General features: G+C 43.3%; 1 protein-coding gene and 1 long non-coding RNA gene across 2 annotated transcripts; one reads left to right on the top strand and one right to left on the bottom strand.

Annotated features, from left to right (window-relative positions):
• Window positions 1–1,173: 1,173 nt before the first annotated feature.
• LOC135312098 (uncharacterized) lies at window positions 1,174–28,784 on the bottom strand. The gene is made up of 6 exons (XR_010371751.1): window positions 26,241–28,784; window positions 26,046–26,105; window positions 24,681–24,763; window positions 23,102–23,203; window positions 14,433–14,588; window positions 1,174–7,900 (listed from the first exon to the last, which is right to left on the bottom strand). It is a non-coding gene; the product is annotated as an uncharacterized LOC135312098 (long non-coding RNA).
• Window positions 28,785–29,577: 793 nt separating this feature from the next.
• Window positions 29,578–33,603, top strand: FZD1 (frizzled class receptor 1). Its single transcript, XM_064444643.1, has one exon. The coding sequence runs from the start codon at window positions 29,832–29,834 to the stop codon at window positions 31,617–31,619; it is 1,788 nt and encodes a 595-aa protein (XP_064300713.1). The 5' UTR covers window positions 29,578–29,831; the 3' UTR covers window positions 31,620–33,603.
• The last annotated feature ends 27,345 nt before the right edge of the window (window positions 33,604–60,948 follow it).

Genomic DNA, 60,948 nt, shown 5'->3' with positions numbered 1-60,948 from the left:
AACATTGGTGGCTCACTTGGTATTCTCTCACCCCCTCTGCCTGACAGGACTGTGCCAGGTACGCGGCAGCTTTACAGCAGGAAACCCTCAGTGCCTTTCAGAACACTGAGCCCGGTGAATTCCCACACCTGCGGCTGGGGCTGCTGAGCTGCTTCACACCAAAATATTTTGACTGCGGGAATCTGTCTGGTAGGAGAATGTGCCAGGAATGAACAAGGAGCACATTTACATTTGCTGGCCTTGCTGAACACCACTTCAGATGCCCTGTTTTTGCGCGAACACACGTTTCTCAGCAGCTCTGCTGGTGCAGGCCCAGAGGTGCTGCACAAGGGCCATGGACAAGATGGTTGACAGGGCATGTGAAGGACAGCTGATGGGAAAGAAGGGACCTTAAACTGAAGTGCGTTCAAGGGCTGTCCCACAGAAAATGGAAGCTCTGCTGTGCCAGAGGACAGCGTTACTAGTAACACCAAGGCCAGACCGGTGTGACTCCCTCCCGGTGGCCGAGGGAAGCAGTGGGGCGGCTCCCCGCAATGCAGGGCAGCACTGCCACCCCTCACCGGGGGTCCCCATGGGCCGGGGCTGCCCACACAAGGCTCGCTGCTGGGGAACTCTGGCACCAGCGTGAGGGTTCAAGACTTTCGCTGATCTTTTTTGAACGTTTTATGAAATGCCTCTGTGAATGGGGGTTCTCCTTCCCTCAGCCATGGCTCCAGACTGGCATCAGACTGCACAGCGCCGTCAGGCAGGTAGAGGCTGGGTGCCAGTTGCTGGGAGAAGCCAGAGCCCTCCCTCCCCTCACAGCACCCCCCTCCCCAGAGCGCACCTTTGAGGTGTCCTGAACTGCGAGTACAGCCTAGGCGGCAACCCCTGCAGCTGTTCTGCTGATGGCTTCAGGGGACTCTCCAACCCTTCCTCTTTTCACATCCATCCAAATACCATCACCTGCCAGGGTTTCCACCAACTCAACGCATTTGAAGGCACTTTGCTATGACCCAGCAGTTCATGTGCAACACCTTCAGTCCTGCTTAATGCATTGCCTTAGATCCCTAATCTGCCCTCAGATACACCCGTGCAACAGCCAGTGCAGTAACGGGGTTTGTGCCGGTGTGTGACTACCTGAAGATGGAATTGGACTCCATGCCATCTGTAAAACACAGTATCAAACTCACACTTGCTCCAGCCCCTGATCTTTTATTAATTTCTTCCATACAGAGAAGAAAAAAAATTGCAACCAAGTTCTTTTAAAGATATCTCTGGAGCCTGAGCTAGAGAAATGGCCTTAGGTGGATTATTATTTTTTTTTTACCTTGGACATTTACTACAAAGAGAGAAAGAAAAGGTGCTGTTTAATCTCTCTTCTCATGTGATCCTCAGTCTCCACTTGGTTTATTTTCCCCACATACAATCTCCTTTGTTCTCTGGTAGTAGTCACCTAAACAAGTGATTAACAGATGAAGGATCAGCTTGCAATGCTCCTAGCTGCAGGATGCGATACAAGGAAAAAATGAAGAAATCCACACTGGTTATTTTTCTGACATGCCTCCCAGTACTACATTGTCCCAACAGAGAAAACATTCTTGTAGCACACATGCTTTTTTCTTTTGAGGTGTCCCTCAGCACTTCCCCAAATCTCCCGTACATCACTGCACCTTCTTTCAATTAAATTGCTTTTCTTAACTTAATTTGGGACTGTCTAATTAAAGCTGGTTGGAAGTTTTTTTCCCAACAAAGCAAGGTTATTCAGCAGCTTTGAAAACCACTGATTTACCAGGGGAGAAAGCCTTCTCTTTCAATTAACTTCCTTCACCTGTGGGTTGCCAGGAACTCAGGTTTCTCATCTCAGTGACAGGTTTCCATCTGAATGACTGTGGGGCTAGAGACCTCAGGGATTCTTGGCTCCTGACCACAGAGCTGGGAGCCAACACTGGGATCTTCCAGTATGTGCAGCTATGGGGCAGCGCAGATGACAGAAACTGGTATGATTGCTTTGGTTTCGAGACACCATGAACTGCAGTCGTGAAACTGGCCAAACTGCTCTCCCCAGATATTTCAATATTTCTCCTTTTTGACACAGTATTTCAACTCCATGAACATGTTAAGGGTTTTGCTTTTAGTTTGGAATGAAGCATTTCTAGAAAGCATATCCCCATGAAAGAAGAAATAACCGATCATCATTAGCAGTGAAACCTATCGAAAGGGGATAACAGCTTCACCAGCTAGAAGAGACAATAGGTAAATTCAGACTACAGCTCAGATGTATTCTTTCTAAAGAAAATAATGACTTAATAGATCATCTTACCGCTCATGCAGGAGGGCTCTGGTTTTCATGCAGTTTTAAATCAATTGGAATCCTGGCAATCCTGAAGTAAATTACTATCTTTTTGCATTGATTTCACTAGCATTAGGACTTTATCTGGGATGACTTGGTAAGATGGGACAGTTCAGTTTAAACACAAATTGGAGCTTGGGGCTAGATTCCACTCTGTGATGTCAACGGCTTATGCAAGCAGGAAGTCACACTTGATAGCCTATAATTTGTTATTATATATATAAGAGGTTGCAACAGCTACGTGGTTTATAGGTGAATAAATTTTAACATACTTGCAGATGTTGCTGGTACCATTGTTTCATGGTCCTCTTTTTTACCTTTATGTGATGACCAGCTGGGGTTTTTTTTTTCTACTATGAATACAAATATATGTATTTCTGAGACAAAGAAATGTGATTGTCTAAGCAATGCAGTTCAGAAAAAAGAAGCCAACCTCTCTTCTATACCCAGTATTACATAATTTGAAACAGCATGCTATTTCAAGATCTTCTAAGGACAGAAACTGCATCATAGTGGAATGATTGAAATCTTGATTTCCAATAGCATAAATGTCCCATTTGCAGACTTGGAAAAACCAACATTTTTTAGGCTTAAAACCTATTCTTGTTACCGCAGGAAATGCTATCTATTGTAGCCTCAGCACACAAGGAAAAAATGCCACCTGCAGAGGACGTTATTTAATAAAAATATATCTACTTCTGTTAATTGTTACTCTAAGAAAGCTTTAATTGAAAAGACATTGAAGTAGGACATAGCTGACTGGATAGAGGCTAAAATGAGGTAATTAATTTTATTTCGTTTGGTCTCAAAATTGGTTGCAACCTTTGCTTTCTGCTGTGACTTGTCGCTACTCAGCTTTCCCACTGTTACAAAAAAATTAGTTGAATTCTAAGTTGATACAGAAGATGCATATAAAGAGATCTCACCTCCCCTCTTGTGAGGACGATTTATGCAAAATAAGTTTAGGGGCTCTGGGATTTAAAGTTTACTGACTTTTGTTTGTGGGAGCTAGAGTGCCACTTTGCACATCATGAACACTGTCTGTGAATTACCTGCCTTAAGGGGGATTGTTAGCACATCAATCAAAAGTGGCTGACTAGTGTAGAACATCTCAAACAAAAGGATTAGACAATAGCTCAGATGCACTAAGATGCATTTTAAATCAGCTGAAGTGAAATTAGGTGCTTTTTGCTCTAATACTGCTCTTAAGTATAATGTTGAACAATGACTGTAAAAATAGGAGGATCTGGCTACCGTCATTTTGCTACAGAGGAGATGCCATCTATTTATTTTTCTCTTTACAAGCAGTCTACTTTACCCGCGGTAGTGGTGCTTGCTCAGTCTTATGTGCTTCATTCATAAAGGAAGAGCACTGTATTCCTCCATGCACGAAGTCTGTAGTGATTCTCCTTTGATTATGTGTGTAACACTCTGGGGAATGAGATGATTACACACACATATTTTTCTGTGTTTTTACATTGAAAAAGAGGGGTTTTTTTTCAGATGCTCCAGAGTTACTTTCTGCACCCATGAAGAGACCTTTGCAGTGGCAGCCGCAGTGTGATATTCACCCTTGCGAATCCTGCTACAAAGGCACCATGCCTGAGCTCAGCTCTGGTCATCCAGGACGTGGGATCTTGCAAACACTGTGTCTCATCATTTCAAGACTTTCAGGAAAAGTTTAAAGCATCAGTGGGCTAAACGCTACTCCACTTGGTGACAAATGGGGAAGACTGATTTCATCTGGTACAAGGGAAAAAACAGGCAGGTCTGCAGGGTGCCTCCTGCTGTGGCCTCACCTGGCACATTGATCTGCTCTGTCTGCTGAATTCTCCCTTTGGGTGTAAAGATGATGGGTGGCCTAATGTCCTGTCTCCCTCTAGCTCCAAACCAGACACCATGGGAGTCTGAGACAGATTAAATTCATTAGTTTTGGCCAGTTCTGATCCTACTGAAATGGGAGCTTAATTCAGTGGGATCAGAATTTGGCCCTTCGGCAGTGAAGATGCAGTGCTTACTATGAAAAGGGTTTCTTTGATAACTTTCTAAAGAGCACAGAGAAAGCAAACTACTGCTGGACAGAGTAAGTACGGCCATTTACTCTGGGCAGCAGTCTTTGGCACTAGGAAGCTGAGCAGCCAGGCTAATGTTCTCAGTAAAGCGCTAGCAATACTTACTTATTTTATCTAGAGCTGCATGTTGGTCCCATTTGGAGGAATGCTGTGCTGCCAATGTTTAAAAACAAACAAAAAAAAAAAAAAGGAAAAAGTATTTCTGGATTGACATCAAACCAGATTTTTTCAGACTGTGTGGCAAATAGGGAGGGGCTTTTTCAGGTTGAATAAAGTATTTCACACTGATTTGGGCCATTTCTAAAGGACATGAAAGCAATGTGAAAATAAACTCATGCAGGGTGACCAGAGCAATGTTCACAAAACTGATGAGGGGAGATCCCCTTTCTCACCCAGCAGTGTGAACTTTCACTCTCTAGGTGGGCGACTCCAACTGCTCAGTAATCCCCAGGTTTTCCTCTCAGAAAAATGTCCTAAATGCCAGGCTGTAAGGCTGGCTGCCCAAACCCGGCCTCACAGGCAGATCGAATGAAACTCCTGCGATGGACGTTGTCTGAGAAAGTAGCTCTGCTGGATTCAAGGCTGCTGGGCAATTTGTACGCCATGGGGTGGGACAGGTAAAACAGCTGAAGCTGTGGTGGTGAGCACTGCCTCGTGTCCCTGCTCTGCCACCAGCCCAGCCCTGCTCCCTGTTTTCTGAGAGATGTGGAGCTCCTGGCTGCTTGAGAGCGTTGGTACTTGGGGTGAAGAAAACTCACTGTGGCAGCTGTAGAGGACACAAAGGAGCCTCTGTCTTGAATGCTGATGTGTCCACAAATGCTGTTCATGTCACGAACTTTCATTGGGTAAGAAAACAGGTGAGGATTATGGTATGGTCTGGTGTCTAGGACACTCATCTGAATTTTCCAATCCCTGCTTCCAATCATCTTCAAAGGCAAAAAAAACGAAGGTCTCCCACCAAAATCAGTATCACTGTGAAAGAGAAAAGAGGCCCATGATTTTAAGACCTAGCTTTAAATCAGTTAGAAAAAGGAGTGGATATATGCCTCCAGTCTCACAAAATTTAGTTGCTGTGGCATAAGGATGCTCTTTTCCCATTCTCTGTTGTTTCAGAAATCGTTTTCAAGTCAGCTTGTAAATCTTGCCTGAAAAGTCAAAGCAAAAAACTATTGCAAAAACAACAAAATAATGCCTTCCACGTTTTATTTCAGGTGAAACTGTTGACTAAATTTGACTTGACATTATGAGTGTTTGCATTTTTCTGTGACTAAGCAATTTCTTACACTCTCTGTGCTCAGCTCTAGCTTGAGCTCAGCTGTTATTTCAACCTCCTTGTACTCTGCTTTGGGAGCATGTAAGATAACTTGCTCAGTTGCTGAGCTGCAGCCTCCTCCGCATTGACGGGGGGATGTGCTAGTTTTGTGGTTGCATTGACTTTTCCAGCAAACTGGTTTCTGTGATAAACACCTGAGGCGCTAAAGAAATATGGCTTCTTCAGTCCTCCCCTTCCAAAATCCTCATCAAACAACTGTTGCCAATATATATTTAACACTCACAGACATTTCATTCACTCTATAATCTGTGGAAAACCTAAGAATTGATCTCTCAGCAGTGTTTCTAAAAGCCGCAGCCACTTTGCTTTGTTTTCACTTGGAGAGTGTAAATGTCTTTTTGGCAGATTTGATTTCTGGGCGGGCAGCTCTTGGCTGAAAACACTATCATCAGCATTGACTTCCCTTGTGGCCTGTCACAGGCAAACCATCCTGTGATTGAACAGCAGCCTGCAACTATCAATATCCATTATTGGACTTCTTAGCTGGTGTGCACGGCACTGGGCCAGAGGCAGATCTGCATCTTCAAAATGTAGGACTTGTAGGTGCAGACCTTGGGCACAGTTTGAGCCACAAAGCAATGAAACCATACTGTTCGCTTGCACCCTGGCACTCTCCATCCCTGCCGAGATGTCACGTCTTGCTGGAGGATTTTTACATGTACATCTGGGCTGCCCTGTGGCTCCCCGTCCTTGCCAACCTAGCTTCTTATTAAAGCTTCTGCTGAAAGTGTGAACTCAGCTGGAGGGGGGGGTCTGTCTCCTTTTCCAACTTTTTATAGACCGCACATCTCAAAGCACAGGAGAGGCAGGTGATTTGGCCCCTGCCCTCTTCCAACAGCTACAGCTTCAGGGAACCACAGGAGGTGTTTCCAGCTCTGCTGCCTGCACTCCTCATCTGACAAATGAGCAGGTTTTCTGCCTCACTCCCGATGCTGCCTCTTTGTCCAAACCACCACACGTGGGCCCTCCTTTTGTCATCATCTGTTGTTAGCTTGTTAGCTGTTCCTCTGTGACTGTAGGTTCCCCTGAAAGCAAAGTGGCAGCTTCTTGTGTGGGGTAATTTTGCCATGTGGAGACCTGCAACAGGGCAACTCTGCTTCCATGAATCCCCCTGAGAACTCAGCTGTCACTGCATGGGGCTCTTGCGAGACCAAGCCCATGTCTATGCTGTGGGTCTTGTGAGCACTCAACACCTTCCAGGGCTTAGTGTGTGCCATGCCTTTATCCTGCCTCATCAAAATGGCCTTAATTCTCAGCAGAAAAGCCCTTCAGCCCAGTACGAGTCTGCCAGTCCTCCCACCCCACACCTGACAGCCAATGCCTGAGGAAGGGTATGTGAGTAAAGCAAGCCCATAGCAATATCTCCTCTAAGTCATCTCCTAGCTCTCAACAGTGTCCAGCTAAAGTAAATCCTGAGCTGAAGGTGGGGGCCTGTCAGGGGATGGTGAATGCTGTTTTTACTGCCTCATGAGATAGCAGTCTGGGTGAAATGGCCAGAGGATCCATAGCAAACTCACTAGGTCATGCCTGTCCCTCAGTGCCAAAGTCGTGGCTACCCCTGCTGAAGACACTGCTTGGCTTGAACACTATCTCCTCCTTGTCTTTTGCACCTGGATGTCTGAAGGGTAGAAGCTGCCGACTGTGCAGTGTAGTGCTGTGCTCTTGAAAGAAACCTGGAACTGTTCTTCATATTTATTAGATCATCTTCAATTTCAGACATCAGTGAGAGTTTCTGTGTATTCTTCAGTTGCCTTCCTCCAACAGCTTCTATCTGTGTGTACAAACTCTAGTTCCCTGCTTTTCCAGGCTGTAGCATACACGTGCCTCTTTAGTTAGTGTCATCAGTGGATATACTTAATGAGCAGCTTCTTTCTGTTGGTTTGTGCTGGATATTTCTAATTGCTAAAGTCTCTTCTTAGTGGTCTTTCATTAACTGTTTTATCTGGTCACACTGTAGATCAGACAAACTCATATCACACTGTAGACTGGGAGTCAGGTTGGAGATCATGCAAAGACACAAACATGTTGAGAGAAGAATGAGTTGTCGCCCTTGTGGATTTGAACTCTGATTCTGTATCTTGATACGCTGTCATCCTGTGTTGCAGGTCTTCATGTCAGGAATATTTCTAAATCCCACAGGCCTGGTTCTCTGTTTTGCTCTATCTGTTGTAAAGCAAGAATATGTTTGCTATAGTTAGCCCCAAGCTATATAAATAAAACTGGGAAAATGGAAGCAAGCCCTATGTTTTTAAATACTCATGTGTATCTCTGTCATAATAATGACTTCTGTAGAGTCAAAAGGATCTTCCTCTTTATCCAGCTGCTCTGCTAGCTTTTATCTCAATTTATATGTTGAGTTTTGCATTACCCTGTTTGTGAGCCTACTGCTTCAGCAAGGCCCAAACAGCCGTTGATCATCTGGGCTTTGTTATCACATGACTTCACTAGAATAAGGTATTTTCATTCTCTGCTGCTTTTTTCCCCCTTAATTTCTTTCAAAACACATGCACCACTACCCTTCCTGTGGTATTGCCTGTAACTCTGCCTCTACCCTTGCATGTATGTTGTTTTCTGAAAAGTTAGTTAGAAAAGTCCTTCTCTAGCAGCAAGTGAACTTTGAAATACTGAGTTATGCTGCACACTGCATCTCCCCACTGCAGTTCGTTCTGCTCTAAAATGAGTGCAAACCTGCTGAGATGGCTGGTTCTGGCCGGGCTTGGGGTTACTGAGATCCTCAGGAACAGTAAGCTTCTTAAGTGCCAGCACTGGACCTCTGGTGGATGAGCAAACCTACTCTGTGCCTGGAGTCCAGCAAGGAGAGCAGTAACACTGAGCTGGTTTTGTAATAAGGCTAGCACTGGAACTGGCAGCCTGGGGCTGGAAGTGCTCAGGGAAGGTGTGTGTAACCGTTGTTGGGCTTTATCACTCAGCAGAGATTTTTGAGCTGATGGAGAAGAGGCAAAATCAATTTATCAGCTGTGGCATTCCTATTGAGGACAAGATGTGTTGAATTCCCATTGCTGGGGAGATGAAGGAACTGGTGAGCATCTGTGTATAAATTAGATATATTACAACCCGCTTAGCACAGCTGATTTCTTGAGAGCACTTCCAGCCCTGTTTTCTGTGATTGAATCTGGGAAAGCAGCCACTTGTTTAAACTACACAAGGAAGGGTACAGGGAACACTAAGAGGCATAGCTGATGCTTGAGATTGCTTTGTAAGTCACACACTTTTGTGAACTTGGAAACAAGCTGCATCTTAAAAAACAAAACAAAACCAAAAACAACAACAAAAAACCCACCTTGTCCCATAAAGCAGGAGCGTGTAATGTCTGTTGTTAGAGATGAGATCCAACACCAGAATCTGGTTTTCAAAGCAAAGTACTAGCTCTGCCCATCCTTTGCTTGGATGAAGATACTGCTTGTGAAATTGGAGCTAGGATCAGCAGCCAAAAAATGTAGGTGTTTGGTCTTAGGATTTTAACTCAAGCCTCTCGGTACTGATTGCTTTTACAGACACTGTATTAATGTGAGGAAAAGAGAGTAGAGTATAGCACATGAAGAGTGACTCTTCCAAACACACACATTTCTGTTATAAAAGCATATTATGGGAAGATATTTCTGCTTAGGTTTGATTTACCAAAATGAGTTTTTCATTTTAAGTGTCACGGACACTTGTAGTGTATTTTGTGCTGGTTAGGGTTTATTTTCCCAGTTGCCATTCATTCCATTACATTGCCTGGGACTTGGAGACGCAGCCAGACAGATCTGCTGAACACATGAATACTAAGGAAGTGGTTTCCCTAGTAACAATAACCACGTAACAGCTCGCACAACTTCCTGCCCTTCCTTACGGGATTTGTTTGTTTGTGTGTTTCTCACTGGGTCAGATAGATGAGACACCAAAATTGGAGCTGGCTAAGATGCACCCGGATCATCTTACTGGAAGTGGAGAGAGTAGAAAAAAAATGACTGCTGCATTTACCAGTGGTGTCTTTATAGAGTTTGGCTTTGTTTTGGTTTATGGGAGTAATCCAGGGGCATGCTTGTAGCTGCCTCTGAGCAGAGGCTGAACAGACTCTAGTACAAGTCAGATTCTTATTTCAGACCATTATTTTACAAATGCCTTTTTTTTTTTTTTTTTTTACAAATGACACTACTGTCATAATGGATTAAGTGCAGCTTTGAGACAGTGATGGATTAATGGACAGCAGCGTATGGTAACACATACATGAAGTATGCAACCTCAGTGCAGGACTTACTGCTAGCGCTTTAGAGAAGGTGAATTAAGCAGCATTGGGGAACATGGATGGATGTGCTTCTAGGTTCAGACTGCTACTAAGGGGTTGTCTGGCTGGCACGCTCTTGCTATCAAAAAAGAGGTGAGATTGATTCTCTAATACATTGCAAAGTTTTCCTCAAAGAAAGTAGCTATACCACTGTTCAGGTAGGGGATCCTGGTAGGCATGTTATGTATAATCATTAAATTGGGTTATCTTTTTAGTCTTCTAATCAGCCAGTCTATTTACAGCTCACTTGAAGCCAGGTGGAGCAATTTGCAGCACTAATCACAGGTATTAAATCTGCTTCTTCAGGCACTGAAAAGCTGAATTCCTGGATTTCATTAGCCATTGTTCATATATATTAAGTTGTGGCCACTTTTGTGTCATTTTTATTACTAAAAAATAAAGGTTAGTGTTACCTGTCAGCTGTCTGTAAAGATGAGTTTACTTAAGCTTACTTAAGATGGGTCTGTTCCTGAGCAAGCTAAAATGATTTTATCCATTGCTAGAGGGAAAAACTGATAAAGGCCAAACTGCAATCAGCTGTGAGTTTGCTGTTAAGATAATAACATGAACAGACACTGTGCAGAGATCAGCCATGCTTTGCTTTTTCAATATCTTTGACCACAATGAAATCATGACATTATCTCAAAGCCAACACATGTAACTCTAGTCATACAGATATTTACAGCTAAAAATGATAAGCTTGATCCTAAGAGATGCTGGATACACCCATCCTTGTTGCTTTTAACGGCAGTTCTGGGTGTTCAGAGCCTTTGGATCAGACTAAGATCGCCTCAACAAATCACAGTGAGGGAGACAGAGTGGAAATGGCTATCAGAACACCAAAGACAGGCTAAGATTTTATCCTTATCAGACAGAGATGAGGTGGCTCAGAGCAGTAGACCGATTCATTTCCCAGGCTATATCAAGTATTAAGACTGGCCAATGCGCTTCCGTTCAGGACAACCGCAGTTATTTCTGCATAAGCACGTTTGTAATTAGCACTTACACTCTCCCAGCATGTGTAACACCCAGTTTCAGAACAGTAGCTTCCCATCACAGATAGCATTTTAAGCATTTTAAGATAGGCATTTTAAGCAGTTGTATTAGGGTCTTCTGCAAACCAGCTGTGTTGGAATCCTTATCAACCAAAACCAGTGTCAGACCTGTGCACAATATGGTCTTGGCAGAGAACACTGTTTTGTGCTCTCAAGATCATTGACAGTAATGAAATTATGTTGTTGTCTTCCAAGTTGAACATACGTTAAGTCCAGTCACGTGAGAGCACGTTACGTTCTTAGATTAGTGAGAAAGCAAGTGTTAGTAAAATCTACCTTTTGATTTTACAATTTCCCTGAAGGTACAGAGTCTTCCTAACTATTGAATGCTTTAGAGAGTGTATTTCTTTGTTTCTGTTTGCAAAATAAACTTTGTGATGAATACTGAATAATTAAATAAATCCAGTGGGTTTACGTGTCTGATGATACGTGCACATCAGCAACAATCCTATAAATGCATATCCAGATGTGAGCATGAATTCAGATGAGTACGGGAGCATGGCTGTATTCAATTCTGAAAATAATAATCCAGCTCCTAATTATGTAAATGTTTGGCTATGCTGATTTAGGCCGGTATATTTATTCTCTGTTTTCTAACTGTACATCAATGGACCTAAAGACTCCAAAGTTTCCAAAGTTGAAGCAGATGTGTAATAGAGACTTTAAAACATTTACCATTTTGTTCAATAGCAAAACATTCTTGTTTTCACAATGGTGTAATGTGGGTCTTACAGTGTAACAAGAGCTATGAATCCTTTGAAAATGTGTGATATCTTTTGTATTTCACAGATACTTTTCTCATGGATAAGGAACTTTTCACTGTAGGAAGACTTTTATATGACTCTCGCTTGTTTCCCAGTCTATTCCTAGGCTAAATTTACTGTAAAGAGAGAGGGTTTGCATCTGCCTATGTCAGTTCTCCAGTGTATTGAGGTCAGCTTCCACTCTCAATGGCTCTGATGCCTGCCTGTATAAATACAAATTCCATTTCCATCCTATTATTTTTCTAATCAAGGGTCTGTCAGGCAAAAGAAGATCTGAGGTGACTGTGTTTTCCATTATGCAAAACATTCCATTATGATAATATCTTCAGGACAGTCTTATAAAGGTGCCCTGCCCAAAGAAATCACAAATGAGAGCAGTGCAATAGTAGACAAATCCTGCATAATTTGTCCTCTCATTTAATATTCAGGCCACAGAGTTCACCCTAATTTGCCATACACATTTCCTCTGACATTCTCGATCTGTACATATGGTAAAAATAAGAATTGGCAACTTTAACTGAATAGACTTCTGTTAAGTACTTATCAAAAGAACAAGAGAGGGGTAGTAAAAATGCAGTCATATTTAGTACATCCTTCGTTTTCTTTTGCTTTCTTCGCTAAACTCACACTTAGTAAAATCTACAGTCAATGAAATTTACCTTTTGAGCTCAAGTTGCTTCCATTCAGAACAAAGTAAAAAAATACGCTAGCAAAGAAAACCTGATATTTCTTAGAAATTCTCTTTTCTTTCTTATGCCAAATCCCAAGGGGCAGGGCTCCACAGAAAGGGAGTTTATTTTCTAAATCCTTTGAACACAAAGCTCTTATATTTTCTAGGACAAGATGTTTTCCTAGAAAATCTCAATATTGTACCTTTGTATTAATACTTTTGTCATAAAGATGAATACACACATATATTTTATTGTATATATTTAATTTCCATTAGATGTCATTTCAATTATTCAAATATGAATTGGCTTACAAGCAGACTCCTGTGAAGACTTCTGTCTGAGTCTTGGCAAGCACATCAAGTTTCTGCAGTTTCTGTATACTTGATTTGTCTGTTCTCTCTGCTTACTCTGCAAGTTTGTTTGTTGTATGTGCATGTGTGCTAAATACGCAGAACAATGAATCTACACTGACCTCTTTGATTGGCAAAACTTCCGAATTGTGGGGTTTCTACAGGTTTTTAATGGTGATGGTTGTATCTGACTATTTCCACAGCCAGCCAACTAAATTTTAGGGCTGTAGAAAACTTAGGATTTCAATTATCATCCAAAATAGGTAATTGATGTTTTTCTTCTCTGGCTGTTCTGGAGTGTCCTTCCACATCTGGGGAACAGTATGCCATTGCTGGTCATTCTTATTCAAGGATTATTACACTGTTAAACAGAGCTTAATTTAATGCAATGTCCAGTCATGAACTTGATATCAGCTTTTAGGCCTTGAATGCATTTCTTTCTTTTTTTTTTTTTTTTTTTTTGTGTGTGTGGTCTGGTGTATCATCATGATCATAATACTTTTAATTAAAGTCAATGCCTTGCCTTGATTTCCTGACTCAGTCTCTGATCTTCTCAAATGTTTTCTATTTCTACCTGCAATCTTTTGAAGAGCTTCTTCTCAACCGTCTCCATTCTTTCACCATTTTATTTCATTTACTGGAGATGTTTTCAGGCCATGAAGTAATAATAAATTTGAAAAAAAACCCATATGGATATTAGATGCATCATCCTTATTGTTCCATAATCTCATCCACTACTGTGCAGCATTTGTGACTGAGGTAGATGACTGTTTTAATGCATCTTTACTGAGCCACTGATGCTGAGCTGACTGATGCTGATGTGGATATAACTACATGTAGGACTAGGCTTCTCTGTAACTTCCCTTATGTTGCATGTCAGCACAGTATGTACTCTTCCTTCTCCAAGATTCAGCCATTTCATCTTTCTGGAACTCTATTTCATCTTCTTGGAGGTAGGTTTTAAGTTCTGGTCTACAAAACCAGTTTTCCAAGGTGGCAAATAATGTTTTCATTAAATCAGACATATATGCCAGTGCTGCCATATCATTTACATTTACTGAAAAGCTTTGCTATAGATTTTTCAAAAATATGCCCTCCACGCTAACAGCAACATTCAGCTTCATGATGAATAGTGAGAATGATTCCATGTCCCCTACTCCTAAATCAAACTTTGAATTAACCAATTACTTGATTTTTCTACCATTTCTTACTGCACTCAATACACACCTTTTATAATTAGTTATCTGAAACTCCACATATCTGCACCCTCTATATTGTATCCCCTCAAACCAAGTCCGTTGTTTCCCTCCAAAAGCTTTACCCACCTTTATCACTCCCCTCCCATCAGTTGCCAAGAGTTATAATTTGATCAATACAGCTTGTATCTGCTGTGAAGTCACACTGCTCTGGCCCTCTGTTTCCTCTGAAACTGGCCTTAATCTGTTGGTAATTATGTACAGGATGGTTTTTTTCCACCAGTGACTAAGGTTAAACCACTGTAATTATCTGGATCGACAGGATCTTTCTTTCTTTAAAGCTAGTACAGGTATCGCCTTTAGCTGCTTACCTGCTACTTCCTTGTGTTCCTGTACATCCATGTATCTGGTTTTTGGCTGCTTTGTTGGCACTTACACTGGCAGCCTTCAACAGCTCAGCTGTTACACTGTCTGCTCCTGCAGCTATCCCGCTTCACTGCTCTTCTCGCTTTTCTTCATCTGCAGACCTAAGTAGAACAATACATCAAACAACATAGCTACCAGGAACTTTTAAGTCAGTGATGGCAACATATTTTGTACTTTACTAAAAAACCAAAACACATTATTAGGATTATTGGACCAAGCCCCAGCTTATCACATTTGTATGCATGGCTCATATATCCATATTTATGCTCTTTTCTTTGAGGTCTCATTTCTTAAAAATGGTCCCCAAACCAATTTTCCACCTTCCTGGGACATAAGGAGATACCTTCTGAAAACCATCCCACGTGCATTAACATACATTGTTATGCAGCCAGATTTAAAATTCTTGGTTGGAGCAGGCATTTGTATGAAGCCTGAAGGCCAGCATAGGCCATCGAGTCTGCTCTGTGGATCTCCATGATTTAGCAGCAAATGTTTGGATGGGAGCTTGCTGCATCCTGTTGCCTCTTCTGCTGTCACTTCTGCCATAGCCACTGCTTGTCTCCTGCCGCCAGAGTTCCAAACAGCGAGCCAGCAAAGCATTGGACATGCACGGCTAGCAAAATGCTCACAGTACTATCTGCTCTCTCTTCTCCCCCGTGGTTCTGACCTCAGTTGAATTTACACCTCTGTCTGCAGTCCTGGGCATCCAACTCCAGGCAGATGCTCACTGCAAGAGCTTTTCAGATGTCATCGTATTTTTACTCACTCTTCTTGACTTCTTTTACTCACTCTTCCTAACCGCCACACTGTCCAAAGCCAGTAAAACAGCCAGGCTCTCTGAACCAAACTGGGGAGAAGCTCCAGCAAGCTCAGTCTCATGGTACCGCTGTGCCTGGTCAGAACCAGGCATCTTCTGCCCAGGTCAGTTCAAACACCACCTATTCCCCATGGAGGAGCACAGCAGAACTGTGAGGTGAAGCATAAATGAGAGGACATATTCTGCCTCCATTGCTGGATGAATTTGAAGAGTAGCCCTGCAAAAGAGCATATTCTACCTGCTCAGTACCAAGGGGATCAAGTACCACAGTATATTCCCTGGAGGAAATGGTTGCAGTTTCTTGGCTATGAGCATGTGAACGAAGCTGTGCTTTCTGTTTCACTATCAAGACTATAATCTGTAAAACTGTACATTCCTTTAATTAAACAGCAAAGATTGAGTTTGCTTAATTCTACGTTCTACTGAAAAACACACGATAGTGGAAATGATGGATTCTGGTGTCTGCCAGCTCCCTGATACCCTCATGTGTTTTAGCATCTAGGCAATTAAGGCATTCATGTGGTAATGCCTCCATTATACTTTTCACATTAATATGATAATTTCTTCTGGATTGTTTAGTCAAATTAATTGCATTGAGCCTTAGTTCAGGTATACCAAGCATCTTCTAAAGACAGTTATTAAACTACCAATTTTTATCTCACTTAAGAATTACTTAATAACAACATTCAGGAAAGCTGGTTCATGATCTGATATGGTGAGAGCTCCAATTTTTGTATGTGTTGTGTTGTCAGGCAGCTTGTGAGATAATAGAAGAGATCTGCTCTTGACTAGGGAGAGGATGAGATGTGAAGTTTTCTCTGCTGGAGTGCATATGCCTTCAGACATCAAAGCTTTAAAAATTTTCCATAGAGCAGAATGGAAACGGGACAGTTTATCACCTGGGGTGCTGCCTGCTCCCTACTGCTTTGCCTGCCCAGCAGGTCCCCAGGGCAGGAGCGAAAGCAGTTCAGATCAGAGGCCTGAAGTGGGAGCATACTCCTGGCTATGGCTGTGGGCATCCACTGACAGTAGATAGATGCCAGGACAAAAAATAAATGATAACTGTTTTTTTTCTGGGAACTTTATAAGGACAACAAACCTCAGTAAAGAAGCTCTATCCTGAGCAATTATAAACCAAGCACCTGCAGGAGGCGTTTCTTCACTTTTTAAAGGCTCTGACATTGAACTTCAGATCTATCTTTTCCTCCGGCATGGCATGGAAATAAACTGTAATCGCGTAGTGCTGCCAGTCTATATTATAAAGACTCTCTTGTTATAAGATAGATGTTTGGTTACAAAATGGGAATCTCCTAAAATACACACCCATTTTCTTTGTTCTTAGTCTACAGCAACATGAGAAAGCTATGTATGACAAGTTCAGAGGCAGATGCTCCATAGGCTGCACAGAACTGGTCAGGGAGCAGCAGTGAGAAAGACATGGCTGTCTCCTGCGAACGTGAAAGGGGTCTCTGAACAATGTCAGCTATGAACAATGTCAGCTATGAATTTGGAAGGGTGACATTTTTATTTATTTTTATTGGGTGATTATCCACTTGTGAGAAATACAGGCCAAGGGTCTGGGAAAACTAATTATGTCTGGAATTTATCTTGATAAAATATAAAGGCAGATTATGTTCCTTGGGTCAAAAGCTGTTAGCATAAGTATAAGATTATGAGTTCCTTGGTCCTTTACTGCTTTAAGAAAAAAGAGAGAGAGGATTTTTAAAGAAAAACTGAGAGTACTGAAATAATTACTATGTGCATGCAGAGAGAATTTGTTGATTAGGCTGGTAGGTACTTCTACAAAATATTATTCTTGCTGATTTTAGGTGTCATGTCCATTACCTCAGCCAAAGGGCTGTTATCACAATCTCTGTAGCAAATAACCTTCCCCAAGGTTTGCCTTTTTGTTTCTAAAAGATCACCTGATTCTCTTGGACTGTTGAGCTCAAGAAAAATGGAAAAAAGTGTGAGATAATCCTTTTAAAGGCAAAGTACATGCTGAAGAAAAACACATTTTCATGTGCTGTCAGCAGCAGCCAAAGTACCACTTCCTATTTACAGGGCAAAGGAAAAGGGGTGAAATACTTGTGTACACACTAATGGCTGTGTATCCATGAAAATTCTACTCCGAATCCTAGCCAAACTGTCTCTGACTGGCTTGAGATAAATAATCACCCAGCACTAATCAGCGAAGTTAAAATGTTGGGGTTTTTTCAACCTTGTTTTTAACTGAGCAATGCCATATCTAAATTTCTAGCCCAACAGTTACTCCAAATATTTTAAAATTTAGTTCAGATTTTAATCCAGAGGACGACGATCTCAGCCTACAGTTGAGTTGTCACATTACTGATCATCACCACTGACCATCTGCCTCTGGTCAAATTTCTTTTATTGAGCTCCTTTTTTATTTATTCCTGGAGGATTTGCTGCACAGTAGGACAAATACCTGTCTGTCAGTGGCGTGTTCTCAACTTAAGTGGTTAGGCTTGTTGAGAAGCAGTTATGACTCTCTACCTCCTATCGACAATATAAAAAGGATAGAGTTTGTGCCTCCTCTTGCACCGTTTAATCGGTACCAAGGGCAGCTGCTTCTCCCATTAAGAGACCTGCTCTATAGTGTGAGTAGTGGCACTGGGAGATCCAGTCACAGTAGATGTACCACAGCTGACCTGGCTTGCAAAGTCCTTATGCCCAGTCCAGAGTTTCTCAGTGGCAGGCAGCTCTCCCGTCACAGCAGCAGAGGAGTACAGCTCCTTCAAAAACAGTAGGCTGCAACCCATATTGGTAGAGATGGCAGGACTGCTATGCACCACTGCCCTTGGGGTTTCCCTGCCTATTAACTGATCAGGTGTGTGTTGCTTACACGGTCTGATGTGTATTTAAATTGCCACTGACAATGGCATACTGAGAGAGACACTTATTAGAGCATAAAAGGGAGGTAGGGAGAAAAAACTGGTGATGAAGCAAGTAAGTAAATAAATATAAACATGCTTAGTCAGAACATTCATCTGTCATAGTGATTGCTTTTAAGACAAGAATAGATATTAAGAAGCTTGTATGCTACTATAAGACAATACAGTTTAAGGTGATAGCCTGGTCACAGACTAATATTGTGATTTTATATAAATCCATTGTAAAGAGTCTTGTGATCCATAGCACGGGGGAGGTGATAAATGATGGCCTCAAGTCCTGTTGCCCCTCTTTTCAGGGGACTGAGTCAGCATCAAGTCTCTCAGCCTGGTGCATCCCTTTGCAGTACTGGAAGGAATAAAAGAGGAATTTCTCCCCACATTTTTCACCTCAGCGGATGGTGCAGCTATGTCTAGACTTTTTGTTTTTCAGGTCAGAATAACTAATGATTAAATTTGCTTTCTGAAGGTGCAGTTCCAGCTGCAGCTTCAAGATTTTTTGGTGCCCATCAAAGCTGGGGCTGTTGCCATCAGGAGTGGCATCGCCTCCTCTCCCATGATGCCTTCCCTTTCCCCTCTGCTGGCACTAGCACCCCTGCAGCCATGCCAAGAGCTGGAGAATGGAACTGATGCAACTGGAAGTGTAGTGGATTTTGTTGCTAAGCTTTCAGCTGGGGCAGCACACCGCTCAACTTCTCCCCACTGCCCCACGGGCGTTGCTGCACACAGCAGGAGTGGGAGAAAGGGCCAGGAGTGGGAAGAAGTGTGGGACCATCTCCCTCAGGGGGCTTAAAACAATTGTGATTCACAGCCCTCCAAAGCTTTCCAGGGAGGAAAAATAGGCCTCAGGAAAAAGAAATCTGTGTGCCAGCTTTAGGTTAAATTCCCTTTTCTATCACAGACATCCTACCTCACTTTGAACAGGTCATTTTAATCTCTTTTTGCCTTAGATTTCCTTCTCCGAAACGAAGACAGAACAGTACTTTTATCTTTCAGAAGAAACACATTAGAGATTTTGAGGTGCTGAGGTGCCTAGGTACTCTGGGAATAGGGGCAGAGAAAGACTTTTGATAGGTCTGCAAATATTTTTTAAAGTGCTTCTGCCTCAAGCTTCTCTTTTTAATTGCCTTAATTGTAGACAGCGTTTGTACTGCACAGCTAAGTTCTTTGTAGCTTAACATTTTGTACGTACCCTTGCTTTTGGCAAATCATTGGTGTAACTGAATTCCAGATAATAGAATTCAAGGTATAAAGATGAGATATATGGCAAAAGATGGAAGGGTTTTTTCAGGCTTTAGAAATGTTTTCACTGTGTTTCAAGTTTCCGTAACTTTTAGTGGCGTCACTCAACAACAGTGTGAGCAAGCACTTCATGGCGAAAACACCAGCTGTGGTCTATTTTACATGCAGTTACCTTTCAGTCAGTCGTTCCATAGCATTACTCACTCCATCCAAACCTCAGCCTGATCTGCGATTGATGCAAGCTTGTCAGACCTGACATTGTGATCTTTTTTCCAACAGAGCTAATGTATGGTTTTATTCGTGACAACACCCATCACTTGGCTTCAGACTAATAAACTTGCTTTAATACAGAGCAGACAGAGTGGTTGTTTGGACCACAACCATTTTTCCAGAAATAGATGATAGTACTACATCAATAGTGTCATTGTGGTCCTCTTCCGAGTCTAAAAAGCTATGCTCACAGAGTAATATTTGAAATGTTTATCCCTAGAAAAAATATACTTGATGTAGCCATAACAAGTGGTAGAATATCCCTTTTCCCTCAGAATTTAAGATTAGAATGTCTATATTTATAGCTAAAGGAGGATACCACTAGAAATAAATATTTACTAAGGTGGTGATAGTATTACAAGGGCAGACCTTCATTCAAGAAGAAAAAGTCAGTCTTGTATTTACAAAACTCAAATGAGAGATTACAGACTCGTTATTCTGGGATACATCTGCCCAACTCTGGCAATCTGATTTTAAACGGTGATTACCAGAAAGCACAGGCACCAGCACTTTTTACACATAAGGCCCCGGAGAGATGCTGGGACCCGGGGTATTTGAAGTCATTGGTCTGTTTCTGAAACTGCATCTTTACATTTTCTCTCTAGCTTTAACACATACTCTTTTTTGACCTTGGAAACACACTTCATTTCTCCACGTTTAAGTTCCTGCATTTAGAAAATGGGGATTAAGAACATAGATGCAAAGCTGCTCTAAGTTTATTGATATTTGCAGCTTTCAGAGCTCTAATGGGTGGCACCGTACAAAGGCAAAGAGTTCTTTATATTTTACTGAAGTGATTCATTTTTCAGCTGGCCACAATGTTGTACTGCAAGTCTTCAATGAGTGTGGACTTGCCAATTTGAAGAAACAACTGATTTAACTAATTGGTTTTTCAAAGACAGGTAGAGAAATTGGTGCAACCCCATCACGGAGATAAATTTATATCAGGCTGAGTGCCTTATATTGATTAAGCTTATGTCAGCAAGCAATCAACTTGCTAATTCCATGAAAGGCACTTTTAAACTGAAATAAGAGTATCTGCACAGGGGGTTAGTTTTATATTGGCACTTTTTCCCAAATAAGACAAGCCTTTAAGCCCCATATCCCTGGTGCTGTGCATTTCAAAAGAAAAAAAAAAAGAGAAAAAGTAGAAGAAGTGGCATAGTAGGCATGGCAAAACCAATTAGGTTTAAGATATATCCTGTCCTTGGCACCCTGAGTGTGACATTGGCTCAGAATTAGGTTTGCTATGATTTGAAGCTGCTATTTAACATGTTATGGGGGAACACAGTTCTGTCACAGCTTTTTAACGGCTCAAATGATGGTGACTGGCATATCCCAGAGATGTGGGTTCAAGGCTGTGGTTTCATGGCAGCCTAACTTCTGCTGCAGATCAACTCCAACAATGAAATCTTTGTATCATGCAACCCAGAAGCCGCAAATACATCATTTGTAAGAAGGAGGGAGAAGTGCCTGCCAGAGCAGTTCAGTAAACCCTTTTGCTTGCTGTGGCAGTGGTGTAGACAAAGTTTAGGACGAGCTGCTGCAAGCCCTTCTCTGCCAAAAGGAAGACCCAGACCTCCAACTCTTAATTGTCATCACATACGTACTTGGAAGGGTGTATGTGTAGGCACAGTGCACTGTATTGCCAAATTCTAAGCAAATATTTAAATTAGAATCTGCATTTTTTAAAAGTCATGATCTATTCAAAGAAGCAGCCTCACAATTGTAAAAAAAGTGTGTAAATAGAAATATAAAAACTCAATGGCTTTGCAGAAATACTAACTTTGTCCATCTGTCTAGCTATAATAAGTGGCAGAGCAACAGAGAATGCCTGAAAGAATCACATCAGCAAAGTGCTTCCTGATTTTTAACAATTATTTCAACATTAATTGATAACAACACATAAGAGCCAGAAGGTAGACAGCCCTTCTTTTCCCTTCCCATCCCTTTCTATTGCTTTCTATTCAGTGTTCATAGTTTTATGTACATCCTTCCTCATGAGTCAAAGCGCTTCAAAAATTGAAGAGTAAACAAGAAGTCCTCATCTCCCTCACTTTCCTGGTAGAGTAGGTAAGGATAGAATTTCCCTTGCTTTCCAAAGGTGTAACTGGACCCTGCTTCCAATGGCATGACTACCACTGAGAGTCAAAGTGCAAAAAAAGAGGTGTTTTCCTCTGAAAATACAGAAGTACATAAGCATGCCAGAATCTTCTGGATGTTACAGATTTAGAGAGCCAGCTGTTGTACTAGCTGTGTCTCCTGCATATGGGCTGATTCCTGCCAAGCAGACTTGAGGCTGAGGGTCTTGCTGCAGTGGTATGCTGCTGTCATGGGGCTGTGGCTGCTGAGATCAGTCATCCCTGACATAACTGGGATCAGTCCAGTGTGAGACTTTGAGATGAGGAAGAAAACCTTGATAGACTCTGTATTCGGCACGTGGCCCACTGAATGGAACAGAAGACTTGGGACACTGAGATATGTGGCTTGTCCTGCTGGTCTTCAGTGCTGGGAACTCCACAACAGTTTTCTTAACGTCAGCAGTACCATAAGAAAGAACACAGAATTACAATAACCATCCCTGCAGACGGTAAATATGTGGCTTTCCACAGATAAGTCCAAATCCAGTAAAAATTACACAATCTTGGTAGTCATTACAGAGACTAGAGACATCATGAAATCCAGAAGCAAAGAGTCCAGATGCACACTGATGTCCAACAGCTTCATGTTCTGACAAGGATACTAGGGGAGGAGAGGCTTGAACACTTTGCAGTTGGGCTATGTGTTGTGATTGCATATGTGAGCTATACAGAATGACCACGTGTGACAACAGGGAACGAAACATCATCATCCTTAAGGTAACATTCACTACCATGAACTTCGAGATTTTTCTGAAGTGCTTCTTCTTCTCCTCCTTGAAGACTGTGGGAACAGGTTAAGGATGGTTTATCTGGGGCCCACATGAGATATCTGATACACTCCTAGAGGTGCCACAGTGTCGAGCAGTCGCTATGCAGCCGGGCTCACAGAGTAGGGGAAATGCTAACTAGAAAAGCCAGGTGCAGAACTGGGGGAAGGTCTAGAACAGTAATCCTGTCTATCCTTAAGACAATTCCTTTCACACAACCAGCCCAAAGTTTCTGAAAAGAATTTACCTCAAAATACAACTGACCCTCTCTATATGAAGAAGAATGTATTTAGGGGAGAAGAAGTGCTTACAAGCAGATCCTAGTGGCACATTCCTTTCAGTCTTGCTCAGCAGTTTGCCTCTGTTTACACTGGTTAAATATTTAAAGTTATCTTTCCAAAGTAAAGCAAAAGCCCAAAAGATTTTTTCCTAAAGTGAAAGTTGAGATTGTCCTTTAATACGTACCAAGCCGCATTCCATGGAGAAAGGCAGATACAGGCTGCAAATTACTCCCTCTTCTGATCCTGCTCACTCTCTCAGTAATATTAATGGAAAATACACACACACCTAAAAGACACAGAAAAACAACTTTCCTCCACCCTATCCCCCCACCTCACACACATACCTTTTCAATTTGTGTATCTTGAAATACTAATGCAGAAAATATGATCTGAATCTCATTTACATCAGTGGAAATGGGGAGTAATTTCACTAAAAGGAATGTACTTAAAGCATGGCAAAAGCAGTGTGAGAAGAGAAGTAAAAGCTCATCACGTAATTTCTCCTTGCATCACAGCCTTGTGAAGCTCTACTCGCTTCCCTTGCATCTGTGAAATCAGCAGGTCTACTCTTGGGAGTAAGGATTGCCGGTTTAGGCCCTTAAATCAGCCTCTCTGTGTTTGAAGAACAAGAGAGAGGCTGTGTTTTCAGGCACTGTATGTAACTGTAGAAGAACTCACTCAAGAAAGGGAAATAAAAAGAGAGTAAAAATGTTTGCATTCTCTCTGAACAAAATGAGCTGTGATCTGCAATTGCCCTTTTAAGAGTTGTGACTTTTTCTTGTTCTCTGGAAAACTTCTGGCAGCAGCAGCCAGGCTGCAGCCCCTGCGCCTCTCACCCCAGCGCAGAACATGTCAGGGAAGGCAGGCAACATACGGCTTTAATTTGCAAGGGATCATCTACATTTCTTCTGAAAAGAAAACCAAATCAAATCTCCACATACTCAATCTATCTTGAATAAACAGCATTAAGGGAAAAATGCTGTGGGTATTGGGAGGAAGAGACTCTTTGTAGTCCGCTTTGACTGCACATACCGTTTCTCCTCGTGCCTCTTTAAAGCATATAAAATCACTGTAATGGGGGGGCTGACTTACACAAGTGCTAGTCAAAGATTGCTCTTTATTCCTAGCCCATGCTACACGGTAGGAGTTTGGGTTACAATAGGTGTCACACAGCAGGAGTAAATTACCACTGACTTCAGTGGCTAGAGCTGCATTTCCATTCTATTTCTCCTATTCCCACAACCCCTAAATACAAATAAAAGTACAATTTTTACCTAAATTGACAATCGCAGACTAATACAGCCAATTAATAACAGGCACATATAAAGCATCTGGGACGAATTTGAGGGTAAAATGACCTGGGCCACCTGATGGCAAGAGAATGACTTAGTATCTTGTCAAATGCCTGTTAATAACAACTGTCTCTGTGCCAAGATGACTTTCTGAGCACTTGGCTGTACAGCCTTGAGACCCTTGGCTGCAGTAAGTATTCTGGCTGTTGCCTGCACCATCGCCTAGGGTTTGTGTTCAGCTCCTACTGATTTTCTTTGCCAATCGCTGCATGTGTTTGTTATTTTTGTCAGCACAGGCATATTTCCAAGAGTCTTCTAGGTGTTCCAAGAAACAGTCAATGTCTGAGGCAGGCTTTTAAATTTTAAGGATTTTGTTCTTCTGGCAAAACTAAATACACGAGATGCTATGGCCCATGGCCGTGGGGCAGATAGCTATGTCATTGGCATGTTGCAAAGTGAAAAATACCTTACCATGCAACTGTAAAAGCTGCTTGGAGGTCTTGTCCAGATAGTTTCTCTCCAGAATTTTCATCTGTAGGTCTGCGTGTCAACTTCTAGGATCAAACAACTTAGTTTAAGGAGTTTGTATTACCTGGATTAAGGATTTTATCACCAGAAATATATGGTAGCTTTAATATGGCAATATAAGGGGGTACCCTATTTCACCTTACAATTTGAAATGTATGACCCTGTAATCACCTCTCCTTCATTTAACTGCATTTACACTCTTCATATTGATTCTCCAACAAACCCCCTTGTCTGTGAGTCGTGAGGACTTGATGTGATCGATGTACACTGCCAGCACTGAAGACAGAAATGCCGAAGTGAGATCCACCTGAACTGTGGACATGTACTGTCTCATCTGGAACCCCCTAGGTCACTCCACAAAGTTTCTGGAATGTAATATACACTTTGCTGCCCATCACAGCTTATACACTTGAAGCCTTCTCTCTACTGAGCTATCAAAAATCCTTTCTTTCTATACAGAACTAACGTCCCTACCCCCTCCCAAAAAAAACATTAACTGTTCTTATCAGCCAAGATTCTTGCTCAACATGAGCCAAAAGTCATTCCACTTTTAACTTGCCACACTGTATTATGTTGATCATACTTTCAACCTCTTATTTAACATTTAAACATGAAATCTTGAATCAGCTAAAAAGCTAATTATCTGAGCATAACTTGCTTTCACTTGGTGGACAAACATGTATTTATGCTATCATCTGTGTTAAGATTTTATTCATTTGGGTGGTCGCTAGCCTTACCACAAATATAGTTAGTGCTTATATTGCATCCTCCGTATGTAACATAGGCCTGTGAGGTAAAGCTGAATAATTTTCTCTAGAGAAACAAATTTTCCTTAAATGCTGTGGAAAGGAAGCATTCACTCTATCCTATTTCTTCCAGCCACTTAGAGGAAAACAAGAAAATATTCCAACTACTTTTGCTTTGTTTCTTTCCAAAATTACAAATTTAGATGGCTTCTTCATTTTGGCCAAAGATTTGTATCATCCCTGCCTCCCATAAAAACAGTACAAAACAGCACCCTGAGGACAGCAGCATAGTGAGGATACTACTGGGATATAAAAAATGTAAGAGGACAAAACTCAGTATTCTTCCCACCTGCCAGAGTCCTAATTTCCGCTACTGTAACAAGTAATAGCACATTGTTTTGAAGTAAAAGTTGAAATTTCATTTAAGGTATGATTTTAATGCCCAGATTCTGGTCTGTCTTAGAATGGAAGACTATTTCCATGGGAAATGGAAAGAAGAGTGCCTGTGCTTTAAGAAAGACACTATTTGTCTGTGTACAAACATGTTTACCATTGTACTGACCCAAATAACGGTGGCATCCAGTCCGGTCTCCTCCCTCCAACAGTCACCTGCGGTGGATACCTAAGGAGTCATTAAAAGAACAAGGCAGACACACAGTGATAGTCTCATGGGGATGTAACATGCAGTACTAGGGTCGTATGAAGAAGTAGTATCTTTTATCAGACCAAGACATATAGGTGGAAAAATTAGACAAACCTTTGGCCATACGAAATTTTCTCCAGGTTAGTAACACCAGCTGCAGCTCTCAGTTAAGAACAATCACTTAACATTTACTAAGATACGTATTAATTAAGCCAGCTCTGAAAGGAAGATGGTAGCTGTAGAATAAAGAGGACATTAACGACGTTAATGATGCAGAGGATGTTCAGGATGGGAGAAAGAGTGACATTTATTAGCTAAGCAAAAAGGAGAGACAATTACTTTACAGCCTCTTGATTCAGAGAGAGGTGAACAGGGTATGGAAGCAGAGGGAACTCTGCCAGACCAGCATCTCTACTGAGGCTCTGGTTTTGGGTGTTGGGCAGAGTTAGGAAACCTAGTTCCCATGCTCACTGCTGTGGGACAAGTTCTGTAGTTTCTCTTAAGGAGCAGGACTCAAAAATTAGAGGGAGAATGTCTTGTTTGTGAGAAACTCTCTCTCACTGACAACACTCTTTGGGTCTTTTATAGACCATCTCTGGGAGTTCACACTGGTGCTGAGTGGTCATTTTCAGCAGCAAAACTATCAGGAAGGCAGCTGTGCGCACGATGAAGTATGTTAGTCCTGAAACTACAAATGCAAGAGTGGAGGATGCCGATTGTTTGATGGCAGGGGGCATTCATTGCTGTAGTGGCAGATGGGCACAAATACATCTTAACATTTCTTGCTCAGGCACAATTTAAACTGTTCTGGTGTTTTGGACCACAGAGAATTACGTTTCTGATGATGAGTTTTGTGGTTTGAGGTGCCTGAAATGTAGGACAAGTGCTTCTGGGAAGAGTCTTTCCACACATGATTTCCTGTTATGTGAAATAGTTAAACAGTTAAAACCAGCAAGTCATAGGAACTTTCCTGAACCAGCTCTCAGCCCTTGTTCTTCCCACCACAACACCCCATCCATTCCCATTTTCACTTTTTCTTTCTGAGCTGGTCTCACTGATCCATCCCTACCTAAGCTCTAAGCAGTTGTTCTCAAGTTGCATTTAGCTTTGGTATTTACTGCTTCAGAACCAAAAATATAGCTCGTTAACCCAGACATTTGTCTACTTTTCCTTCTATACCAGTTGGTCTGAAAAAAGCTAACACCTACTGGTACAAACCTTGTCCTGTATACACTGATCTTCGACCTACAACAATCTTCTGGCTAGTTGCACAGAACAACTTAGGACAGCGCTCCTTCAGTGTTTTTCAGTTTGAGAAGTGAGTAGTTCCTCAATATTTCAAATGCAGACCCCTATAGATAGAATTTCAGCCAACTGACCTTAATTACCTTTCCTGGATTGTGTGATGTGTCTCCAGGCCTGAAGACCACAGGCAGAAAGCTATGGAGGCTTCCTTAGACTAGTTAGAAATTCACACTTACTTTCTATGAGAAAGAGCACGTATAATACTTGTTCCTATCTAAAGATCCAGTGTTCAATTGTTTTAGGGTGAATAAGAAAACAATATTGTCATTTAGGGCTGAATATAAATTAGGTTTTGTGCTAGAAAGGAGTTAGTAATTTTAATTACTGATGTAGATCTGAAAAGGAAAATCTGTAGCTTAAAACTGTAAATGCAATATGCAAGGAATCAAACTTTTTCAGCAGAAGATGGAAAATGATACCATTTGTGCGTATCATTTTTGAACTGCAGTCCTCTGAGAAGGGAGTTCTTGACAGAACTCGATGAACTCAGCAAATGAGGACATCAGCAATTGACATATTTAAGGTTGTGCCGTTTCTAAACATTATCCCGCTCCTGCAGTCGTTACACAGCACAGATCTTGCTATTAATTAGTTTGAATGTGGGACAGCACTGCTGGGAGAAAGAAAGTGGCCTAAATAGCACGGTCCAAATTTTATCTGTAGCTATCCAAGAAATACGGATGTCTTTTATTAACCCTTGCCACCTGTGACAGCAAGAAATAAATGTCGGGCTTGTCTTATTCCTAATGGATTTTTGCAGCTCATTAGTGTATAAAGTGGAAAGGGTGGGAGCATGCTGCAGAGAAGGAAGACAGCTGGCCAGAGAAGTTTCATAGCTGGCTGAAGCTCTGAATGGCGGCATTAACCATCGGACAAATATGAGGACATTCACATCCATGATGCAGAGGCTCGGTTACTGAATGTTTGGAGAATGTGGTAGGATTCTCCTCCTCCTCTCCAGGAGCACAGTTTATTATTCTTATTGGATTCCAGTGAGTACAGTAAATCCCCCATTCAGTCTCCATCATTTTTCCGGACTATGCATTTCGGAAGAGCCAACATGACCTCCATTCTGTGTGAGCAACAGGGCTTTAGATGTGCAGAAAGAAATGGCCCATTGGCAGTCCCTGTATGCCCATTCACCCCTCCCCGGAGTATAGCCAACATAAAAAACCTGACGGGAGGTATTTGCAAGTCACACAGGATTTCGTCTTGAATTAAGCTGGAATAACTGCCCACTGGGCAAGGGAGGAAGGGGAATGGGAAAACCCTGTTGTGATTATTTTCGTATCTCAGGCTGCTGCTGTAGACATGATGGGGGGAAGACGCGCATAAAACATTGGCGATAACTGGGTAGCGAGATACCTGAAGTGTCTCCGGAGGGAGGGGAATTCTGGCCACTCGCACATCACCGGCTGCGTGTGGGAGACGCGAGCACCGCGATCGCTGCCTGCACGCTGCCGCCGCTCCCCCCCGCGCCCCAAGTTATCACGATAACCCAGCCTTCTGGATTTCGGTCCTGCAAAGATGCTCCCTGATCGTTCACTGCTCCCTGCAGCAGCAGACCCCGGACGGCAGCACTGTGTGTCCCCCCGCCGACTCTGCCCTTTGCTATTTGGCAAATCTCGACACCCACACCCCGCCGCTCCCCGGCCCTCGGCGGGCTGTGAATGGAGCCTTTTCGCCGGGGGAGACGCCGGGTCGAAGGGCCCCGGACCCCGCCGAGGTGCGCACTTCAATGCCCTTAACTATCGTCATCACCGGGGAATCCAAAAACACCCGCCGCCACCGCCACCCCGGCGGCTCCGCGGTGCGGCCGCCGCCGTCCAGCCGAGCCGCCCCGGCGGGCCCGGCCTCCCCCGGCGCCTCCGCGCTGCCGACCCAAACGGCACGGCCCCCCGCTCCCCCAACCTGCCCCCCGCTCCCCGGCCCCGCAGGAGACCGCCCCCGCACCCCCCCCCTCCCAGCGGCGCCCCCCCTTCCCCCGCGCCGCCTGCGCCCGCCCCCGGGTGAGGCGTTGGGAGACGGTCCCTTACGCAGGAAAGTTCGGCGTCGGTTTCAAGGCTCCTCCCTCCCGGTGAAAGGCAGACGGCGGGGCGCCTGGAAACCGGTCGGAGGGAGCGCGGCGCGGCGCGGCGAGGGGCGCGGGCTCGAGGGGCCGGCACAAATGGTCAGGCGGCGGCGGCGGCGGCGGCGGCGGCGGCGGTAGTCGGAGGCGCGGCGGGCGCTGCCGCCGGTGCGGGCAGAGCTGCGCGCCGCGGCCGCGCGAGTGGCGGCCGGGGCTGCCCCGTCCCTGCCCGCCGCTCCCTTCATGAGTCGCAAGTTCGGGCCGGGAGGAGCAGCGGCGGCGGCGGCGGCGGGGCGGCGGGAGCCCGGTTGGGCAGGCGGCACCGACTGAGCATGGCCGAGCGGCGCGGGCCGGCGGCGAGCGGCGGCGGCGAAGTTGGCGGCGGGCGGCGGGCGGGCGGCGGTCGGTGCCCGCGGCTACCGCCGCCGGTGCTGGTGGTGCTGCTGCTGTGGGCGGCGGCGCTGCCGCCGGCCGGGGGCCAGCCGCCGGCGCCGCAGTACAACGGCGAGCGGGGCATCTCCATCCCGGACCACGGCTACTGCCAGCCCATCTCCATCCCGCTCTGCACCGACATCGCCTACAACCAGACCATCATGCCCAACCTGCTGGGCCACACCAACCAGGAGGACGCGGGGCTGGAGGTGCACCAGTTCTACCCGCTGGTGAAGGTGCAGTGCTCGGCCGAGCTCAAGTTCTTCCTCTGCTCCATGTACGCCCCGGTGTGCACCGTGCTGGAGCAGGCCCTGCCGCCCTGCCGCTCCCTCTGCGAGCGGGCCCGCCAGGGCTGCGAGGCCCTCATGAACAAGTTCGGCTTCCAGTGGCCCGACACGCTGCGCTGCGAGAAGTTCCCGGTGCACGGGGCCGGCGAGCTCTGCGTGGGGCAAAACGCCTCCGAGCGGGGCACCCCCACGCCCGCCCTGCGCCCCGAGAGCTGGACCAGCAACCCCCACCGCGGAGGCACCGGCGGCGGCCCCGGGGGCTCGGGGCCCGGCGAGGCCCGCGGGCGCTTCTCCTGCCCGCGGGCGCTGAAGGTGCCTTCCTACCTGAACTACCGCTTCCTGGGGGAGAAGGACTGCGGGGCGCCCTGCGAGCCCGGCCGCCTCTACGGGCTCATGTACTTCGGGCCCGAGGAGCTGCGCTTCTCCCGCACCTGGATCGGCATCTGGTCGGTGCTCTGCTGCGCCTCCACCCTCTTCACCGTCCTCACCTACCTGGTGGACATGAAGCGGTTCAGCTACCCCGAGCGGCCCATCATCTTCCTCTCAGGCTGCTACACGGCGGTGGCCGTGGCCTACATCGCCGGCTTCCTCCTGGAGGAGCGGGTGGTCTGCAACGAGCGCTTCGCCGAGGACGGCTCCCGCACCGTGGCGCAGGGCACGAAGCGGGAGGGCTGCACCATCCTCTTCATGATGCTCTACTTCTTCGGCATGGCCAGCTCCATCTGGTGGGTCATCCTCTCCCTCACCTGGTTCCTGGCCGCCGGCATGAAGTGGGGCCACGAGGCCATCGAGGCCAACTCCCAGTACTTCCACCTGGCTGCCTGGGCTGTGCCGGCCATCAAGACCATCACCATCCTGGCCCTGGGGCAGGTGGACGGGGACGTCCTCAGCGGCGTCTGCTTTGTGGGCATCAACAATGTGGACGCCCTGCGGGGCTTCGTGCTGGCCCCCTTGTTTGTCTACCTGTTCATCGGCACCTCCTTCCTGCTGGCCGGCTTCGTGTCCCTCTTCAGGATCCGGACCATCATGAAGCATGACGGTACCAAGACAGAAAAGCTGGAGAAGCTCATGGTGAGGATAGGCATCTTCAGTGTCCTCTACACGGTGCCGGCCACCATCGTCATTGCCTGCTATTTTTATGAGCAAGCTTTTAGGGAACAGTGGGAGAGGAGCTGGGTCACGCAGAGCTGTAAGAGCTACGCCATCCCCTGCCCCAACAACCACAGCAGCCACCACCCGCCCATGAGCCCCGACTTCACCGTCTTCATGATCAAGTATCTCATGACATTAATCGTGGGCATCACCTCGGGCTTCTGGATCTGGTCTGGGAAAACGCTGAACTCCTGGAGGAAGTTTTACACCAGGCTCACCAACAGCAAGCAGGGCGAGACCACCGTCTGAGACCCCCGCCCACGGGGCCAGGGGGGGTGGCAGGCAGCCGGAGGACCGGGGCTCTGCCTTGGGAAGCAGCTCCTTATCCAGCCTGGGCAAACTTTGGGGACGGCAAGTGTCTTCCGCAGGCGGCGGGGAGCAGAGGACGAGCCAGGTGGGGACCCCCGCGCCTGGGACCGCCGGGCTGTGCCCTCCCCGCTCCGCTCGGGCTCTCTCCTGTGGGAACTGTACGCGCTGTCAGGTTGGGGGAGAGGGATGTAAATAGCCTCTGTAAGATTTTGTAAGTATATTTGTATTTAAATGACAAAAATCTCACTTTTTTAATTATTTAGGACACTTTTAACCCGTTTGCGGATTTTGCTTCCTTGCCCCTCCTTTTTTTTAATTTAAAAAAAAAAAAAAAAGGCGTTGGATTTTTATTTCGTAGGGCAGGATGGGAAAAACTGCCGGTAAGAGGAACCAAAACAAACCCCTTTCTTCTCCCCCACACAGGTTTTGTAATGGCTTTGATTGGAGTTTCGGTTGCATGAGCAGCAGGGCCCGGAGGGAGGCGGCTGCTGCCACCGCCGGGGGCGCCTCCTGAGCCGGCCCCGGCCCCGGCCCCGGCCCGGTCCGCCGGGGGTAGGTGGCGGTGGGGGCGGCCCCGGCCCCGGCCCGGTCCGCCGGGGGTAGGTGGCGGTGGGGCGTGGGGGGGGGGGGGAAGTGCCGCTTCCCGCCTCGGCCCCGGCCTGCTGGGGTTGGGGGTGGGGGCGAGGACGGACCCCCGTGCAGGGGAGGACAGACAGCCGCCCAGCAGTGGGGCAGGGACGGCGCTTCACCTCGCCTCGGCTGGCCCCCGCTGAGCCGGGCTGGACCCGCCAGACCCTTTTTGGGATGGGGATGGGGGTGGGTAGAAACCAGACCCAGCCCTGCCCGGCGGTGTGCCCGGCCTCTCTCTGCAGGGAGAGCCTCTCCGCAGAGCCCGGGGCTGGGGCGGGGGGGTTGGCTGCCGGCTGCCCTCTTCCAATTTTATAAAAATTTATTTAAATGCACCACATAGTTAAGAGGAGTTGGCCTGTTTTGTTGTAGGAGTTGAGGTTTAACACCGTCTGCACCTGTAGCATGTCTGATGGCTTAGGAGGTGGGTGGGGACATTGATACACCAAACCTAGCCCTCGTTTTGAGTTTTTTAATCCCACTTTTGGACACCCTGCGGGTGCTCCCACCGCCGCCTGCCCCGGCACCCTCCCCACCGGGCTGCTCCTGGCTGGGGTTTGCAAGATCAGGAAATACGGACTCCGTGAAAAGAGCATCGGAATAAAACGCAGCTTTCAGGGTTTTTCTTAATTATATCTGTAAGATGGCTCTTCATTTGGGAAACACTGGAGCCAATGCCATCCCCCTGAATTTTAATTCATTCACATGTAATTCATTACACATTATGATGGTGTGATGATTTTTACCAGTAGTCAAAACAAAGGAAGGGAAAAGAGAAAATCAGAACGTTTAAGCACTCCGGTGGGATGTGAGACCTTAAAGAGCCTCTGCTGTCTTTCCCCCCCCCCCCTTTTTTTTTTTTTGTGAGGTACAGTAATAACATTGCATACTGCAAAGATAAGATACCATGTGTGCAGCGTATCTACTACCTTGTATGCTCCTGGGTGTGTGGGATTCTGCTTCTTAATACAAAAAAAAAAAAAGGTTAAAAACGAAATTGTAACTTTCGACAGATGCATTTGAATATTTAGTCCTCTGTATGAAAAACAGCAGAATGCTTCTCTCCTGATTGTATTGTTTTAAACTTTTTTTTATATAACAAATGCCTGTATTTAGGTTCATAAACATTATCTATGGCTACCATACCCTGAAATGCAAAATTATTTGAATTTGGTATGCATTTATTTCTGTTCATTATCACAAGATCATCTATATTTATAGAGGAATAGAAATTTATATATATTAAATACCATATTTTTAATTTCTCTGAAATAAATTGAGGTTTTGTACAAAACTATCTTGTCCCTTTACGTATTCCTCTGACTAACTCAAATACTGTGTGAAAGCAGTGTATATACTACAAGATGTGTGGGATCCCTTTTTTCTTTTCTTATGTTGAGTTCACAGTAACAAGCTGGAATTCAGTGTAGGAATTCATTGTGCATTTTGGTTTTTATCTCTGGGCCGGTCTAGATTAATCCTTCAAAAGAAGTAATGTAAACTGTTCAAGATCTCTGACAGGGTATGGTCGGTGGTGTGAAATCCAAGAAGAGATCTGCTATATGGCAGGAGAAGAAAGAAGCTCGTCAGTTCTTTTTTTTTTTTTTTTTTTTTTTTTGTTAAAGAAAACGGTTCTCTCAACTTAGCCTTTCTTCTCCCTTTCCTATTAAAAACAAAGATTTTCTCACTGCTCAAAATGACACTCGAGCTATGTTGCAATATTGACAGAATATTTTAATGGGTAAAATAGTTTTGTGTTCCTGAATTTGGAATGTTTGGTAAATCCAGAGTTAAATGATATGTTCATGGAAGTATTTCAGCTCTATGGAAAGTACACGCATTCTTAAACCTTTCTACACAACACATCCTTTTTTTTTCCTAATTCATTGTTCAAAGTGCCATTCTGTAAGCATGGGTTTGTTAGGAAAGACCAGCTAATTATGAGACCATTTCCAGCGTTATAAGCTAGTACAGCATTTCATTCTGTACATCTGGAGGAAGATGTAAACAATTTTTGGCTCGTTACTTTTTTCAAATCGTGGTGCAAAAACAGCCATAGAGAAGTAAGGGGAGCTTAACAAAATTTCTCTAATGAGGTGAAACAAGAGGGCAGGGTTTTTTTCATTATTTTAAAATTTGTTTTAAATAAACATAGTTCCTGCTTTCTCAGATATTTTGCACATTTCTCTCAATTCCCTCCCCACCACCTTTTTTTTTTTTTTTATATTTTATTTTAGCATTTAAAATTGTACTGGTCAGCACTCAGCTAGTGACCTGAAGTACAAGCCATTCAATTTCAGTTGCAGTGGCATTCTTTCTGGTCAGTGTGTAATTACATTTGAGCCGTTTTGACTGATCTGTTTTCTTGCAGCTGAATGTATGTGATTTATTTATGCATGGGAGAACACATGTATTTGTAATAGAGACTTTGTATTTATGGTAGGGATGGGGGGGGATCAATTTTTTCAAAATACTTTTCAAAGATGAGAGATGGAATTGTCGTTTCTACATGAAGTAAAATGTTAATATGTGCAGTTCACGATTTGCAGCAGATACGGATCCCCTTCAGTTCTTTGGGGTTTTTTTTCATAGATTGTAGAGCTGAAGCTCCATGTTCAATCTTGGTTATTTTAATAAATATACCAGAGAGCACAATATGATCATTTAAAAATCATTTAAAAGAGCACCCCCCTGCTTTTTTGTTGGCTAATTTTTGTCAGCTTTCACAGGGCAGTAATTTGCAAAGGTCACAGTGATTACTGAATGCTGTGGTGCTATCTGTATGGCTCACCTACCTTTTTATACCTTTATTTCTCAACACATAATGGTATTTGAGACTCTCTATTAATGTGGTACAAAGGTGTCTTTTGCATGGGTATATTGCAGCCATCACTAATGTTTTACTTCACTGTTAAAAACAAATCTATCCATTGCTCCAGGGAATGTAGATAGGATTTTTTACAATGCAGTCTGTATAATTGATGTACCATGTTAACCAGAGAAAGTATCACTGTATACAAAGAAGCAGAGTTGCCCAGTTCTCTTGTCCCTGACCAGAAGGATAATGTAAGAACAAAACTGTGGTATAACAAAGTTTGTTGGGCTATAAGTACTTAGGGCATTCCTTAGTCAACAGCTTTGCTTTCTTTCATGGGATATATTTATAGCCTGAAATGAAGGGGCACTCAGAATCACCATTCCCCTGAAAAGGGCTGTAGCCTGGAGAGCTGGAGATGCTGATTTACCGTTCATCCTTCAGTAACAGTAATGCTCTTTAATGTACTGGCAAATTTGTGGTATTGGAACGAAATTATATGCTGTTTCCATAACAAATCCTATTGGGAAGGGAAAGGATTTCTGGTTTGTTCATATAGTAACGCCCCAAATTTCTGGTATATGCATATTCTTTTAGAAATGTTGGGGTTTTTTAATTGAGTGACAAGGCTGCAATCTAGTGGGCCTGAATTCTGCCCTATGAATGATGCCCATCCTTCTGCTGCCATCCCAGTGCTTGGTGGTTGGGCACCAGTACAATTACAGGTGGTGCTGAGGGTCCCTGTCATGTAAATGGATGGTATTTGCATTTTTTTGTATTATTCAAAGGTATGATACTTAGTCGTGAGAGGAGGCTGCTGTATATGTATAGGATGAGTATTTTTCAAAATGGGCTAGTACCTCATCGGACTTTTGCCACCCCCAGTCATAGGAGACAACTTCCAGGCCAACACGGTGAACCTTCTGAAAAGGTGTGCGCCCTGCAGCTGACCAGAGAAAGCAACTATGGGTTTGGTGTGACATGTAGTTTAAAATCATTGAGGTTACTCCTGCAAAAAGTTTGTGTTTTTGTGACGTAATTCCAGTGCTGCATAGCCTCAGAAAGAGCTTCAGCTAGCAAAATTCATGACACCTGAAGAGGTGGTAAGAGGTTAAATGCTTACCTACAAAAATAAGGAAACTGAGGTAAGGCTTTGCTTTCATCCCAAATTGACCCTCTAGTGCTCAAACATTGGAATTGCATTATATTTGATGGATGTTTCCAATGACAGGACTTCAGGACTGTATGGCAACACTGTGCAAAATCAGCTTTGAATATCAGGACCCCCCTTTTTAATTCTCTTATATTCCTATTAGTTGTTTGCACTTGTTTAACCCAGAGCATCATTGCTCTGTGTGTTATGCAAACTTAAAGTGAACGGATCATACAGATTCTGAATTCAAATGTTGATTTAAAAATGCAATTTCTTTAGCTGCTTGGTCCCATTAGAAGTGAGGGTTGCTCTTGGCCTGTAGCTGTGGGAGTTTCTTATATTCGTAAATCTTTTGCCTCTGTTGTTCATCAGCTGAGCTGGAAGGCTTAGGCAATGATTCATGCTCATATGGAGAAGGGGAACTTTTTCTTGTTGTGAACTGAACCCCTTGCTGCCTGTGTGTTTACAGCACAGAATTGTCACCAGAGAAATTCTTTGTTCTGAAGCTCCTTATCAGTTTTGAAATAATTTTAAAAATGGGTTAGCGGGTTTAGGAGGAAAGGCTTGGTGACTTAATGCTGAGACTTTGCTTTTTCACAGTTTTGTTTTTGGAAGTCTCGAAGCATTTTAAGATGTGAAATAGATGCTTAAGGACAAACTAAGCACACCAGGATTAGGTCCCGGACACACTGCAAGCATTATGAGCCCCATATTAATTTTAAAGTAGCCCAGTGATGGTATTAAAGCAGACTAGATAATACTATGCTCTGTAAGAAAAAAGAAAGGCATAATTGCATTTACTTGCCAACTAAAATTCACTCCGCATCTTTACTTAGTCATTTGAGGTCACTAAACAGAGAAACAACAATCATTTCTGTCATATGGGAGAGATTTCAGTGAATTAGCAAAATAGGCCCTAATAAGCAATATATAATTGCCAGTGCAACATCTTCCAGATAAAAGCAATACCACTTTTAGGCAATGTTTTTAAAAAAATTAAATGCTTTAAGAAAATATGCTGAGTTTGTAGGCCGTGACAACTGTGTTTCAGATCTCAACTTGTGTTTAGTCTAAACTTCCAGTGTAACCACATCAGAGAGTCTTCCAGGTATGAGGTCTTGCCCTTGTTTGCATTCAAATCAGCAGCATTAAGTTGCTTATCTTGAGGCTGAATAAACAAACTCTAGTCTTCTACTCAGACAACACTTAATGGAGACACGCATTCAGTCAGTGTGAAATGTTGCTGGGTTGAGACCCCACAAGCCTTGTCCAAGTATCCCAAGGCTTTGTTGCTGTGCATGAAAGCATTGGAGGTGATTGAACTGCACTAAGGCGGAAACTTGGCAATAAACATCAGAGTCTGATGGAAGCACGCTGCGTTGGGAGGCTCGTGTCAGCCACCATGAAAAGTATTTTTGATGGAGTATCTTAGAAATAACTTCTTCAGAAATATTGAAGCATAGACTTTTATGTGCAATTAGCTGTCTTTTGGATAGTTGCATTATTAATGGACTGTAGTGTTTAATAGAGTGTTATCCTAGGCTAACAGGTAAGGCTTCTCTATATCAGTAGTGCAGCACAGTAGGTGGAACTTGTCCACACTGTAATATCACCAGGATCCCTTTGGGTGAGGGAGAACAGAATTTTTGTCTAGTTCTGGTATAACCTGGCTAATATTAATTGCTTGCTACAGCACAAATTTAATAGTCATTTATCATGGGATAGCTTGATGATAAAGATCACAAGAAAAATGAAAGTGGCCTGTATCCCTCATGTCGGATGTCTTGATGTTGTTTTCTTGCATACTCATTTGTATAACTCAGATATTTTATAACTGTTTTACATTCTGTGACTCAGTGCTAGTCTCATTGCTGTGTTTAAGTGAGACTAACAGTATGACTCACCGGTGCTGTATGACTTGTCCCGTTGCCTTGTTCATGTTAGTTACTATTGCTTTGTTACTGGTAACTTGTCTGACGTCCACTACCACGCTACAGAAGTTAAGGACAGGACTGATGGCCACAGGAGCGTGCAGTCTGTTTGAGCAAGACATGAGCACTTCAGCCTCCCTGGCAGCTTGCCCACCACCGGTTCAGTGCCTGCTGCTGCATCTCGGGCGCTGGACTATCACCCTCCCTCAGAGGTAATGTTTACAATCTTCTGCAAACTCCATGGATTTCTTACTGGCAGCAGCACTACTGGGGCTGTGCTGAATTGCTCATTTTCCTGGCTGTCCGAGCGATGTGCTGGCTCTTTTGTTTTTCCCCCACCTACCTAGGGTGGAGGCTATCCTGGCTGCTCTTAATCCCTGCATTTGAGGGGGGAAGTTACAGGCAGTATGTGCCGTTACAACATCCTTGGCCGACTTTCTGTGGCTCATATTTGGCTGTTCACTTGCCCATGCCCTCTCGGATAACCTCACTGGAAGTTGCCTTGCTCTAACCATTGCTGGAATATAACTCATTCAGATCCCAGTTTATTCCTGAGGACTCGCTGTGCAGCATTCATTGTGTTCATCACAAAATAGTTGCTGTCCAAGTAGAGAACTGACTTACTCTCAAGTTGTTTGACAGCTTCTTTATTCATGACATTTTACTGTTAAATATAAGCACAAATGCTATCCCCAAGGAGCTAATCTTGAGTTAATACTGAGAGTGTAGTATGAGCAAATAAGGATTTTCCACCTGTTCAAATTCAAATATTACTGTGCATTATGATAAATTGGATCTATGTAAAATCGAGAAGAAAAGGGTTCAATCACATCTTCACGATTGCCTTCAGGAAAATGAGTGTTTAATTTATAGCCTACTCATGTACAAATGCATCTAAAGAGGAAATAAAAAAAAAAAGCCAACACAAAACCTCAAGGCAGGCTTCCCAAAATATTTATATAAATTTAAAAAATTGCAGGATAAACAGCTCATCACAAAGTCAGATTTTACTATGACTCTTGTTAACTTTTCAGTACTTCTTTGTCTGTAATGGTGAAAGCTTCACTTTTCTGTGAACAGGGAAGGGAATTAGTCAATCCTTAGCATGAAGCCCTCTGTTAAAAGACTGCAAGTAGTTTATTTATTTATTTCTTAATTAAAAAAAAATTCTGAGGGGAGTGAAAGAAAATTTTGCAACATGCTCAAAGGGTTAGTATTTTATATGACTGGGCACTTCACTGTTACTGAATTTAATGGAAGCAAATGGAATGGTGCTCATCTGCAAAGGTAAGAAAATGGGATCTGACCAATTCCAGTTAGGAACTGCAACTGGGACAGCTGTAACGTGGTGTCTGAGCATAGTCTCCTCTCCACTTCCTGACACAAAGGCAGAGATTTGCAGCTCCTGAGAGGTGGAGCGTACCGTCCCTAAGCCTGCATGTGACAACAAATGGAGACCACTGTGATGAATGCTGCTGGACCTGGAACCCTTGGCATTGTGCTGGGTCTGCTGTCCCCTGGTGCTGAGGACATGGGGGGAGAGAGATGGAAATGGGGACCTGGGAAGGCACGGGGCTGTGGTGTGTGGGCAAGGAGAGATCAGTGAGGAGGAGGAGAAGGGACTGCTGGGGGTTAGGCAGTAGGACATGGTTACCTGCATGGGCCAGGTTGGAGATGATGAACTGGGGACTATGGCCATGCAGGATTGGTTGCTTCCCAGATGTAGGAAGAGGGTGGCTTCCCAGGGCATGCAGAAACCATGGGGAGGTCCTCCAGCATGTGCCCCAGAGACACGGAAGATAGTCAGGGAAACAGCTTTTCACTGGGTGTTTCTGAACCACAAGAAGACAAAACCCTCTTCATCGCTTCACAAAAGAGGGGCAAGCAGAGTGGGCTGCAAAGCTGGGGCTGCAGGTGGTGGTGGGCCGGGGAGCAGGGCAAGGCGAGGAGCCCAGCCAGAGCCAGCTCTCTCTGGATGGCAATCACAGGGTTTCCGCCAGATTTCCCTGGATCCTGTTTTCCACTCCAAGATTAAAAATCTCCCCTCAGGGGAGAACGAAAAGGAAATTGTGTGGTAGGCTTTGCTATGTTTCCAGCTGACTTTTTCCATAGAAGTGGGCAGTTGGGCCTAGTGTTTCTTAAGATATCTTTACAGTAAGAGTAAAATCCTGGTTCTGCTAAAGGCAATAGCAAGCCTTCCATTGGCCTCAGGATGGCTGTAATTTCATATTGGCTTCAAGATGCATGAGGAAGTGCATGGAGATCCTGGGGACAGAAAAAGGGAAAGTCAAAAATAAAGATTTCTCATCTGAAAGCTTAGTTCATTTCATCAGGCTTCAAAATATTTTCAGTGTTTTTCTGATCCTGTTTATTAAGAGTATATAGGTACTATCCAGGGGCAGACATTATCTAAGCATCTGTGACTTCAGTACCTCACTCCTCTGTTTTGTAAAAAAAAAAAAGAGATCAAGATTAGTTTCTCAAAAATGATCAGTTACAGAATACTTGTTTTGATTTTAGGGTCCTTTTTTTAAAAAAAAATGTAATCTCTATTTGAAATGGGGCTACTTTTACTTCTGTGCATGCTGATAATCTGAATGTCTAGCAGGTATTTCTACTATCATTTGTTTTTCCAGTTCTTTGTAAAAGTCCCATTTTATACTCTCTCAGAAGTGCTTTTTCTCACAGCAGTTCTGGAAATAGCTTTTATTCACAGCCAGTGAGAGGATGTGTACCATCCGTGAAGGCAGCCTGGAGAGCAGGCACAGGCAAACTGCAAAACAACATAACTTGTGGAATTAACACTTCACGTTGACACCCATTAAAAATATTCGGAGATTGACTCAGCCTGCCCATGTTGCACAAATAACATGCTTGGCTCTGAATGATTCAAGATCTTATCTGCTCTCAGCGCAAGTTCAGTGGAGGGCCTGATCCTGTTCTCATTAACCTCCAAAGGAGTTTTGCTGCGCACTTCAAAGAGAATTATTACATCAGCAGCGTTTGCAGTGAAGCACACACGGTTCCTGTATCTTTTCCATTTTTTCTTTCACTTTTCTTTTAATTATATTCCAAACTACAGCAAAACAAAAAAAGGCTAGGAAGCAGTCAAAATAAATCTGCTGTCTGTTGAGCAGTATTGTTGCATGAGAGCTCTTGTTTGTCTGGAGTTCTTAAGTGCAAATTGAGAGTAGAAACCAGCAAGAGCTGAGATTATCAAGGGTTTGGTTATATTTATGGCTGAGTGCCCTCAGTTCCCATCGTTCCTGTGACGGGATCCTTGCACGGTCCATGGTATTTCTTTGCACTTTGCACAACTATTTGCAAAGAACTGGAGTCGTTGAGTTCAGCCGCTGGCTGGTAATGTACCCATGTAAACAGCAGTACCCATGTAAACAGCAGTGCCTACGGTGGTCACTGCAAACGGCTCCGCTAAGCCCCAGGGAAGGTAACCACATTCCTTCTTTGTTTTCCCTGTGCATAGCTTTTGAAAAGGAGGAGGCATGTATGAAGGAGGGATGGGATGGAGCAGCCATTGGGGATTTTGTTTGTTTTTCTGTTTCTTCCAGCCTGTCAGATTAAATAGCAGAATGAATTCACCCGTATTTTGCCTTTATAGTTTTATTGTTTTGTAGAAGAAAAGCCTTGTGACTGTACAAATACACTGGTTCCTATGGGGGAGGGAGCAGCAAGCATGTTGCTCAGCCATTCAAAATACTTCATGTGTTTTAAAAGCCCTCGTTGTGCTGGAAGAGCATGGCACCCCGAATGCGTCACCCACCAACCAGCAAAGTCTGCCTCTCGTTCCAGAAAAACCGTCCCTGCCTGTGGAGGCCCAGAGGGACTCCTTGCCTCTACTGTCCCCTTTCCTCCATTTTCCAGGCCATAAACACAAGCACCTGCCTCGGTTCAGATGCTGATCTATGCTGCATGTTTGTCCATGAGGAAGCCATACAAGATCATTATCTGCTGCTACCTGGCACCCAATGGTATTGAGAAGGTGACAAACTTAGATAGTTACTCCCATTGTCTGCCAAACTCACACCTTTAGACTTCAGTTTAAAGGATCTTGTATCCCCATTTCCTATTTGCTCACTTATCTATTTTCAAACATATGAAGTCATCCACTGTGGGGGATGCTCTGTGCTGTCCTGAGGGAGTGAACATGAACCAGCTCGCTTCTAGTCTTTGAGGGCTTTTTCCCCCCCTGCTCTAATGTTGCCCTGTTTGATTGTCAGTCAGCCTTGCCAGCTCCTCACCATGCCAGAATATGGTTTCCTTACCCCCATGCTGCAAACACCCTCTTCCCTCCTGGCTGTGGACAGGCACCCCTCCAAGCTGTTTCCTTCTCACTTTGGCACATCTTCTAACACAAGAATCAGGGCAAATGACATGTGGGGACATGAGCCTCTGCTTTGTTCTCCACCATAGCTACCTCAGCCACTGGAAACTTTGCCATTCTCTGGTGGGTCCCAATGAGTGTCACCATCTCAGCCTCTATCACTCTCCACAGGTATTCACTGAAATGCAATGGGAGTCTCAGTCTGTAGTTCAGGGCTTAGGATGCCCAGTGTCCACATGTCTACCCTAAGTCAGATAGTGGGAATAGAACTCAAATTTTCCATATCTCCCTTGTGAATCCTGATAAATAGGTTATTCTGAGGATGTGTCCTCTCTTTTTTTCACGAAGGAACTGCTAAGCATCTTAGGTTTCTCATAATGCAAGATGGGAAGAAGACTGAAACTGTGAAGTTTCAGAGAACAGGTAGGTGACCTGTTTCCAAACATCATGACAAGTGCCTGGTGCTTGGCTGTTCAGTTTGGCCCTTGCTCTCTGTACTGTCTTCTTTCTGGTGTTGGGAGAACCCAAAAACCTTTCTGAAATCCACTGGTGAGTTTTGACATGGTTAATATGGAACAAGCACACACTTTCAACAGTAAAACTGCTGAATGAGAGAAACAATCAAAGGTTTCAGTGGAAGCTCTGTTACTTGGAGCCTTTAAATCCAGGTGAGCTATCTTCCCAAAAAGCAAGCTCTTACACACCATCGAATTATTACATTTGACACAGCTATTACTGATACAATTCTGTGGCTTGTTTGAGGCAAAAGACTGGGTTAAATAATTCTAAATGTTACTTCTGGACTTAAACTCTGTCAATGATAGCTGGGGGAGTTCGCCTGAGCCTTCTTCACGCATCCTGCAGTGAGTGCATTGCCTGGCATTTGGAAATTGCCCGGATGGTTCTGCTCTGAGTTCCTCTGGTGGACATCATCAGGGAGGTTCATGGGGAGTCCCAGAGAGCACGCTGGTGTGAAGACTGGGGACAGCAGCATGACTGTCAGAAACCATGCTGCTCAGCAGGTAGATGGAAATGCTGTAAGGGCGAGCAAAGACATGAGCCCTGCCACAACTCTGCCCCTCCAGAGTGAAAAGGATGGAAGACGTAAAGGAGGACAGCACATAAACATGACAATAGCTTGTTAAGAAAGCCTTGATGTTCTTCTGTGGTGTTCCTAGTGGAAAAGAATGATTTTAGATAATCACAAAAACATGTGCTGCGGCAAAACCCAATCCCTACCGCCTCTGAGCCTGTTTAGAAGATGACATGCTCTTGGCAAGTGCTTCAATAGCCACTGAAATGCCCACTGCATGTTAACGATCTTACCAATAAGTTATAGGTTCCTATTTTTTTTTATTCATTGAAGAACATTGACAAAACTGCAAACACATGTTTCTGCTGCTAAAGCTTAGTCTTATCACAGTTTGAAAATGTGGAAAATCAATTACATGCTTTGAATTACTCCCTTTATTGCTATAAAAGAATTTCTTCATTCTTTCAGGGTAGTGTACACTTGGTAACATCTACCGCTAACAGGCTGTTAGGACTTTCTGCTAAATTAATACACTACAAGTAAACTAAACAGAAGGCCAGTGGAATGCTAAACATCCACTTTCTCCTCTGTTGTGGCTGTGCTGCAGCTTGGGAACCCTCAGCCTTGTTGCTACAACATCTGGACAACATTTGGGGCTGTCTCTCAAGTGCACGGGTGTGCACCTCCGGTGAATTTTAACTTTCAACATCTTTCTGCCTCTAATCTATATTTAATGTTTCATGACTAGTAGTCAAAGAAACTTCAGCTAAATATCAGGTTGGAATGAAAATGATCCTTGGGAAAACACTCATTTTCAGCATTTGCCGGCAAAGTATCTGTGACAGAGACGTTCCCTGGAGATTTGTAGCCCATTCTCTCACAGTAATAATAATTAAGACTCATGATTACTGTGCCCACATAATCAAAGATCGCTTCATAAAATGTACTCCCTAAAGGGACAAATTCCCTGCTCCTAACTGGATGTCAGTCAGAGGGATCAGCACCCCCAGGGATCTAGAGTCTTTGCTTGCCCTTTTCATTACCGTGTTGTTAGCATTGTGTTACTTCATATTCTTCTCAATGCAAATGAGTAGGTAATCATGTGTAAATCGTGCCCTCCAGAAGGCACATGTGGTGAGTTTTTTTCCCCAAATCTACCACAGGGATTTCTCGCATGGAACGTAATTACATCTCTGCCATATGGGCTCATTTATATTCTATTACAGGTTAAGCTAATACGACTCAGAAATATGCTAAAAATACCTCAAAGTATTTTGAGCACTGTCAAAACACTTGTCATTTCTTGCTTGCCTGTTTGATTGTGAATGACTTTATATTTATTTAGAGATCCGCAGTGCCAAGTTACTTCAGAAAAAACAAAATCAGGCCGGTTCTGTGTTGCTTGGTCTCCAAAAAATACTTTAAATTTTCTCCCATGACACCCTCTTTTGGTAATGGCAAATAGATTGGTGAACAATTAAACTGAAAAGCCTCTAAGTCAGATTTACCTGCAGCAATACCTCTGTGGGTTTTAGGTTTCCTACGAAGAAAGCAGCATGCATTTCAGTTGTGCAGCTTTGCCATGATTAGGCTAGATCAGGTCTGTGTTTGATGTAATGACTTTGTCCTGACAAAGCTATACTCATGCTTTAGCCAAAATGGAAGTACAAACCTCTCTACCCATGGAAGAAGGGCTTTTGCTGAAATAACTATGGTCTAAAAAATGGTGGTAAGATAAGAATAGATCAGTGGTGAGTACCATAAATAAATACTTTAAAAAATGAAGCAACTAAAGGTATATGACATAGTTTTCAGAATTGTAGCACTACATAATAATATGTTGTTTTCCAATTTCAGTGGAAATGTTTAATTTCACTGTAAGATTTTATTTGACAAGATTTTTTTATTATTATTGTTTCACCAATTTTCTAAAATTAATACCACTAACATCTCTGGATAAAATCTGGGTCAACCACAATCAATCTTCATTTTATTCTTTTTATTCATAAATTCAGTATTTCACCCTTTGAAATTTGATCAGGTTTCCTTTATTCCACTAGCTAGGGAGGAAACAAGTAGAAAGTAATACAGAGGTAGCGGGTTAGGCCAGAGGATGGGAGAGGACTGCACTGGACCTGCACATGATACTTCAGATGATACATTGCAAAAGCTGTGACCGACCTTAGTTCCAAGGGGACGTTCACTAGAAATTGGGGTTTTGAAAACAGCAGCTGTATGTTTCCTATAACCGGGAGATAAAATTTAGTCCCAGGCTATAAAACCCTTTGAGGTTTTCAGTGATGAAAAATTCTATGTAGATATAAAATAAATTCTATAACTATGAAATTAAATCTGGTACCTTTCTGGAACTGTTTAGTATTTTTTTCAGAGCATTGCTAGGAAGTGTTTGCTGTTTTGTTTTCTGTTTTTATTGTCCCATAGAATAATCAACCTTTTAGATAATTCAGCATCCGAAGAAGCCCAACCTTCCCTGAATGCCTTTTGCATGTTTTCGGAGAACAATAGTTATTGCTAACAAACTGCTCAGATGTTTGTGCAGCAAACTACATAAGCAACTAACATTTACTGTATGAAAAGTACCCTTGAAATCAGACGTTTATGTATTTTTCTGAATCAAAGCCTAGAAGCTATGATGTCTGCAATTATGCAATAACATCAGACTCATAGGACAGAGTTTCCTGGCGTTTACCTTGTTCTTAGAACACACCTTTCGAAATCAGCTGAACAACAGGGTTTTGGTCCGAGCTGCGCACTGCTGAATAAGGAGAGCAGTCTGTTCAACTGTGTGTTCAGTGTAGAAGGGAAAAAAATTCAGACCAGCTACAAGTTTATTACCCAAGAAAAGTATTTTTCCACCCTTCGTTGTTCCTGAAGCAGTGTAAGGGATGCTACAGTGATTTCATACATCAGGGAGGCATAAAAAAAAGAGTGGTCTCCTGGGCTATGGAACAAAGAGAAACAAACTTCAAATCTCAGAGCTAACTCCATTAAATAATGCTTTAATTCAGCTGTCATAGACATTTGATTAAAGAACCTGCTATACAATTTCTTCTGCAGTTTCTATAGCCCCGATTGTGTAAAAGCGTCCCATGCCCTTGGAAAAACAACCTCCCCCTTTTGCATATAAAAGGGAGTCTTTTACTCAACATCTTCACAGCTTGTTTCCTTTTTCTTCAGGCAAGGTTTTTCATTTTCATTCCACAATTTCATTTAATATAAAAGTACGGTCATTGTGGATGCTGCGCTGAAAGATGGGTGTACGCCTGTCCTGGTTTTATGTTCTTCCCTGGGCATCCAGCACTGCATATTGCTGCAGTTGGGTCAGAGTGGTGGCATGAGCTGATGGCTGTCCTGACATCCCCATGTCACACCAGAGCGCTGGCAGAGGCAGCAGAGAGGGGCAGGCTGAACAGGTAACAGTAGTCTCAAATATTCAAGACAACAACCTTTCCAAGCGAAAGGACGACGGTTAATGGGCCCTGCTAGAGATGTCCTTTATTAATTGCATGCTGGACGTGGCAATTTGGTGATGTTTGCATTGCATATTTATCAGCCATATGTCAGTATGTCAATATTTTCCTCTAGATGGTGGGCAGATGTGGATTTTAAGCAGAAATATCTATCTGATGCTGCATGTGAATGCTTAGTTGTGTGTTCTGGGTAAGGTGATTATTCGCGATTGGTGCCTGGATGGAAAGTTCTGGTCTGTGCTGGAAATGGGTGCATTTCAGCCTGCATACAGTTTGCAGCAATAGCTGAATTGGGTGCCTTTTTATGAAAATTTGATTCTTAATATCTACACTGATGTTTCAAATCAGTCATTCCTGGATATACAAATCATCTCATGATTAAGTTTGGACCTTCTTTGTCATTTGATGGATAAATGTGAAATTGTTTTTCTGCCTAACATGTCCTGCTCCCTGCTAATACCCAGCTCTCTGAAACCCTATGTAAATAATTATAGTTTGCATCATCCATTTGGCTAACACGCAGTGTCTGCTTTCCAAATACGCGTAGATGATAATCTGTTTTAATACCTGTACAAATCAATTAAATTTATTTTGTGCACTGTTCAGTGTATGCCAAATTGGGTGGGGAGTAGAAACACTTAGCGGGGAAATCAGACTTCACATAAAGGTGCATTAGATAAGCCTTGCAATGTGAGTGGGGGAGGAGGTGAAATTTAGCATATAATTCCCTCATCTACAGACAGATTAAAAAAATGGCTTCCAGAAACAAAAATATAGGGCAGGACTGTGGAGCCCTTGCTCATGTTGCTGAGCAGTTTCTCATTGGATTTATCCCACTGAAGCTTAATAATATCACCTCCAGGGTGGCTGAAAGGATGCAGAGTTTCTTGTGAGGCACTTTGATGCTTTGTCTACTGCAGAACGTAGGCAACATAACTTCAAACCTCCTCGTGGGGCTGGAATTCTCACATCTCTCTGCAGTTGCTGCTCACCATTGCTGCAATGTAGGTTAGGAGCCTGTAAATGTCCAAACTGCCTGGTGGTAAAACTGATGGCTGTTCTGATGTGGCTGATGGGTTCTGCAAGAGGGGCTAGGTTCAGTCCTGAAATATGTATCAAACCTGTATACCCCAGCTTTCAAGCCTTTATCTTAGATTGCATGAATTTTGTCATTTGCATAATGAAGCCTTCTTCAAGCAAAATTTATCTAGCTAACCTCCATTTTCCCCTAACACCTAGCCTCCCATAGATAACATGAACTTGCACTGGGAAAACTTAAAGGTGACTGTGACTCAAATGCTTTTTACTCCCAATTAAAGTCCATAATTAAGCAGCGATATGGATGGATTCAAGAATAAATTGCTAAACACATTTCAAAATATGCAGGCAGAAGGATGAAGAGCTGTGCCAAGGAAACTGTTGTAAGGCTAAGCATATATCAAATAAATGCTGTTAAAATTTTGCAACATAAAACATATATAGAAAAGATCATTGTCAGAGAGAATGGAAATGGATTGATTCATCCTGATATTACAATAGTATTCCTGCTTGCAGGTACCTGAGGACCGTTTGGTTTTAGAAACAGCAGTATAACCTTTCTTCACTTGGTTTCCCACTGGTGAAAAAGATATAATTCTCCTCCTCGTATCATATGTAGAATTCTTATTAAAATACTCCACGCTATACAGTTGCTTGGGGAAGACGGAATACCAAGGAAAAGTGAGTAAGTATTTTAAGATTCTTCCTCTCAAACGGGAACATTATGTGCCTGTACCCTTCTAGTTCTTTTGGAGAAGAATTTTCTGGGTAATGCAGAAAGAGGGCAGGCAAGTAATCCTGCTGCTGCGCTCGCCAGAGCTACTGATTCCTGCATGACCTTGCTTTGGGTCTGTGACCTGTAAAATGGGGCAATGAGGATGTAAATGCAAACCTTGGAGGAAAGATGCTGAAGAAGCATTGGGTGGCATCGTATTATCTCACTGAAGGTATTTAATGTACATGGTAAAAAGTAACAACTGTGGTAATAAGGAGGAAGATTGCAGACCATGTCCTGCCGGCAGCGCTTGGGCAGGACTGTCTCCCGTCCCATGTGGCGGTACTGGTGAGTCAGAGCTCTGCGCTGGAGGAGCAACGGAAATGCCTGCCTGCCTGTTGTCTCACCCAGACCAGGCACATGGCTGGCCCTGCTCACATCTCCTGTGGGTGAAGAAGTTACAGGTCACTATGTTTTCCAATGTTAAATTCACACTCACTTTATTTAACTCTTTAAACTCAATGACATGACCACTTAGGGCCTGATTGTGCAGATCCTCTGCTGACTCATTCACACATGCGAGAGCTGTCCTGCTGACATAAGTATGTTGCCAGTACAAGCATGTTTTATTTAGAATGTGAGGTGCAGAGCCTTTGTTTTTAAAGCATATTGGTCTCTTGCTTTCTGGGCTCCAACTCAGTTGCTGAATGTATGGTTTTTTGACAAGGGATGTCATTGAATGGGATTTCTTTCACTTTCTGAAAAACAATAAAAGTTCATCCTACTGTTCGTCATTGCATGTATGACACAGATGAGTTTTGCAGGGCAAACCCAAGCTTCCTTGATTTTGAAAAGCTTGGTTACCTTTCTTCCTCTTTGTAGTTGTGAATATTTTACTTGTCACCAACAGCCTGCATACTTCTGGTTTAAATTGAGCACTGTAAAAATCTCATTAAAAATGGAAATACGCATCTTTATTCAATGTTCACAGTAAATTTCTGCAAAACCTTTTGTAGCTGAAAATATATTATCACTTTTTAAAAACATGGTGGGAAACCAATCACATTTTGGAGATACTTAGAAAATCACCTTATTTTAAGATCGTATTTAAAATGAGAGAGTCTGAAGGACTGACAGTCTAAGCCTCTGAAACTTTAACCATGAATGCTGTTAGTCACTTGAGGTTTTACATTTGATTCTCCTTTGCTAAATGTGTTGGATCTTTTTAGTGCCACTGTAAGTACAGTCCAGAGTATTTATAAAGGTCAATGTACCAGAATTCTTTCAGTTGATTTAAGCATCATCTGATTTTCCACTACTTTGTATCCTGCATAGCTATTTGCACCAATGAAAAGAAGTTGTGAATAGTGTAAAACCAAATGCTTTTTTACTGTACTCTTGTTTAGCAATAATACCACATAAGAATTAAGGTAGCACAGCATTCAAGAGGTGCATGCATTTATGAGGAATTATCAAATATTAATGCTACTGGAATTTAAATGAACAAAGGATTACAGAAACAATGTCATACCTTCATTTCTTGGGAAGGAGCAACAGTTCTGATGTTGTAGCTCATGGATCAGAAGCTAACACCATACTGATCACCAAGCCTTCAGATGACAATGACCGCCATCCCTGCTCACATGAGCTGGATTTGATCTGGTGACCTAAAGGTTGAAAGGCCATATTTTTCCTTCCATTTTGTATGTCATTTGCTAATAGATATTCTATCTTCTTCTATGCAAACTCTTATTTGCTACCCACCACTGTAGCTGAATGCTTTTATTTGAATGCTTTCTGACAGGACAGAAGATAACATGACTCACATATCATTCTCAGTTTTGCTTTTTCTTCATGTACGTAGACATTTCTAGAAGATTAGAGATGCTACGTTTTACTTTTTTCTTTATTTTTTTTTTCTTTTTTCTTTTTACTAATGGAAGTGGATTAAGGACCTTGTCATGCACAGGGCATTCAAACAATGTCCATGGCATGGGCTCTGCTTCCTGGAAAGCTCTCTGTCTTGCATAAAAGACATCATTTCTCATTACAGAGAGACCCTTCATGCCAAAGTAATTCAGTAGTCAAGTACATTCCTTGTCTCCACAATTTTTTTAGGCCGTTTAATGGGAGCATGAATTTGAAGAGAAGCTCTATAGGGAGCCAATGTAGTGAGTGGTTAGACTTAATGTTTTCAAAACAGTTCATGTCGCTGATGATGAAGAAGAGGGACGCAAGTTACAGTTTCTGTAGGCTGTCATTTTCTTGGTGGATAGACTTGAAGCACTGTAATTTTTCATATGTGTAATTCCTACATAGTCACAAGCGCATTTTATACAACCTTTCTGTTTCTCATGCATTAGTCAAAATTAGTGCCCAGCTCTATGCATTCAACTGCACTGAGGTGCACAAGTTGAACTCAGGTTAGAATTCAGCCCTGTGAGTTTTGTTCTCTCTCCATCAATATGAGGTTAATAGATAAAAGTGTGCACTTTAGCTGTTATTGCATGTTTAGAAAAAAACATATGCATGAATTCTAGCTTCTGAATAAATTCACAGTGGAATGAGAGTAACCCTTGGGATCTTCTACTGCCAGTGAAATTTGAGGGGTTTAATGCTAGTTAAAGGTCTGTGGTACAGTGACCCCACTTGCATGTAATTATGCAAAGGGAAGAGATTTTCAGAGAGAGATGGGGCATGTAGGTGTACAGTGCATTACAGCATGTGATGTATAGGCAGAAATATTATGTGGATCCCAAGACAAAAGCTGAGACTGTGACCCCACTGATTTATGGCTCTCTCAAAACAGTTGGACAAGAAAAGCTGCACTCAGAGTCATCCTGACTGCAATTCAGGGCATGATGTGCCGAACTGACTATTGATGGTGTGTTTGATTTTGAGGATTTTGAGGTTGGGTAGTGATGGAGATAATCCAAATAGGGGCAGGAAAAAGCTGGGTGTGTATGTTATACTGTAGCATGGGTGTACACGTATCCTGTGGTCCTGTCTTCCTGGTCGATGAAATAACCGCAGCACCATGCGGCAGTGGGGATGGATCTAACTGGTTGGCAGCAGGTGCCCAGGACTGTCATAGTACCAGCGATTCACACAAGGCTGAATTTTCCTATTTGACAGAATATATTGCTTGTATATTCCAGACTGGATTGCTTTCATTCCTTGTGGAAGGGGAACATTAAAAAAAAAAAAAAAAAAGTTGCTGGTCAGCAAAGAGGAGGAAACCACCTTGCTCTGGTACTAATTCTGCATCTGCACTGAAACACAAGACAGCAGTGGCCTTGGAGCTGCCCCCACGGCAGGGAAAAAGGTTCATCTATATTTAAAGATTCAGTGCACAGAAAACTGAATTACATCTTCTCTCATTTCCACGCCCAACGACATGCACTCCAACTGACAGCTATGCTGCTTCTACAATACCTCTTTATTTTTCCTTTATCTCTGCTTTTCTACCCCCTTCCTTCCTAAAGCCCTTCTTTGAGCTCTGTTTTTTCTGGTGTTTAATTTGGAACTCATGTTCTTCACTGACCAAATCCTTCTCCCTTTGTCTCTCATCAGAGCCTTCATTGCTTTACATCCACTGGGAAGAACTGATCCAGTTATCTCCCAAATTACATTTCAAGAGCCTGCAAGCCTGACTTCACAGATAAACTGGAGAGCACCCCGACCGATATAAATATGGGACATAGCCTTTTCTGCTCCATTCAGCAGGAGATGACGATTACTCAATTTTGCTACAGCATCAGTTGCTACCAGAAGGAACAGCATGCCCTGACATCATTCCCAAAATTCAGTCATTACGTTGTGATTGTCATTGTCTATCATTTTATACTGGAGTAGCAGTTAACACTCTCAGAGCTCGATGCCTCCTGTTCAAACAGAGAAGATGGTTTAATTCCCGGATTTCTCATGGAATAAACATAAGACAAGAAACAAGAGAGAAATCCAGCAGGCAGCTCAGATACCAGGGTGTTATGGCTTAACCCCAGTCAGCAACTAAGCCCCACACAGCCACTCACTCCCCAACGGTGCGATGGGGGAGACAATTGGAAGAGTAAAAGTGAGAAAACTTGTGGGTTGAGATGAAGACAGTTTAATAGGTAAAGCAAAAGCTGTGCATGCAAGCAAAGCAAAACAAAGCATTCATTCACTGCTTCCCATCAGCAGGCAGGTGTTTAGCCATCTCCAGGAAAGCAGGGCTCTATCATGCATAATAGTTACTTGGGAAGAGAAACACTATCACCCTGAATGTCCCCCCTTCCTTCTTCCCTCAGCTTTATATGCTGACCATGACACCATATGGTGTGGGATATCCCTTTGGTCTGTTGGGGTCAGCTGTCCCATCCATGTCCCCTCCCAACTTCTTGTGCCCCCCCCCAGCCTGCTCACTGGTGGGGTGGGGTGAGAGGCAGGAAAGGCCTTGACTCTGATTAAGCCCTGCGTAGCCATAACTAAAACATCCCTGTGACCAGCACTGTTTTCAGCACAAATCCAAAACAAAGCCCCATACTAGCTGCTGTGGAGAAAATTAACTCTATCCCAGCCAAAACCAGCACACAGGGGAAATGGTTATTGATGCAATGAGTCACAGCAGTGCCTTGTTATAGTTTCTGCAGGCTCCGTCCCTCTGGCTGCAGAAGGCAGAAAACCCTCTTGTTTGATTTTGTTGTGTTTGGAGCATAACAGGCTCCCCCCTCAGTCAGATCGACACTCTCCTTATACCTCTGCATCTGATTTGAGATTGGTGAATGTAGCCATGCATCCCTTCCTGGAAGGGAGATATATTTTCCTTAACCAGCAAAGCCAGTATTTTTTCAGCACAATGCTGACTATCTAATTTCCACTCAGTAGAAGTATAGGGTAAGTATAAAGCAGCCAAGTCCCTGGACAGTGATGTGCTCCATTCAGCTGAAGCAACACTTCTTCAATGGTTTCAGATATTTCCATTTTACTGTCATCATGAGTTTTGTAGACTTGAACAACACTGCTAGCACCCTAATAGTCCTGCAGAGGTACTTAGGGCTAAGCTGCCAAAGAACATCTTACTGGATTAAAGTAATGGTGTGTACATTTGCTTGCCTTGATCTCACATAATCCATCAAATTCTTCATGAACAGAAAAGGGTTGAATCAGTCTTACTGATAGAAATTACATTCCCACTGTTGTCTCCCTGACAAGTTTACCATTTCACTGCTGAGGGGTTCATATTCCTTTGTTTTACAAGGCACTTGGTAAAATTCCTCTTCCTGGGAAAGCAGAGGTTTGAGAGCAGTGGTTAGAGAGAGCATCCAATCAGGGGCTGTGCATGGTGTTTGCTTTTGGTTTGCTGTTTATATCACTCCTCCTGCTTTATTACAGGAGGCAGGAAAGAGTGACAGAAGGAAAAAAAATGGGGGAACAGTTATAAAGGACATGAAGCTCATCTTCCTTTAAACACACCTTATTGGTGAGGAGATTGTTTATTTGTTTTCAGTTTTTCCAAAGGAAAAAGTAAAACTCTGGTGTACATTTTTCAAAGGTGGGCCTAAGCTCAAAGCCAGATTTGGACACTCAAGCTGGCAGGCACTGAAGTGACTGTTTCTCACCATCGGATAGGTAAGTGCAGGAACACAGAGGCAGACTGCAGGATCTCTGTAACTGAGCCTGCTAAGGACCGCTGAGATAAACATCTGCCAGGAAGGGGTTAGCATTGGCAGCCTTGCTTTGGAGCGGGGAGCTGGACCAGATCACCTCTCCCCATCCCTTCTGTGGTTCTATGGTAGTGAGACTCCAGAGATCACACCTCTGCTTGCAATTAGGATAATTCAATTAATATTGCTCCCCTAAACTCCCATGGCCACTTTTGCATTCCTCACTTCATCCCTAGCCTTAGACTGCCTGCTGTAATTAACTGGCTGCCATTGACATATTTTATGTTAGAAAGGCAGTCTTGGTAATGAGAAAACTGGTTTCTGCCAACAGTGAATTTTTATCAAAATTTAATGAAAGCTATTCTGTAAACAAATCCCCAGTTGCAGGTGCTATGAGTAAGGATTTTTCCATGTGAGATGAGAAGGCTTCAGGGAGCCTCCTGGACAAAATGAAGGTTAGTGCTTGGGCGCTGCCTAGCCCTTGGCAGCCTCAGCAGCCAGTATAGCACGTTCTGACTTCATACCTGCCTCTGCCCTAGCAGACATGGGAACAGCTGTTTGAGCAGAAAATGATACCAGAAGTCAAATGCTCAGTATTGACACCCACACACTCACACCTAGGAAATATTTGAATCATGCTAGCTTGGGCAGAGGCTCAGCCCAGAAGTCAGCTAGGGTGAAGTGACTTAAATACTCTTTCCTTTTCTGGGTTTGTAGAGGCTCACATGCAGCTTCAGGTCAGTGTGATTTATCTTGTCCTTGCTGGATTGCCCCATGGGCTGCTCTGCCTCTCTGTGCACTCTTGCACCCAAATGCTGTCTCACCAGGAGGTCCCTGCACAGTTCCAGCACTGGAGAGTCTCAGGAGATCTTCTGGGGCGGGTGCATGGCTGTCCCTGTGCCACCTGCACAAGGAGCCCTGTCTTTCTACAGTCAAGGTTTTTCAAGCCCTTTTAAATTTCTCCAGCTCTTTTATCCAGCAGCAGGCGGCAAGGAGAGGTGTGAATTGCACCTCTGGGTTTTATCCCCAGCTGTGCCATTGACCTGCCAGGTGACGGTGCTCTGACGGGAGGGCTCAGCTTTGGCCAATCTGTCATTTAAATGAAAATTATACAGATTGTTGCTAAACTATAGCCATGTGGCAATATTAATCGCCAGTTATCAAACCAGTCTGTTCAGTCCCTATTCCCTTCCTCACCACCAGTGCTTCCCCTCTCTGCCTATTTCCACTTGTACCTTTTGTGCACCCCGGTTGTCAGAGAGCCACTAGGCAAGCCCTGTTCCCCACTGAGCCAAGCACGGTGGGGCGCCCACCTCATGGAGGGCTCAGGGAGCTACTGTAATGCAAATCATATTTTTCCTTCCCTTTCCCTCTCCACTTTTGTTAGCACAGAGGACGGTGGTGGCAGAGGGACTGTCATGCTCAGAAGTAAAGAAGCTGCGTAGGTTTGCTCAGAAAGGAAGAGTAATTCACCCATGAAGAAATGTTTACAAATGTAGAGCGCAAGTTGAAAGAGAAGGAAAACAACAAACTTGGGGTGGTTGGTTTGTTTTGCTGTTCAAAACTGAACTTGTGCCTCCCTGCAGCCTGCACTCCAGCCTGAGCTCTGCACCTGGTTACACAGGGTGGTGTTTGAAGGACTGCATGGTCCCCCTTTCTGGGAAGCCAGGTTATTAACAGTGTACTCTTCGTGGCTGAAATCGACTCTTTCAAACATTTCCTGTTGCTTCTTTACTGTCCCCATCTACTTCTTGCCTAGCTTTCATGTTTCACCTGATCTTCCCCAGGAAACAACCCATTTGTTTTCTCTGAAAGCATTACCCAAGGGAAAAGAGCAGGACTTCTGCGCCTTTTGGTGTGTTTTAGCAAAACTATTCATCGCAACTGAACAAAAGTTGGCCTTTTTGGAGAAGAATGATTTTTCAAGTGTGGCAACCTTTTTAATATGTTGCAATTGTCTTTGTCAATGTAATTTTAATGCCATTTAGGGTGGCTTTGCTGGCTGTTTTTCAGGAAAAAAAGCTGTTAAGTGTTGAGAGAGTTACATTTCCTGATCTGATATTCTTCAGTCTTCATCACAAGATGTGATTTTTCTAACTCAAACTTCTAAAGAATTTTAACTGTTTGGACAGTGTTTAATATATTCCATGGACAAACGGTATAATGAAATGAAATCAGTATAATGAAATGAAATTAGTATAAAGAATAAAATCAGCAGAAACTGAATCAGCTCCTAGTTTTGTGACATATCTCTCAGCCACACCTGATGTCAGATGCACAAAGTCTGTTTCCTAAATGGATGCTCTTTCACCTTTTCAGAATATAAAAATGAAATGAGCTCTGTACCTTTTATACTTTTCACATTTTACTAGTCTGATTTACTGAGATTAAAGTTTAAATTTCTTGGATGAAATTACCCCGATTAAATTACTACTCAGTGAAACTTTGGGAAAGCGACGGTTTATTTGTTTGGGGTTTACACAGCATAATGAGGTCCTGCACTCTATCCTGGGGTCTTTGAAGCCCCGAGATATTGCTAGCAAATGTTAAGTGAATGTTAAGTGTTGTGAATCTGCTTCTCCACCCCCTAGGTGAGCTACTTCTGTGGCTTTCTCACTCTTGTTTCTTTCCTTACTTATCACAGATAAGCTGTGAGCACCCTGCTGTGTCATGACCTCGATGGTAGAAGACATATCGCTGCATGTCCTCCTTTGTATGGAGGGCAGCAATGCCTGGGCAGTGGCCAGTGGTTTCTTTGATACTTGTCTGCCTTCCTTCTTGTCACTGATTTCCAAAGAAGCCATCATCTGCTGCCAAGCACAACACACCCTGCTTCAGCCTGACCACAAAAGAAAAGTCTTCCCACAAGGAAGAAGCTTCAAGTGAGGATTTCTCTGGAGTGGGAATCCGGATGGCCCTTCAGCCAGACCCTCACACCTGCATTTTATGCTACCACACCAGGCTGAAGACTTCAAAGCATGCTCAATCCTTTTCCTGTACTCCCTGCTATGTCTTATTTTTGACCTTTCCCCTGAGAGATAGGTCCACTAGTGAAGAGAAGATAATTCAGCTCATTTGGTCTCTTGAGACTCCCACTAAGGGAAAGAATAACAATTCGGCAGCAGCTTTACTGATCTGCATAGAAAATTCAGGCCTCTTTTTTGCCGACCTTACTGGCTTGCCACATACAGCTGTAAAACTTTATGCTCGTAATCCAGAAAGGCAGCTGGAATTTTCAACCATAAGTTGTCAAATGTCATGTTCATACCACACTGGATTAAATGATAATAGCAGAATAATTCTTTTAATAAGATATTTAAGACATATTGAAATAGATGCTTTTGTGAAACAAATGCATAGGAATTTTACAGCATCAGAGCAAGGACAGACACTGAGTTTTTCAGCTGTGTTTTTTCAGAAAAGATTGTTATTGGTAATTCAGCAAATCTGTCCTGGTAGTGTTACACGCATGCTCATGACCTCAGCTTTTAGTGAAAAACCACCAGGCCATTCATCTGGAAACTAAGCATGCTGAAAATCTGCCACTTCGTGATGCCCTTACTGTGGGGCATTCCTCACGTTTCGCTCTTTTGCATAGCTGCCCAGCCTATGTGAAAAGTAAAATTATTATATTAACGTGGACCGAAAAGGACCATTTAGATCACTGAGCTCAGCCCCCATTATTGCATTTGACTATTCAATAGTTGTTCAGCCATAAAGGAGCCACAGAAACCTTGCTGGCTCCCTATGACAACTTGCAGATCTATAGCAAAAGGCCCAAATGCACTGGTTTACATCACAGAGACAGCTGGGGGGATCAAGGGTTTCACTGCTGATTTCAGTTTTCGTTAGCAGTTATGCTGTTAGTTAATGATAAGAATTACAACACTCTCTCCTACAAAGAAAGGCAGATAATACTTCATCATCCCCACTAATCTGATTTTGGGGAAAATTTCTTTGAAACCCCAGATCTGGCAGGTAGCATGTATAACCTGCTGGGTACACCTCAAAGGCACCTAAGAGATTTATATTTCAACAGAATCACCAATGTAGCCTGTCCTGTCTCTAGTTGAGACCTATCTCTGGTGCTTCAGATGGGAGCCAAAAAAAATCACAGAAGTTGTTCGTGGGAAGGAAGGAAATGAAAGGTCTCTATAAAGGCCAAGAAAAAAATCTGTGGCGTTAGATCGTATGGCTGTGGTGCAAATGAACACAACAAATGCCTCCTCCTTTTGGAGACAAAGGACAAAAGGACTCATCACAAGTTCAAACTTCTGATACCAGGATATCCTCCTTAGCCTACCATGCTGTCCTATTCAAAAAGCTGTATGGCTCCATTTTACCGCTGATGAGGATCTATGCCTCTCCTGGCTGGTCAGGAGTTGAGCTCGTCTCTTCTCATCAGTTTGAAAATATGCTCCATAGCCTATGTGTCTGTTTTGTACTTTATTTGTTATAATCTTAAGCAGAAGGAATTCTTTCTCTCTTTCACTCATTTTACAGGACAGACACTGTATAACTTTCCTGCCTTTAGCAGGATTTTCCCTCCTCCTTCAGTTTTTTTTTCAAAATGTGTTATGTTCCCAAGTGGGAGCACATACCTGACTGGTTAAATTGCATGGAAATAGACTGTCACCTCTTTTATTTAGTGATCTGCTTCTACAAATGTAGATGCATTCACACTGGAGGACCTCAGAAGCGGCTTAGCTGGTAAGAGGTAGCCTGTGCCCATAAGGATGCATGTTAAACAATATCCAGCTATTATTATTCACACACACAATGAACACAGTTGGATGTGATGCTCAGGAGCACGTCTCTCCCGTCTTTGAATCAGAACAAGATGTTTGCTGACCTTGGCATGAGCGACCTTCGGTCCCTAATAAGGAGAATATCTTCCGTGCACACACGTACAAGTTAAGAAATAGCCATATTCATTGGCCATAAGCAAAATAATTTTAATTCAAATGTTTTGCTTTGATTGAAAGTAAGAGCTGTGCATAGGTAGGTAGATACAAATATTTCCTCCTTTTGGATGTCCCTAATACAGTTTATAGGTTCAGAAAAAAATTGAACTTTTAATAATCTCTGGCCCAATTTAATTAGCTTGGATTTTTATAACGTGCTGTGTCTTTAGAAATGCTGTAACAATCTATAGAGGAATATTTTTCAATATTTTTAAATAATGCTGTGCATAAGACAAAACCAAATTTGAGCAGTTTCCTCAGTGACCGTTAATAAAGGATGTAAGAGCCCAGTGTTTACATAATAACTTACAGCTGTTGAGAAGATATTTTAGTCAGTGCATACACCAAGTTTACAGTTACTCTCTCCAAATACCTGTGGTCTAGCCACTTACTTCAGTCTGCTGATTATTTAGCTGAAATAATCCACCCATAGCTCCTCCTTTGGCTCCCTCCGCCCCAACAAGAACCAAACGCGGAGCCATTTAAAGAAACCCGAACCCGACTTCTGCACACCTCCATGTCCCCCCGCCAGAGCCTCCCCGTTGTTTTGTCCCGCAGGTGTGGGCTGGCTGTGGCGAGGGTGGCTGTCACAGCATGTTCAGACCCGCTGGGGGCTGGGGTTAGGGGAGATGTCACCAGCAAAGCCACCATTGCTGGGCAGGGAGAGGTGGGTTCCCAGTGGTCGGCTGGGTGATCCCACTTTGAGCCCAGCGTGTAATGCCTGGAGCTCACAGCTCAGCACAGCACAGGTGGGGGGAGAGGGAGAAATAACAGATCCTTTTAAAAAAAATATAGTTTATTAGTTTATTTGTGGGCTACACATAATTTTTATTTCCTTTTTTTTTCTCCTGCTGAATTAGGAGAAATTGTATATCCTGATATGAATGCAACCTGGCACTGATATTTGATTATTTAATTATGATTGTTTGACAAAAAAAGATACTTTCACTCAATTCGATCATCACCTCTAAAACTGGTTCATGCCTTTAATATCTATGTTAGTCTAGTTCCTGAAACAGAGCATATCTTTCTAACGAGCCCCACAGATTAATTTATATGCTTATTTCTCCCAGTTATTATTATTCCTGATTTTATTTTTTTTGGAGGAGGATCACTGTTCACTTGGTCTAGGATTTCACTATAAGCCTTTTTTTTGATCCAATTCTTTTAATGAGTTTTGGAACCAGTCTAGGAAACCATGATAGAAGGTAAATCCCTTTTAAACAAAAAATAATACAGCTGAGTTATCTGCTGCCTCTGCTGGGGTTAGAAGGGTTTTTATGCTTTTTTATATGAATTGCTTTGGGATAATAATGTTTTCTACTTGCTTATACATTTTTCATCAGACAAATCAGGCAAAAAGGTTGTATCATACAGATCTGTAACTGTGGCTGCTTTCCTGTCCTGTAGCTGCAAGGGAAAGATGAGATACATTTTCATACTTGGAGAAAAAGGGTCAGAGTTAGAAGGGAAAAATCGTATGAAAGTGCAAAGCCTTGGATATAAGTAGCTAGC

This window comes from Phalacrocorax carbo, chromosome 2 (assembly GCF_963921805.1).
Source record: "Phalacrocorax carbo chromosome 2, bPhaCar2.1, whole genome shotgun sequence".
NCBI classification, from domain to species: domain Eukaryota; kingdom Metazoa; phylum Chordata; class Aves; order Suliformes; family Phalacrocoracidae; genus Phalacrocorax; species Phalacrocorax carbo.
The sequence above is the reverse complement of the archived record's forward strand: the minus strand, read 5'-3'. Positions and strand labels throughout refer to the sequence as shown.

Bases quoted from the DNA above. Each gene is read 5' to 3' on its own strand.
- FZD1 (XM_064444643.1), top strand. From the start codon at position 29,832: ATGGCCGAGCGGCGCGGGCCGGCGGCGAGCGGCGGCGGCGAAGTTGGC.